This window comes from Ictalurus furcatus, chromosome 1 (genome assembly GCF_023375685.1).
Source record: "Ictalurus furcatus strain D&B chromosome 1, Billie_1.0, whole genome shotgun sequence".
Taxonomy (NCBI): domain Eukaryota; kingdom Metazoa; phylum Chordata; class Actinopteri; order Siluriformes; family Ictaluridae; genus Ictalurus; species Ictalurus furcatus.
In genome coordinates, this window is record NC_071255.1 from 4,386,560 (window position 1) to 4,458,648 (window position 72,089).

The 72,089-nt window shown below is 38.2% G+C and overlaps 4 protein-coding genes and 1 long non-coding RNA gene across 5 annotated transcripts in view; all 5 read left to right on the plus strand.

Moving 5' to 3' along the window:
• The first annotated feature begins 14,274 nt into the window (after nucleotides 1-14,274).
• LOC128605521 (uncharacterized) lies at nucleotides 14,275-20,650 on the plus strand. The gene is made up of 4 exons (XR_008385566.1): nucleotides 14,275-16,693; nucleotides 17,047-17,101; nucleotides 17,272-17,310; nucleotides 20,563-20,650. It is a non-coding gene; the product is annotated as an uncharacterized LOC128605521 (long non-coding RNA).
• A 12-nt stretch (nucleotides 20,651-20,662) lies between these two features.
• LOC128605515 (C-C chemokine receptor type 5-like) lies at nucleotides 20,663-21,755 on the plus strand. Its single transcript, XM_053621015.1, has one exon. The coding sequence runs from the start codon at nucleotides 20,750-20,752 to the stop codon at nucleotides 21,596-21,598; it is 849 nt and encodes a 282-aa protein (XP_053476990.1). The 5' UTR covers nucleotides 20,663-20,749; the 3' UTR covers nucleotides 21,599-21,755.
• A 12,199-nt stretch (nucleotides 21,756-33,954) lies between these two features.
• Nucleotides 33,955-40,557, plus strand: LOC128605504 (C-C chemokine receptor type 4-like). Its single transcript, XM_053620986.1, has 3 exons — nucleotides 33,955-35,446; nucleotides 35,791-35,870; nucleotides 37,688-40,557. Exons 2-3 carry the CDS (start codon nucleotides 35,821-35,823, stop codon nucleotides 38,718-38,720), a joined length of 1,083 nt encoding a protein of 360 aa, XP_053476961.1. The 5' UTR covers nucleotides 33,955-35,446; nucleotides 35,791-35,820; the 3' UTR covers nucleotides 38,721-40,557.
• A 7,978-nt stretch (nucleotides 40,558-48,535) lies between these two features.
• On the plus strand, nucleotides 48,536-56,309 carry LOC128605482 (C-C chemokine receptor type 5-like). Its single transcript, XM_053620950.1, has 3 exons — nucleotides 48,536-48,767; nucleotides 49,023-49,094; nucleotides 50,379-56,309. The coding sequence occupies exons 2-3, from the start codon at nucleotides 49,048-49,050 to the stop codon at nucleotides 51,421-51,423; spliced, it is 1,092 nt and encodes a 363-aa protein (XP_053476925.1). The 5' UTR covers nucleotides 48,536-48,767; nucleotides 49,023-49,047; the 3' UTR covers nucleotides 51,424-56,309.
• A 15,542-nt stretch (nucleotides 56,310-71,851) lies between these two features.
• LOC128605554 (C-C chemokine receptor type 4-like) overlaps nucleotides 71,852-72,089 on the plus strand; it is a 10,537-nt gene continuing 10,299 nt past the window's right edge. The window contains exon 1 of the mRNA XM_053621126.1: nucleotides 71,852-72,089. This exon is cut by the window's right edge and continues 293 nt beyond it. The gene's annotated coding sequence lies outside the window, so the exon portion shown is untranslated.

Consider the following 72,089-nt stretch of genomic DNA (forward strand, 5'->3'; position numbering starts at 1 on the left):
GCATGTATCTTAATCAAAGTGTATTTTAAAATGTGGTTATATTTCATTCCAATTCCACTGAAAGAAGCTCCAACTATACCTCTATAATGTAAGACAATCTACATACGGAAAAACAACAGACCAATTTGAAAGTATTAAAGGTTTACAATGGGAATTGACTTCTCACTTTAATTACCAGTCTCTGTCACAAGACCTGCGATATAAATCTCTCACCACATTTAAATGCAAGCCTCATTGTTGTTTTCACTCAGCTAATCTCATGTCATTTTTGTATATATATATATATATATATATATACATATATATATATATATATATATATATATATACATATATATATATATATATATATATATACATATATATATATATATATATATATATATATATATATATATATATATATATATAAAATGAAATATTGTGAAAGTGTTTTTTTAGGCAACAGGTTAAAAAGTAATTTATGAAAAATTTGAGGAACTAAAACATTCAGGCCAAATTGAGTCATTTCACAGCAGCCAGTCAGTTAGGCCCTTCAGTGTTTGAGAAAAAATACGGCAGGAAGTGTACAAGGTTCCGCTGCTACAGGAAATGTACAAGCGTCAGCTGCTACTTTGTGGAAGGACAGTGGTACACTTGATACACATGTAGAACCCCAACCTACATAGCCTTAATAGGTATCTCGATTTAATGCCAAGTTAGTATATATCGGACTATTACTATAGTATCTGACTATTTTTATTTAGGTAGGCTTATGCATGCTTATAATGCTCAATTTCTATAATGTTCAGGTCCTGCTTGAGGCTGGCATTGAAGTAGCTCCAGCCATGCATGGCACCATGCAAAGCCTCTCCGGCGCTTTATGAGCTCATTATAGTAGCATCTACAGCCCTGCAGGTAGGGTCTGCCAAGGAGGTTGCTCCACCCCTATGCTTTGCGAGGTCTTTGCTCCACTGTCTAGCCCTGCAAGGTCGTCGCTTCACATCCTGGCTCTGCCAAGGACAGTGCACTGCACTCAGGCTTCACAGATGATGTCTCCTATCCACCTCCTGTATTTGATGACTTCATGCTCTCTCTGCCTCCTGGTTTTGTCCTCTGTCACGAATCCCATCAATAAGAGCATGCCTAAAAGCACCATGCTCTTAGTGTGACATTTATTTTCAGTTCATGTGGGGATGGACTGTCGAAACCATTAGTGCGGCATGTTCATGGCATGACAATAACAACGTAATTGTTAAGTGGTTAATTAGCAGTTGCTTGCCAGTCAGTCTACTGTAGTAATGCAAACAGTAGTACTGTTTATGCATTACTGCTTTCAAATGAACTCTGCAAAAAAAAACAGAAATGTCCCTTTTTTCAGGAGACTGGATTTTAAAGATCATTTTGTAAAATCCAAATAGGCTTTACAGATCTTTATTGGAAAAGGGTTTAAACGAATTAAAAAATTATTGCGCATGCACCTGTGGAACAGTCCTTAAGATACGAACAGATTACAGGCGGGAGGCAATAATTAAAGGTCACAGTTACAATAAGTTCGGACACTAAAGAGACCACTCTACTGAATCTGAAAAACACCAGAAGAAAGATGCCTAGGGTTCCTGCTCACCTGCGTGAACATGCCATAGACCTGCTGCATGGAGGCATGAGGACTGCAGATGTGGCCAGAGCAATAAACTGCAATGTCTGTCATGTAAGACGCCTGAGACGGTGCTACAGGGAGACAGGAAGGACAGCTGATCATCCTTGAAGTGGCAAACCACGTGTAACCATATTTTCCCCCCAGATGTGATCGAGAACTTGAAAATGCCTTGGTTGAAGAGTGGAGTAACATCGCACAGCAAGAACTGACCAATCTGGTGCAGTCCATGAGGATGAGATGCACTGTAGTACTTAAAGCAGCTGGAAGCCACCAGATACTGACTGTTCCTTTTAATATTGACCTCCCCTTTGTTCAGGGACTCATTATTCCATTTCTGTTCGTCAAACATCTGGAAAACTTGTTCAGTTTATGTCTCTTCTGTTGGATGTTTTTGTTAATACAAATATTTAGACATGTTAAGAAATTTGTTGGGAATAAAAGCTGATGAATGTGAGAGGATGTTTCTTTTTTTTTTGCTGAGTATATAAATCCTTGTCATATATAAAACTGCATTTACTCAACTTAGATTTTTTTGGTGACTTAAGTCCAAAAGTTTCATCAATATTTACACAGGTAAAGTCATATGCATTCAGAATTGGGTTCTGCGGCAAGTCGATTTTCTGGGTGCCCCATTAAGTTAATGCAAATCATTCCATTTATACATTTGACTTTAAGTAAGTGTTGTTCATGATTGTATCCCAAAAACAGCGCATTCTCGAGATAAGCAATGTCTCTATGTTATGTGGTGGAAGAGGATGCAGTTGCAACCACCCCAAAATAAAATAAAAAACCAAAGGACTATAGCAAAGTCTAAAATACCAGTATAGCATTCTCAATAATAAAGGCTTGGCACATCAGGAAAAGGTACACTGAATGCTACTTTTTAGTATACTTTTAGGAGTACATTTTATAACGGGGAAGATGAATCAGGTGCGTACAATCAGAAGTCAGGGGAGCTGGTAGTTGTAGTCTGGAGCGGCCATATTTGCAGGGCATGGTGTAGCATGAGAAATGGAATCTTTTCCAAGTCTAATTAAACGCTAATTAAAAATGTATTTAATTAATAGTGTCTTATTTATATATTTTAATACTGGCCTTAAATGGTATTTCACAGTTTATGTGTTTGTCCAAAACAGGAATTTCAGCATTAACATATTGTAATTACATCCCACTGTCAGACAGTGGCACTAGACTTAATAATGCTCCTTGCTGAAGCCAATATCACAAAGAAACATGGGCTTAAGTTCAAGGGCAGGGAAAAGTATCAAAAGAGCTGTCAGTTTATTGCAGTCACACAACAGGGGCCCAAATTTAGTGTTTTACCATTTCATCCTTGCTTATATATGGACATTGTATGCATTTTTATGCTTTTTTGGATAAGGTTGAACATGATCAGCCCCACTATGTTTACTGACTATACAGGTAACTGACAATAGCATTAGTACTGTATGCATCATTAAATAAATAAATAAATAAAGAAAGAAAGAAAGAAAGAATAATACCCAGGTGTAAAATCAAAAGGAGGTCTAAGAAAAGATGTCAAGAGTACAAAGTCAGATTGTCTTCTACAATAATAAAAAGGCCAATTCAGAATGTTTTTTTATCATAATCAGAATAAATGCAGACATCTAATGTGTATATCATTACTACATAACTGATAACTACAAATACCATCTAGGTTCTACATAGAGTCTGATTCTACGTTGTAGTTTGTATTCTTCAACTCCTAGAATAGGTTTGTCTGTCCTAGGAAAGAAGAACTGAAAATATCCAAGAAAAGGCCAAAGACCACAGAAACACACTGATATCAGGAAGTTACAAATTCTACAGTTTCCTCTATTCTAAAAAAATGTTTGTTTTAGAAAGCTGTAGGTGTCTTTTTTCTCTCTCTTTCTAATAAATGTATATTTGTAATACGCAGACACATGCCCAGAAATGCATGCACTGAAAGGTAACATTTTGACTTCTTTTTTTTTTATTATTCAAAAGTTAATTCAAATATATATATATATATATATATATATATATATGCATATTTTACTGTTGTCCATATTCCCCACCATAAACCTTCCCAACCCCGCTGTCCCAATATGGACAACAGTAAAATATGCATATATATATATATATATATATATATATATATATATATATATATATATATATATATATATATATATATATATATATATATATATATGCATATTTTACTGTTGTCCATATCCCCCACCATAAACCTTCCCAACCCCGCTGTCCCAATACACACATTTGCAGGTTTATTTACTTACTCATGCAAAAAAATCATGAAGTGAAAACCATGAAATGAAACTCCAAACTCAATTGCAGAGAATGCTTTTATTAAAAAGTTTTATATAATCAATAAAAACAATAAACTACAACACAAACTAGGGTCAAAAACAGAAATAGCAAGCATATCAGGTGAAAGTAAAGAAATGAGCTATACTTCACAAGTCCTAACCTTGTATAAGCGAGTGCTTATATTGTGTGTGGAGGTGATTATATTGAGTCCAGGTGTGTAATTGGTTGAACATGGTGTGTGCGTGTTGTATTTACATGTAGACATTATCAAAATAAGAGATACGACAGTTTACAGCCATGTTTTTGCATCATTTCTTCATGAAATTTGCTGGAATTGCTCTGTAACTGTTGAGCTACCACTACCTTAAATAAGATATTTATATATTTTTTATTTTAGGGGTGAAATATATTTGAGTTTAGGCACATATGGGCCAATTATGGACATGGTAAGTATATGTTAGGCCAAAAGTGTCCCCATAGTAAACATCCACAAATAAAATTTTGGAACCTTTTGGAATGTAGGACATCAATAGCCAAAATGCAGAAAATGTTTGTATTTGCGGAAAATCAAATAGTTGTGGAATTTCGATTTTGGGCCTAAAGTGCTCTAGCTGTAAATATGTTGTCTCTTCAATGCTAAGTTTTGGCTGTGTTGTGGCAATCAGATATAGATGAATTCATCATCATCATCATGCCAGAGCAATGTGCCATCATTGGGTCATTACTTATTTGTCAAGTTTGTTTATCATTTGCACAGTATGCAGGTCATTGAAATTCTTGTGGCAAGGTTAGAGTAAGCTACTCAGCATAGACAAGTAAATACAGTCACAAAGTACAATATATACTACAACATAGTGAGACAAAACGCAGCACATATGTAACCAAGTGGTATATGGTATGCATATTTTGTTTCTTCCCTTACATTGAATGAAATCTATTTCATGTTCAGATGAACATTTCCAGTGAAGTACAAAGACAAGAAAAGTTGTTATTGCCTAAGTTATCCTGGAGGTGTCCGTAAGTAGCGATGTTAGGTATACAAGTGAAGAGGCTACACACACGCACGCAGTACACAATTCTCAGTGAAAAGTGTAAGAGAGAAGCTCGCTCTTGGGCTCACTTGGTAGATTTCACATCATCCAGTGGTAAATGTAATAGTTCATGACAATATTTTGGTTAAATACCACTTCTGGATGTGTTTTCTTGTTTTATGACAACGAAATATCATTTTGAGAGAGTTCTATCATGTGTAATGTCTGCAGTGGTATGATGCAACGCCATGTGGTGCAAGGCTATTTTTAAATGTTTTCCCTTTGCTCATTCACAATGTTATACACTTCAATTTAAATTGTTTTCTGAGTATCTTATGTGATTTGTCATTTATTTTCTGTGAACTAAAATCTTGAATCTGTGAACTAAAATCTTGGGAGTTTCCACTCCTGTGGATTGAGGGTATCGTGTGGTACAGGCGCTCATAATTTTGTGAGTGTTATTTCATTTTTATGTCTTCCAAATGACGCAAGTCGGCAACATGAAGAATGTATTTATTTGTTTTCTTTTTATTTTATTTGATAAAATTAGTCCCCGTGCCGTATTGTCAGATGTAACTAGTAGAAACGGGTTGGTCTTGCATAGTTCAAATTGTGATAGTCACATCTGGTCATAATATACTGTTGTCCTATGGTGCAAGATATTTGAAATGATGCTACGAATTGAACATACGGTTGTTAAATGTCAAAAAGAGTGAACTGAGGGAGAAAGTAAGGGTTTTATCATCAGCTCTGTCAATTTTTGCTCAGTATGAATGCTGTTTCTGCCAGTTAAATTTGTTAGCAACACTATAGTCTATAAATAACTTATCAGATCAATTACTGAATAAAGTTAAAATCTAAGAACCCTTTAAATGTGTTCCTGGTGGTAAATCTAAACCCACGGTCACACATATTATTGCACTAAAGTTGTGTCCAAGTGGCAAGTGTGTCAAGTCACTTGGTGATCTTTGGGATGCAGAGGACCTGTCTGCAGGCTGTTTAGGAGCCTGATAACCTACAGGTAAAAACTGTTCTTTGTTCGGCTTGTTGACTGAAAACTCAGGCACCATGACAGTAGATGTCCCCTATGGCTGTGAGTTTGTTACCTGTGATAAGTTCTGCTGTTTTCACCACTCTGTGGAGAGTTTTACTGATTTGTGTGGGGCAGCTGCCATGCCATACCACACAATGATACACCAAGTCAGGATGCTCTCTATGGTCCAGCGGTAGAAGCTGGTCAGGGTTTTGGGGTTCAGTCCAAACGTCGTCAGCTTCCGCAGGATGTAGATCCTCTGTTGAGCAGAACTTAGGATTGACTCAGTGTGGACGGACCAGGCATTGTCATTGGTGATGTTCTTGACACAGCAGCTCCACTGATGTGCAACGGTGCAAGAACTCTGCCCTAGTACTTCCTGTAGTCTGCTATCATTTTCTTCAGTTTGCTGATAAGAGAGCAGTCAATGTCATGGCACCATTGGGACACACTGTGTTGACTCTGCTGTCATTAGAAAACTTGAAAAGGATGTTGGAGTTGTGTTTGGCAACACAGTCATGCATGAACAGAGAGGGAGGAAGGGGGCTGAGTATGTATCCCTGTGGGGCAAATGTGTTCAGAGTCAGTGTGGCAGAGCTTCTCACCTGGTGTTTCACAATATACGGAATTTAGTATACTTGTGTCCTCATTTGACGTCGTCTTTTCTCGCCCAAGTACCATTCCATACCATTCCAATACTCAAGAACACAGCTATCAATTATAGATTAAAAAAACAAAAACCCAGAAGTACTGATTACCCCCAAATTTCAAGGATGTATCGAATGGTGACTTGTCAGCTGAAACGTACTGAAAGTCTCATGATTCATTACGATCATCACTCTGGCAGAGTGCTCAGTTAAAAATCATAGGTAGTTTTATGTTTACTTATTTTTATTAAAATGAAGCGAGGAATTAGTAGTGTAGTTGTTAAATCTTTGCTTATTTGATACAATCAACAGATAATCTATTAACCAAATGTTGGGTGGGGGAGGGCTTTCTAATTGTACTTAAGTATAGGTAGCGATGGAAATTAATGTGCTGGGGGGGGGGGGGGGGGGGGAATTTGGACAAGAACTTAATCATCTTTGCCCCAAGTCCCAAACAATTATAAAGTCAGCCTCTAGATTTGATCAATTAATTAATCAATTTGTATATATTGTTCAAAGCGCATGATTTGTCTGAGGTGGAATGTAAACGGCTGTGAGGAAGACGGAACTGAATTCCTGAAGCAGATAAACAAGTGGGATTTTGACTGTGATTTTGACGCAGCGTCTGGCAAGAACGGCAAAGTTTGAGGCCAGGCAATCGTTTATTCATGGAAGTTTGGACTAATTTTTTCCGTTACAATAATTTTTCAAAAAAAGCTATAAAAACTGAGAAGTGGTAAACCTTTATTTGCTGCTGATGCATTAAACTTCCCATTTTTCCTTTTGACTTTTTCAGTTGCATTTTAGTTCCTTGTTTTAGAACATCTTCAACGCAATCATATATTTTACAACACCTCCCGAAGCTGTTCCAAGAGGTAAGTTTCATAAGTGAGCGGCACAGACAAATTAGGGACAATACAAAGTGTATTTAAACATAAGTTTTAAAGTTTAAACATCAATGAAAATTAGCAAGGTTATTAAAAATCTATAGCGTTTATAGGGGTAAATGCTAATATGCAGTGATTACAGAGTGTGCTTGTAGACACGATCTTGTCTATCAACTGTTCTCAGTGTTAAACACAGAGTATCGGAACTGTAAATCAATAATGAAAAGTAAATTAGCCATATATTAAATAGTGATGAGTTGCCCGGGTTTTGGGTTTCAGGTTATGAACCTTACGCAGGCTCGTAAGTAAGTGGAAATCATCATTAGTAAATTAAGTAGATCACGTTGCTGAGTTGAGAAATTTGAAAGCAAATGCTTCCATGTGTTATTCTCCCAGTAAATGTGAACATAGATGTGATCTGCAAACTCATACTCAGTGGATTTAAATCATGCAAATGTTTACGTTTAGTTGATGTCGTTGTTGTTTTGGCACACAAAATTAGTATTCCCAAAGCTGGCAGGAAAAAAAGGAGATCTAGAACCAAGTATTCAAAACTAAGAAAGGGTTCACATCTACCATGTTTGGTGTGGCCTTATCACACCTGTTTTAATATATGTGAATGTCAGTGGGAGTCAAGACATTTCTGTTGACTATTACTTCTGGGTCACTTCTGGGTTAATAGTTATATCAGATCCCTCAATAATTTACGAGTCATTTAGCACGAGGTTCGACACAAACTTGTGGCCCACAATCGGAGAGGGTGCGACGCTCGTCCGGCCGCACCCAGGCCCGTTCGTGAACTGCTCACAGGGGGCCCCCGCAGGGGACTCCCCGGCTACTCCAGACCAACTGAAGATCCGCAGCGCTGCAGTATAGTTTAGGCGGAATTCTGACTTAGAGGTGTTCGGTCATAATCCGAACAGCTTCGCACCAGTGGCTCCTCAGTCAAAGCACACGCACCAAATGTCTGAACCTGCGGTTCCTCTCATACTGAGCAGGATTACTATTGCATCAACACATCATCAGTAGGGTAAAACTAACCTGTCTCACGGCGGTCTAAACCCAGCTCGCATCCCCTGTTAGTGGGTGAACAATCCAACGCTTGGTGAATTCTGCTTCACAATGATAGGAAGAGATTCATTGTTCAGCCTTGCCGATACTCGTTCTTGTGTAAATTCTGAGACATTTTCTTCCTGTCTGCATTGATGTGCATGAACTCTGCCTCATTTCTTGCACTTTGTCTCTTGATTTACCCTCTGGCTCTGAGTCATCATCATCTGAATGGTATTTTTGCTCTTTGCCTGTTATGATGACATTATTATTTTTTTTAAATTGCGGTGACATCTATTCGCTAAACATTTATTTATAAAACTTCTGCACATGGCTCCTCACTCCATCCATACTCCGGTGCACACCAAACAACTGAGTAATAATTTGTGCCACAGTGCCAGCTGAGAGAATGATGCACAGGAGTTTTGCTATTATGGAAAATAAAGGCCATCTTTATGTGCAAAACAAAATGTATACTCCTGAAGGCCGCAACAGAAAAGTTTGAATCACAATGTAATGGCCATCAGCAAATTGTCTGAGATATCTTTGCTAGAAGGAATGGTGTTAATGGTGGCAATGAGTGTCTGTGAGCTCATGTATGTGAAAGAGGGAAGTTGCATCACATGTCTCAGAGGAAGTATTTCCTAGCTTTCACACTTCTAGGTCGGTAACTGTATGACATGAATTAGTGGTATAGGTAGAAAAGGTTTTTTTTTGTTAAGCATTTATTTCTAGAACACATGTAGATAAATGCACACACATTTGGTTTACTTGAAACGGCTTAAATACATTTCAAGAAATATAGTATTATATCACTGAACAGTGGGTATAAAATAACTTCAGAAGTGTGTGTAGAAGTTTCAGAAAATGAAGGTCGCTTTGGGGTTTTTATAAACCACTTGATGCACATGAAAAACACTGTAATATGTTTCTGTCTTAAACATGGCTGACCCCCTTGGTACCGGACCCAGCTGTAACACCATCCGATAACTTCCGTTCTACGGATGGACCGAACAGCTGAGGCCAGTAAAACCAGAGGTGGAGGGGTTTGTTTCATGGTCAACAACAAATAGTGTGACCCTATTAACACTAATACGACGTCACGTTCCTGCTCGCCTCACCTGGAACATCTGTCCATTTTGTGCCGTTCATTCTACCTGCTCTGTGAGTTTACTTCAGTCATCACCTCTGCTGTGTACATCTCTCCTCAGGCAGACACAAGCTCCATGATGTGCTAAGTGTCTACCTAAACAAACGTCAGAACTCATTGTGGCTAAGGGACTTTAATAAAGCCAACCTCAGCAGGTCAGGCTGAACTTTTATCTAACTAGAGGGGTAAACACACTGTATCACTGCTATTTTTAGTTTAGGAATGGCTACAGAGCTAATTTGCTACCGGCTTTCGGTAAATAGAACCATGCCGCCATTTTCCTCATGCCGAAATATAAACAAAGACTCTTACACGAAGCTCCAAAGAGGAGGGTGGTGAAGCACTAGCCTATCAGAAGCTGTGCTACAGGACACACTTGACGACTGGGACACATTCTGGTCGAGTTCCGCTGACATTACCGAGCTTGTGGATGTAGCAGTTAGCTTTGTTAGCATGCTAATTGAGAAAAACACACTGTCACTATAAGGACTTTCTCCAACCATAAACCATAGGTGGATGCAACAATGAGTCATGGTGAACGTGCGCAAGGCCATGTACAATGCAGGGCTCATGTCGGGGAAGTACAAAGCGGTGTGCTATGTTCCCCAACATGCAGTGAGAGCTGCTAAACTCTGGTACAGGGAGTAGGTGGAGTATCATTTCCAGCTCAATGACTTCCGAAGTATGTGGCAGGGACTGAGGACAACCAGTGCCTTCAATTTTGGAATTGGGGTTGTATGTGAGGCTGCTAATTATAGACATAGCTCAACTTTCAGTACTATAGGCCCACACAGGTTGGCCTGCAAGCTCAGAGACCTCAGCCTTAATTCCCCCCTCTGTGACTGGGTCCTGGACTTCCTCACAGGCAGACCCCAGGTATAGACAGTGGGTCAGTTTACCCCCAACACCATCACCCTGGAGCACTGGAACTGGAAAGAGTGAGCTGCTTCCTGTACGCTTGAGTACACATCTCTGAAGACCTGACCTGAACTCATCACATCCAAGCGCAAATGAACATAATGATTGCACCATCTGAGACTGCTAAGGAAATTCAGGGTTTCCACAGTGATCCTGAAAACGTTCTCTATTAGGGCTATAGAAAATTTACACTCTCCGTGCATCTCGGCGTAGTATGGAAACTGCTCAACCCAGGAAAGCAAAGCCCTGCAGAGTGTGGTGCGCTTAGCTGAGCGTATCTCCAAGTCTGCTTTCCCCTCTCTGCACGACATCTACACCAAGTGATGCAGTACCAGAGCTCCAAAACTTATCACGGACTCTGTTCAGCCTGCTGCAATCAGGCAAGTGCTTCCATTGTCTGATGGCTAAAACTCGGGAGGCGCTTCTTCCCTCAGACTCCTCAACACAGATATTTCCACCATACAGACCCCTTAGAACTCCATAAGGACTCTCCAGTCACTCTGCACTCAATTGAAATGCTGCGCTGTGCACTTCGTATCGTTACTACATGTAACACTGCATATCTTGTACATCCATTTTATGCACATTCCTGAACAAATATATCTTACTTCTTATTAACTTACTCATTTCTAATTTTTTAATGTTATTTAAATACACAGTCTAAAGAGGAGTAGGTCAAATTATATACTGTATATAACTGTGTATGTCAAAATGACAAATAAAAATCCTGAATCAATATGTAATCATCTGAAGAATACATATATATATATATATATATATATATATATATATATATATATATATATATATATATATATATATAGTGGCTGAAATAAGTATTGGACATGTCAACATTTTTTTCAATAAATATATTTCCAATGAGGCTATTCACATGGAATTTTCACCAGAGTTTGGTTTTAACTCAAGAAATCCAAACATATAAAGAAATTCAAACATTAAAGTCCATAAATAAATTTAAGTGTAATAAAGAGGAATGACACAGGAAAAAAGTATTGAACATGTTAACTGAAATGTATGTAATACTTAGTGGAGAAGTCGTTGTTTGTAATGACAGCTTCAAGACGCTTCCTGTATGAAGAAATTAATCGGTCGCAGTATTCAGGTGTGATTTTGGCTCATTCTTCTAAATATATTGTCTTTAAATCTTGTTTAAATGGATTCGATTCAGGTGATTGATGGGCCATTCTAACACCTTGATTTTTGTCCTCTGAAACCAATTGAGAGTTTCCTTTGCTGTATGATTTGTATCGTTGTCCTGCTGGAAGCTCCACCCACATCTCATCATCATCCTGGTGGTTGCAGCAGATTCTTCTCAATAATCTTCCGGTAAAGGGCTCCATTCATCGTTCCTTCAGTTATATGAAGTCTGCCGGTACCATGTGATGAAAAACAGCCCCACACCATGATGACACCTCCAAACTTCACTGTTGGTGTAGTGTTATTAGGGTGATGTGCAGTGCCATTTCTTCTCCAAACGTGGTGTGTAGTATGACAGCTAAAAAGTTAAATTTTGCTCTTGTCTGACCAGACTACACTCTCCCAGTATTTCATAGGCTTGTTCAAATGAATTGTAGCAAACTTTAACCGAGCTTCGACATGCCTTTACTTTAGTAATGGAGTCTTGCGGGGTAAGCGTGAGCAGCTATTGTTTTCTCTGTGACAATGCCACCTGCTGCCTCCAAATGTTTCTGGAGCTCTTTCCAAGTGGTCCTTGGCTCTTGGGCTACTCTTCTGACTACTCTTCTGACTCCCTGGTCAGAAATCTTGCGACAAGCTCCTGTGCGTGATGCGTTAATGCGAGAGTGATGTTGCTTCTACTTGCAGATAATGGCCCCGATGATGCTTACTGGAAGATTCAAAAGTTTTGAAATACGTCTGTATCTGATTCCATCAATATGTTTTGCAACAGTAAGGCTGTGAAGGTCTTGGGGGAGCTCTTTGCTTTTATCCATCATGAGATGTTTCTTGTGTGACACCTTGGCAATGAAAAGCCTTTTTATAGACCACCAATTTACTAACCCAGCTGATATTAATTTGCACTGATAGGGGGTATAATTACTTTCTAACTACTCACGGGTTTCAGCTGGTTCCTTGCCTTACCTTGCCTTGGAGAACTGCTTTTCTTAGCACATTCAATACTTTTTTCCTGTCTCACTCCACTTTATTACACATAACTTTATTTATGGACTTTAATGTTATGAATTCTTTATATTTGCGGATTTCTTGAGTATATACTGATGTCTACTGAAAATTTCATGTGAATAACCTCATTTGGAATAAATTTACTGAAAAAAATGTTGACGTGTACAATACTTATTTCCTCCAATGTATATACATGTATATAAATTCAGCCTTGACAACCAGACTTAGACAATTAGGAGAAGAGGAAACCAAGAAGCCACAGCTCTGAACTGAAGTATAACAAGACTGCCACATTGAAGACAAACAGAAGAACGTATACAGACCTTTCAACCCTAAAGAGGAACAATGGGTAGTTCCGGAGGGGAGGGGTGGTGGTGGTGGTGGTGGTGTGCTGGCAATGTTTATGATAACCACGAGTCGCCTGGGGGAAAAAAAAAACTGCAGCTCATCTGTTTTAAGATGTAGACACTAGAAAAGTTCACAAGTAGAAAAGTGTCAAGAACTTTATAAAACACTAAATGTAACAATATCAAGTGTCAAGTATCACGTGTCAAGAGGAATAAACCATACTGGACCCTGGAATAGTTTTTTTATTTAGTATTTTGTATTTATATTTTGTTAGAACAGCATTTTCCATCATATTTTGTTGCTCGTTTTATAAATTCCTTCATTTATCAGCTAGATATTTGTGATAAATAATAAAATTATACAGGAATTACATAATAATAGTTAAAACATTTTTAAGCTGAGCTAAGAGCAGAAAAATAAACTTATAAGCAGAATCTTTATTTCATTTATCATCACCAGTCATGTCATAGACATTAATTTCTTTCAGTATTCAGCAACATTGAGAGAATGTGAAAGCCATGAATGTTAAGGATGTTGTTGTTTTTGCTGCAAAGGTTTAAAAAAAAAAAAAAAAAAGGAATTTAAGACAGCATCTACGAATTGACCGGATTTCTGAGTAAATGACGTCACTGCGTGCTATTTGCAAACTCAGGTTTTCCTGAGCACAATTGTAAGCTTTAGAGTAGGCGTACAAGCCGTAACGCTTCTAATACATTGGTTTCTTTGGTTAGTTTTCGCATTTCCTGTGATTGTGGTCATGCGAAAAATGCAAGCCCATGCTTCCACTGTCTTTTCATTTTTTATTTTTTTCATTGGTGTGAAAGCCAAGTGTGAACAAGCACAAAGACTAGAAGAATTTATGATTGCAAATTCCCACTATTACATGGCAGTTTAAACCTGCTCTCAATCATTGTTAGTGCATCATAACATAGTTTTGAATGTACAGTGCCTTGAATAAGTATTCACCCACTAGAACCTTTCCACATTTTGGAGCGTTACAACGTGGAACTGAACTTATATGTCATGAATATACAGACAATAAACCATTCATTTGCAATAAAATATTTACAAATAAAAAATGGAAAAGTTGTGAATTCATAAGTATTCATACCCTGTTGGTGTGAGATGCCTAAATTAGTTCATAATTTGTGGAATGGAGTCGATCTGTGTGCAAGTAAAGTGTCACATGACCTCAATATAAAAGTACATTCTTGAAAGGCCATAGAGTCTGTTAGAGAACATATCTAAACAAACAGCATCATAAAAATAAAAAATGCCTAGGACAAATTTTTGGAAAAGTGTCAATCAGGGTTTTATTTATTTATTTATTTATTTATTTAAATATCCCAAACCTTGAACACCCTGTTTAGTATCATTAAATCTGTTACTCTGGCAAGAAGAGCCCATGCAAAAATTACTGTTCTGGTAATGAAGAAATTAGTCAGAGAAACACTCGAGGCCAAAGGTAACTTTCAACATGATATGATACTTCCACCACCATGCGTCACAAGGGGTACAACAATACTCGTGCAATCACAATGTTTTCATTTATATTTGTACATAATTTTGCAGGCTACATTGATCTAAAGCAACCCACAAACATTTTCAAGGTACTGTAAATCTAATCAGCCAGTCAAAAACATGTTTAGTTTCCTGTGTTGCCTTCTTTGATTTTGCACTGGAGCTACCAGGCTAATTTAACAGATGAGAAATAGAAGTCTGTTTTTGCTCCAAATGACATCAAAACGCTACAAAATCTCAATAAACGTTTTTGGTAAATTGCATGGACGGTGCTTATTTGTAAGCAGAACAACATTATCATCTGTATTATCGACCAGCATTCCAGAACAATTTAACAGATTGGTATGGAATTGTGTTGAGGAAAAAAGGGATTCCACTTCTCCAGATGTCTGCCCCCATATTTGTGCAGTGTTCAGCTACATAGTGAAGTTTTGTTCATGTTTACAGATTACAGTAAGTAAGTAAGCACTATGGCCTAAGCACTAAGTCACATCAGAGAGTTTTTGTAACATCAGTTGGGTGATTGGGTGTTTGAATCCTGCCACTTCGCACGCAGAGCTTGCATGTTCTCCACATGATTCAGGGATTTTCCCTGGGTACTCCGGTTTGTGTACGATAAGTGGTATAGAAAATGGATAGATTTTCAACTACCGTTTATAATGTACACAACTTCTAACGTGTTTTCAGAGATTTTCTTTTTCTTTTTTTTTTAAGGCATCAATATAATTTTTGGTATCTAAATCAATTTTTTTTTTCTGTTGACACATATTTAGGTGTTGTTTTTTTTGGAACCACAAATGGCTGGAAGAAAAATACACAGAATGGCGTGACAGTGGCATTTCTCAGCCTGATTCTCAGACACATCCATAAGACATCGTTGGCAGTGATCGGGAAGGTGCATGTTAAATCCAGTCGAGGGTGTAATGAAAGTAAACAAGCGGCACTGTTAAACTTGATAGGTCATTTAACTACAAAAATTTGAGGAAACTAATTACCTCAAAATTTTTAAGATGGTAAATCAATTTCTTTAAGCCAAATACACTTAAATTGAACAAAAGTATAACTCAAACTTTTTAATTTAAGTGTATTTGGCTTAAAAAAATTAGTTTTGAGGTAATTAGTTTCCTCAAATTTTTGGAGTTAAATGAACTTATCTAGTTTTACAGTGTGGATTATTTACTCAGTCATCCTTTTTTCCCATCATGATTACAAAATGCATTTGGAGAAGAAACTAAAAGTAGATTTTTAGGCTAAGCACACAATGTACAATTTTTAGCACAAAACACCACAAGACAGAATCATACGTTTAGTGCGTTTGTTTATGGTATGAATGATCGGGTTGCAGCTTTTCTGTTTATCATGTGTGGAAACACGGTATGAACGTAGTAGAACTTGAAATACACAAACATTTTAAATCACAAATGCAGTTGCGTATCTGCCCTCTGATCTAATATCACAACCAGCTGTCCCTGGCACGACCTCAGTCAAAGCCTGAGCCTCAGGAAGCATTCTATGGATCGATGACTAAATTCGCTAAAACCACTGATGGTCTGATAGTACAACAGTGGTATACAGTATACCTTATACCTTTTCACTGTTACGCTAAGCCACTTGAATTTGCTTGGTTTTCAGGTGAGAACCATACTTATGTGTGGGGGAAATTTCTTCAGGTTTTGTTTATACCTCATGCACAAGTTTCACAAACAAAGACGCCTTCCTGAGTAGTCAATGCCTTGCAAGCTCAAAACAATATGTTGAAAATTATTGCAAAAGAACATTAGCCACTAGCTTAGTTTCAATTTGTCATGAGCCAATCGTCTGCTTGCTCTGAACAAACATAATTAAGTGCAGACTGTTATGCACTTTTGCAAAGAGCCCCCATACTCTTCACAAAACGGAAGTGTCAAAACCAGAGACCTCAAACACCTGTTATCTTACTTCAGCTCTGGCTTTTGAGCCGCATAGGCCAAGTCCATCAATTTTGAATTGTGTAAGTATTTTCTGCCATTATTTTCCCCAGTACCCTATTATTTGCTTATACAATTTATTATATAGTTATATTGATTTTGTTGTATGTATTCATTTTGATCTCTGTGTCTGTTGTGGTTCTGCACAGCTAAGACTTTCATACTTATAGTACTTTCATACTTGCATACATATAAGTACAGACAGTGCAATTTAGCAGTTTTGTGACTAATTTGTTGAGCAGTTTCTGTTACCAAATGCTATATAAACCTGTGGTATGCAAAACATGTACTGTAAGTGTGATCAACTTCCCAGACAGTTGAGCCAGGTTTACAGACATTTTATGACATTTTGCCTATTTCTTTCAAAATTATTTAGAGCGTCATTGAATGGCAGCAATGTCAAACAACAGTAGCAGTCTTTTGGAAAGAAGGTGAGAACTTTTAACACATTTTAAAGGCAGTGAGTATAATGGATAATCGAATACACATTTAAAACAAATGAACTGTTTTGTGTTAATTTAAAAATGCTGTAAATTCATGATATAAAATGTAATTCTCTTGTGTTTTTTTTTTTTTTTTGGGTTTATTTTTGGCGCTACAGTCTTTTGTCAAGTCCCAATGCCAGTGATTATGATCTAAGGTGAGACCTGCAATATCTAAAACTTCTTTATCTTCCTGAAAAAAAATTCTTTCAAACCTTCCTCCATAATGACATGTATATTACCAGCCCTAAAGCACATATTTAATGGAATAATGCAGCTGTAGACATAAACAGGTTATTTCAGTATTTGCATAATGACACAAGAAGTTTAATAAGGTAAAAGAGCTTGAATTGGCTTCTATCTGCAAAGTGTTGAGTCGAAATCATTCATCTGCCATTTGTACTATGTTGATTGCAACAGAAATGATATATTAATTATATCTTTTAGAAGTATGTATAATTAAAATAACATTTGTGCAATAATAAATATACTGCACCTTTAAGACTTTGAAAAGGGTAAAGTTGAAATTTTACAGGAAAAGTAGAAAGGGTTCACGTCTGTGAAGGAGAAATCATTCCATGCTTCTTCAGAAATCACAAAAGGTGGTGTCATTTGAGGTTATTTAAAGATGTGGTTATGGTTTATAGTAGATGGTTAGATCATTTGATGTAAATAGTCAGTACAGTATGTACCTGCTTCCTTTGTTTATATAGTACAAGACATACTTTGACCAGCCTATACCAAGGTAACACAAACACAAAAACAGGGAGCAGAATGACAGCACTGGTGCTTGTAGATGAAAATGAAAAATTATCGATATTTATGTAACCATCAGGTGGCATGGTAAAATGTGGTGTGGGGAAAATATATATTATTGTCTTCTTTTGAGCTTTAGTGATGTGTGAGAACTAATTTGTATGATAAGTAAGAAATAAATGAAAAAAACAGCTTAAAGTAACAATCAAAGATGGGGTGCTGTTATGGCCAAGTCTTTTATTTTCCTATAACAGCACCTGGATTGTTTTATTCCTTATACAACAGCAATTGCATTAAAACAAATAAAATAATAATGACAAACACATTATGCAATTGATCCCGTTGTAGTTATATTTAACGAGTCTCACTTATTCATCTGGATACAAAGGAATTTATTTGTCAGTCATGAACAGGAAATGTGGAAATGTGGTATTCACAAAAATACCGTTAGCTAGAAAAAAAGTTTGTATCCAATCAAGCCTCGATTGATCAGCTTCAAATTTTATATTTGGTCAGTTACTGTGAATGTATTTTATGAATTATGTGGTCATGGATAAATTGCTTATTTACTTACACACACAAGTTTAATTAAATCAATTTTAAATTATTAATGACTTGAAAGAAAGCAACCCAAAACAAATCCATAAATCAAGACAAATAAAAAAATAATAAATAAATTGTGCAAATTTTGTTTGGCTTTATACTTAACTTTACTAAAAGCTTATTCTTTGTAGCCCAATACTGTGGAACATTCACAAAACAAATTTTAAAAACTGCCAAGTTTGTGGCAACAGTTTGGGGAAAACCCTTGTAGGGGTGCCATGGTCAGGGGTCCACAAACTTTTGTCAATATAGTGTATATTGACCACCATAGAAATCCCTGTGCAAGTTGTTATTTTAGAAACAATATGTGACGAGGAGGAGGGAGGGGCCAGGCTGGAAGGATGTGCCGCTGGCACTGTGTTGTCTAATCAGTGGGAGAGAACAATAAAGGAGCAATTTGAAACGCCAAAGAGGGGCACAGAGACGCACGTGCACTTTGTATTTGAGTAATGTTTTTGTGTTTTTATTATGTTTGAGTTCAGTTGGTTCCCGCCTCCTCCTTGCCCCTCTTTGAAGTGTGTTACAATGGTGCCGAAACCCGGGACTGGTGTAACACACTTCAGAGACAGGTAAGGGCTAGGTGGGAACATAAACGCAAAGTTCCAGCACCACGCTTCCTCGGTGCCACAATCCTCCCACAGTGGCAAGGCCTCTCAGACAGCTCATCCCTCCTCCTTCCCGGGTTCCGGCTCTAATGTAACAAACCTCAAAAGACGGGCAAGGAGGAGGCAGGAACCGGCTGAACATAACGGTAAACTTTTATAATAAACAGAACTCAAACACAAAGCACACATGGGTCTATATCCTGCTCTCTGGTGTTTCCAGACACTCCTTTATCACTCTCTCCTACTGACTAGACATCTCAGTGCCAGGCATGCGTCCTCACGGCCTGAACCCTCCCTCCTACTTGTCACACAATAATAACTTACAAGTGCAGTAATATCTTCTGCTAGAAATAAAATCAAGACCTGCCACTTCGCATAGACTTTATCAGGTACTGTACTTTAATATATACTGTATGACAGGTTACCATTCTATAGCTAGCACAACTCATCATAGCCATTAAATGTATTATAACATACTGCTTTTGAATTCTCAGTTATCGGTCAGAAGGTGTTGATGAATTTTCTATCGCTCTGACAGTACATCTGGCTGTAATTCAAATGATACGATAACATTAATGTCCTACATACACAATATGGTCAAAGGTTTGTGAACACCTGACCATCTTACACATATGTGGGCCTTCTCCAGGATTAAACATGACAATAATTGGGTAAACAAACACAACAAAACAAAAAACCAAGACGTCTTTATTACTAAATTAAAAATTGTAATTACTTGCAAATTGCTGTGGTATAAGGGGAATGAAACACCTTGGGTATTTTGTGGTTTTGGACAATTAATTAATCAACTTAATTTTGATGGAAAAAGTAATTTCATTTAGTATTGGGTCACATCACAACAGCAAATCCTCAAGTGTTCTATTCCTTACCTAAATGCATCTATAGTAGGGATGTAACCCAATATAAATACATCATTCAGACTGAACAGATAATGTTTCCTAAACGAATATGAAGACATATGCAAATAGTAGGTGGACTAGTTTGTTTTATTATTATTATTATTATTATTGTTGTTGTTGTTGTTGTTGTTGTTGTTTTTCTCAGTTTTATCATGGGAAAGAAATTATCAATGATTTGAAGTTTATGCAATATACAGATATTATAATATGGAACCTGGTAACCTTGCACATGGAAGATAGACTAAAGAGATGTACCAACTAACGAACTATAAATTTTTTCCATTATTGTTTTGTTCATGTAGTTTGACCTAAACACTGCCTTAGTAATCTATAGTGATATTAGCTACATAACCAGTCGCACATTCATAATTATGAAACTCTGTTTGTTTAAACTATAGTTGTTGTTGTTTTGTTTTTTACTTATTAACAAGCATGTTTAAATACCACAATACACCTTATTTATAAATGAACTGTTGCTTCTTTAAAACAGCAAAGATTATTCAATTTCTTTTCTCACTGTTTTCAGCTTCAGCCCAGCATATGACTACTCTGATTATTATTCAAATAATGGTACTGTTAACACAGAACCATGTGGTTATCGAACCCATGCAAACCATTTTCTCCCCGTGCTCTACTCCCTGTTCTTCGTGGTGGGCTTCCCGGGCAACGCGCTGGTGCTGTGGGTGATCTTGAGGGGCGCTCATCTAAAAAGCATGACTGATGTGTCTCTCCTGAACCTGGCCATCGCTGACCTTCTACTAATCTTCTCTCTCCCCTTCCTGGCTCACTATGCCAGGCATACCTGGGTTTTTGGTGGAGCCATGTGCACTCTGGTCCTCAGTGTGTACTACATTGGATTTTATGCCGGCATTTTCTTTATTGTGCTGATGAGCATCGACAGATACTTGGCTATCGTCCATGCTGTGTTTGCCTTGAGAATCCGAACCAAGGCTTATGGGATTTTAGCTAGTGTGGTCGTCTGGATTCTAGCTTTTACAGCATCATTTCCTGAGTTACGGTATATTGAAGTTGAAGACAATGGGACTGAAATACTTTGCACTGCTTATCCAAAAAGTCACCATATTGGGAGAAGTATAGCTTTCTTTAAAATGAACGTTTTGGGAATGCTAATTCCACTGAGTATCGTAGGATATTGCTACTCGATGGTGCTCCGGAGGATTCTGATGCTTCGTACATCAAAGAAACTGGCCATTCGTCTTGTTGCTGTGGTCATGGTGGTGTTCTTCTGCTGTTGGATGCCGTACAACATTGCAGCATTCCTCAAAGCACTGGAACTGCAGGGAATATTGCCATCAGAGTGTGAGGACAGCAAAAGGCTCCAGCTGATGCTGCAAGTCACTGAAGCTATAGCGTATTCACACAGCTGCCTTAATCCATTCCTCTACGTGTTTGTGGGCGAAAAGTTCAAGAGGCACCTCGCCAGGCTCCTGCAGCAGACACCATGCTTCCAAGTGCAGTGTATGAAGCGCTACATGACCCAGGCTGCAGCCTCAGTGTATTCCCAGACCACTAGTGTGGACGAACGCCAAGTTGGTGTCTGAATTGTAGAGGTTGTTAAAGGAACACAATTTTATAAATGTGTATATGTAGTAAGGATTTAATACCAAAATTGAGCACAAAATTGAGCATTTAGGCTTCGGATATAATTCCAAACTTATTCAGAAGTTACACATGTTTTTTTCTGGGTCACTACAGGATAATTGGGCCGATGGGGGGGGGGGGGGGGGGGGGGGGGGGAATTATCAGCCCACAGGTTATCTAGTGTGAAAGGCTGATGTCCTGTCTGAAAGAACAATAAACCAGGCATTAGTTGGGTGTGAGTTTGTATGTGTATAGGTTATATATCTTTAATATTCAGTTTTAAAACAGTGCTAAAGACTGTTTATTAAAGCTAAATACTGCTTTTAGTTTTAGTCTAGTTTGCACATTGTCGCATTCTTTTGTAAAATGTTATGCATTTGTTTATGTGCCAACCTGAATATAAACCAGAGGTTCAGAGGTTAATTAGTCTTCTTGTACAATATCATATCTGTTAAACAGTGCTAAACACACTGAGACATCAAAACGTGCAGATCCATAACCTGGAGTATTTTGTGCATGTCTGAAAATGTTTATTGAAACAAACCCCAAAGTTGAACATTTTCCTGTAATGTGTTCCTATAAACCCTGAAAAGGAGTAAGCGGTAGAAGATGGATGGATTGATGGATGGTGTTCCTATAATAGCAAGTATTTTATTCCTCTTATACCATGAAAAATGGCTAATTTATTAAACAATTTATACTTTATATTCCATTTATTGATGTATATTACATTTAATGTTGTGAAACAACTTAGTTCCTTAGTTCCACTTACATTATAGCCGCTCTGGACAGTCATTTCCTCCCCACCCTCTCTATTTTCCCTCTCGTGAAGTTAATAAGCCAAAAAAAAAAAACCCAACTTGTCAGGTTGCCGAGAAACTACAAATCGCAAAGTCCCCTGTGGCCGAACACTTACTGACACTGGAGCTGACACTGGAGACTCCTTCTATAAATGATTAGAGAAAACTTAATTTTATCAACAATAACACATTTTGTTAAGCAGCATACGTTATTAGCCTTAGATTATGTGGAGCATCCGTCAGACCCAAGTCCCTATGAATGAGCAGTGACGATAGAAATTATAACTTAAAACTAAAACTAACTTGTTATTATAAAACTATGATTCCATTTGAACAGGGTTTTATTTTATAGAAAATTAATCAACACCTTTAGTGCTGTTGTCAGAAATGAGTGTGATTGCTGAACACCTGTATAGAATTAGCATGTTGAAGTGTTTTTACTGGGTCTTAATGGTGCACTGTATTCACAAATGTCTTCCATTTTCTTATTGCAATTATGACTGACATTTAAAAAAAAAAAAAACACTTCGGCCTCTCTTACCTCATTTCAGTGTACATTTTGCATAGTATAGGAACCAGTAAAAATGAGGCCCAATGTCTTCATGTAATTTTGGAAATGAGATGTATATACAGTATCTGTTTGGTAAATAAAGTAATAATAATGATAATGAGTCTTTATTGGTCACATATACATTACAGCACAGTGAAATTCTTTTCTTCACATATCCCAGCATGTCAGGAAGTTGGGTTCAGAGTGCAGGGTCAGCCATGATACAGTGCCTGTGGAGCAGAGAGGGTCAAGGGCCTTGCTCAAGGGTCCAACAGTGGAAGCTTGGCATTACTGGGGCTTGAACCACCAACCTTCCAATCAGTAATCCAGAACCTTAACCCTCAAGCCACCACCAAATAAAGTACACTTTTAATATTTTGATTTGCATCTGGAGCTCATCTATGGTTTAGCTGTAGAATTTAAGATTTAGAAAGCAAGCTCTGCTGCTCAGGTCAGAGCAAATACGAATAAAACTCACCCTTTGGAAAAGTCGATTCACTGCAGAAGAAAGCTAATGGTCATTCTTGCTTCTTCTTTTTTTCCTCACTCTCACTTCTTTTTTTTTTTTCTCTTTGCCTGTGAGAAGTTTCTTGTCAGCAATGTTTGTACCTCTGCAAACTGTGATCAAATGCTTTCCTGAGTTAATTCGTATTTCAGAATACATAATTTAAAAGCAGGCAAATTCATTTCAAACTGGTTCACTTGAATTAATATTTGAAATCTAAGTATCCTGCTTAAACACAATTCATCTCATTTAAAAAATAAATGAATTGCATGATCTATTTATGTGTTTATACTAAAACACAGTCTTAAATATCGACATGATGTTGACCCAGTTATTACATTCCTCGATCCACTGTGGTCCCTACCGATTTCAGTAAATAACACTGTTTTTACTTGGTGAAAAAAGAAGTAGCTCTTGGTAGCTAGTACTGACATGAGAGAAAGGGGGAAAAAAACAGCCATTGGAAATGAATAAAACAAGAAAAATACACTTATGACTGTGTAGATGTTATTTCATTTAAAACCTCAAAACTAGTATCAGGTTATGAGGTGTGAAAACTGGGTCAGACCGCAGCCCCCTTCCCATCAACACTACAGAAGCTGGCTAGGGCATACTTCATATGAAACTTTCTCATACTGTGACACTGTTAACTAAAAACACCATCATTCAGTGGCATACACTTTTTTTTTCTTTTGTACAGGAATTCCTACTTCTTTTGAATGATAGATTTCTGTAATTCAGTCTGTCACAGGTAGCACGGAGTCATAATTTCATGATCACCTACAGCTGGAAACTCTTTTTTTATATATTTGTATATCACTCATGGGTACTTGCAGTCTCTGCAAATGCACACATGAACTAAAATTTAAATTGTAAAAAAAAAAAAAAAAAAAGTCTGCATTACAATTACAAAAGATGAACTCAATCTTGCAATTATTTTCTCTTGTGTGCTTCACTGCATTTTAAAAAAAAGAATCTTTATTTATACTTACCTCCGGATTAGGTGTTACATCTGCAGGTTGAGTTCCTTTTTCTTTTTTTTTTTCTTTTTTTTTCTTTTTCTTTTTTTTTTTTTTTGCTTTTGTCGTTTCTTCTTGCCAAGACAGCAGAATGATTCATCACATGAAATTGAACATTGCTGCTTCAATGCACAACGTTAATGAATTGTTACATTCATATATTCTTTTTTTTTTTTTTTTTGCAGGTAGCATACAGAATAGCAGTTTTATTCAGTTCTATATAGAGTTTGTAGTACAAGAGAGTTAGTATAAATAACATATCTGCTATTTTGGTAGGGAGGACAGGAAGTGACAGTAACAAGACAGTTTATAGATTCAGGCTGATCTAGGACCAGCTTTTGCCTTTCACATTTGAACTAATATATGTTTACATGTACAGCACTTACAGTGACGAAAAACATGTCACAAACTAGAAACCCAGTCCATTCAGACCACAGCATGGAAACTGTTAACATGAATTGGTTAATTTTACATTCGGAAATGACAAACAGTTGTCCTGACCAATGGGTACGGCTGATATGAATAAACAGCTCATCTCACATAAAACCCGTGTAGTGCAGAGGAAGCCAGCTTCTAAGACTAAAAGCTGAAGAGACGACTGCGACCTAAGACCTGAGAAACAAAAGAGCCGTGTTATTATGCACGCGTGAATAAGAATAACTAGTGTAGCTTGTTGACAATCAGAGGAAAAATAATTCAGAGGGAATTTTCAATAATACTGTCTAGGCTTGCACAATATAACAATTTTATTGTCCCTACGTGATATTACACCGCCACAATATCCAGTGACATTTACTCTGATTATATTATATATCCAGACCTGCCTGCAACTTTTGCATGTTGCAATTTCACACTTGAGAATCTGGAATGATTAGCAAAGCATGCAGAGATTCTGTCAATCATTAGCTGCATCAGCCATTTATATAACAGAATCCAGTGCAACATGCGATTGATGTCCATAAGCATTTACTTTATTGGTTCATGCAAAAAATAATGGCAGACTACCCACCCATGGTCCTGCCCACTGGTTTTCCAGGCAGATGCACTCCCCTCTTCCCTTAAAACCCTGCCTTTCCCCTATTTTGCATGTGTGCTCTCTCGCTTTCTGGTCGTAAATGAAGTATGTTTTGAGTTTATTAATATGACATAAAATCTATCAATTTATTTTCGAATTAGCTAAAATGAGACGAGCATATAATTAACATAAGTTAAATACATTTATTAATGGTGCCACTGAAAAATGGTCAAACAAAGACTGTAGTAAATGTAGTTTCATATTCAAATATTCAGGCAGATTTGGTGCAAGAATGGCAAGCCAAGCTACTGTAACACTATATTATTTTTAATATGATAGCAAAAGGAGAACCAAATACACTTGCTGAATCAAGTTGGGAAAACTCACTCATTGACAACCTGCCCCATAAGCACAAATATATCTTTGCAACATACGAGTGACATCTCTATTTTCATCTGGAAGACATCTAATTTAAGGCATTTGCTCATCATCATCATCATCATCATCATCATCATCTCTCTCTCTCTCTCTCTCTCTCTCTCTCTCTCTCTCTCTCTCTCTCTCTCTCTCCTAGCCAAAATGTGCTGTTATATGGAAGTAATTCACACCTTCTGACCAATCAGATTCTACCACTCAACCACACTGTGGTATAAAGATATAGAAATGAAAGTATATTGTTGCTATAGGTACACCATATAAATGTTCCCTAAATGCATATGCAAATAAAACTTTATTTTTTTAAATGAATAAATGAACAATTCACAATGGGTATGGACATTATTTACCCAGAAAATATATAAATTTTCATAACAATGTCACGTATTGAGATTGGAGACGAATGCAAATGCAGGTAAGGCAGTTTATTTAAAAGTCCCAGCAAACTCAAATTCAAATTCAAATCGAGAAACAGTCATCCAAAACAGTAACAGGCTAAGGTCAGGCTGTTCAAAAACAGGATATCAGAGGTAAGGCAAAAGCACGTAAACAGAAAAAAATTAAGTGTAGTATTATTGGTGACAAAATGTGTTGTTACATCGATTCTGTGGCCCATGACTGCACTTATTATTATTATTATTATTATTATTATTATTATTATTATTATTATTAGCCAAGGACTGGTGGTACGGCAGGAAGAAATGGTAGTGCCCTTCAGTTTGATTTTGAACTTGGGCTACTATTTGTGCAGTCTTCATATGTTCTTCCCATGATATGGGTTTTCTCTTGGTCCAGTGGTTTCTTCTTACTTCCAAAAAAAATTAAAAAAACATGCCTGTAAATGGCTACCTTTACGTGTACAAATTTGCGCAAACGTAAACCTAGAATAGGTTTTCTTAAGACAGACTTTTAATGGCAGGTTTGTTCCTGTTTGTTTGGACAGTGTAACCTCATGTGTCATGTGAAACTTGATGAGACTCCTAATTCTGTGTTTTCACTTTCACATCACGCATGCAGGCATTGCCAAGAGCAGAGGAGGTGGACTTGCTGTTTATGTGAAAGGTAAATGCTGCAACTCCAGACATATTACCGTCAAAGCACGAGTTTGTAACCCGAATCTTTAGCTCCTTACAGTTTGAGTACAGCCATATACATGCCGTGACGTGTTTTCACATGCGTTTGTTTTGGTAATGTACTGAATGCCCCCGCCTCCAATGATGCAACAGCCTCAATGGAGCAGATACATCCTGTGGTTAGTAAACGTATGATATAGCTCGTATCAATTAATTTGTGGCAATTTCTGGAGATTTTAACTTTCCCTCTCCTCCACACTCCACAAGTTAGTATGCGGAATGTTAGACATGATAAAATAGGACAATTTTGTCTGTTATATGCCAAGGAGGCTGCTCTGCAACCAAATTGCAGATCTGACCACAATTTGGTGCATCTCACTCCAACAGACAGATCCGTAGTTCTACGGCTCCCTGTTAATATCAGGACAGTGAATAAATGGACAAAGGAGGCTGAAGAGGCTCTGCAGAATGGACATGAGGAGATGGACTGGAAAAGACAGGTAGAGCTAGAGTGCAAGCAGCAGCAGACTAACGTGAAGGAGGTGTGGAGTGAAATGAGGACCATCACCGGCTACAAAACAGACTGGACAGGACATGGTGGAAGGGATGTAGAAGAGTGCTAGCAATCTGAATATGATGATCTGAATCAATCAGATTGGAAAATTCAATAGTGCAGTGGTATAATTTCTGTTTCTCACATATTACACACATCTACTAACTCACATATTAGACCAAATAACTGCTTGTCATTGTTATGTGAGGTCACTTTGCCTATTATTCATTATAGAAACGGTGGGAAATTCAGTCTACTTATACTCAGAAAAAAATATGTACTCATATCTCATTACCACAAGATTTCTTGAGAAGTCAGTTAGCTGAGTACATCGAAACACAACCACATTGTGGCTGCATGTGAGTGCATTAGCTGTTAGCTGGGCAGATGGTTCGTCATGTGCCGAACACCATGCATATAATCATAATGAGACTTTATTGATCACATATACATTACAGCACAGTGAAATTCTTTTCTTTGCATACCCCAGCATGTCAGGAAACTGGGGTCAGAGCGCAGGGTCAACCATGATACAGCACCCCTGGAGCAGAGAGGGTTAAGAAGTGAGTACATATCTCTATACAGGCCCATTACTCGTCAAAAAAACACAAGTGTGGAAACCGGAAACTTCACACGTCAACGTCTCATTTCAGTTTTGACTTTGAGCCACATACAGAAAGTCTTTTACCAAGGTTTTATTTATTTATTTATTTATTTATTTATAAATGTATGGTAGTAATGTTACCCCATATATGTGTTTGTGCCTATTAGTTAGAATCATTTCAGTGTAAATTGTGATTTCTGTGTCTATTAATGTTGGTCTAGATGTCTTCTTCACAGCTAAGACTTTTACACTTATAAATAAGTACAGACTCTGTTGTTCTGCAGTTTTTTTCTGCTGTTCATTTTTTTTTAAATGACATTTACTAAATGGTACAAACACCTATGGTGCACAAATGTCACAGGTGGTTTACCCAACATTACTGATTAGTTTATGACACTTGTTCCATTTTTCTCTATTTTTAACCCCGGGCTGACTGTTCAGTATTTGATGCTGAAGAGCAACATTACATTTCCATTTATTCATTTAGCAGATGCTTTTATCCAAAGTGACTTACAAATGTGGAAATACAAGCAAAGTGATATCAAGCAGAGAACAATGCAAGTAGTACTACAATACAAGATCCATTAATTGAGTTCCAGAAGAAGTAATGTGCGCAGAGTAGAGGTATAAGTGCCAGAGTAATTATTTATTTATTTGTTTGTTTTATTTTATGGGTTGGTTAGGTGTTCACGGAAGGTGGGTGTGAGGTGGGTCTTTAGCTGTTTCTTGAAGATAGTGACAGATTCTGTGGTCCGGATTGAGGTTGGAAGTTCATTCCACCACTGCGGAACAGTTAGTTTGAAGGTTCTTGAAAGGGACCTTGAGCCATGCTGAGCAGGTACTACTAAGCGTCAGTTGTTGATTGATCGCAGATTGCATGAGGGCACATAAGCAACAATGTTGAACACAAGTAGTGGTCTTTCAGAAGTCATAACATGCAGGTAAGAACATATTACATAAATATTTAAGGCAGACAAATGCTCTTTTTTAAAAAAAAGAAATCAGTTGTTTTGTGCTTATATCAAATGGTATATAGCGTCCCTTGTGAAACTATTGGAACAGCAAGGCCAATTCATTTGTCGTTGCTGTAGACTGATGTTACGGGACGTAAACGGAGACAAACGCGGGCAAGCGGTGAGATGACGTGTGACTGAACACGGAACGAGAATCGAGTCGGGATAGGGCAGGTAAGCTAGGTATCAGGGGCGTAGGCAAAAGCGTAGTGAAAGACGAGCGTTAAGTCGAGCACCAGGGAAAACACTTATAGCAAAATCGGCTTGGTAAACAAACAGAGACGAGGCTACTGAGCGGTTACTTCACAAGTGGCTAATGCTACGGAGGCCCTTATATAATCTTAGGTGTCTGCAGGTGTTCGTAATCAGAAATCCGGCGAACTCGAGCGTGGGTATGGCTAGGAAGTGTAGTCCTCCTCCACCATGGCCCTGGGCGGCACTACACATTGTGAGCTGCCGCGCCGATTTCGCCGTGTCGTAACAACTGTAGACATTTGGTTTTGAGATCAAAAGACGGACATGAGACGAGAGTTTAGCTTTTATTTCCTGGTATTTACATCTAGATGTGTTAAACAACATAAAACATACAACCTTTTGTATCAGACTACCTGATTTTTAGGCAAGCAAAATTATGGGAACAGATAAATATTGAAGTAAATTAAAGTATATAGCACATATTACTTGGTTGCATATCCCTTACTTTCTTGCAATAACTGCATCAAGCCTGCAACTCACTGACGTCACTAAATTGTTGGTTTCTTCTTTTGTGATGCTTTTCCAGGCTTTTACTGCAGCCTCTTTCAGGTTTTGGTGGTTTCCAATCTGTAGAGGTTTTTGGTGGGTTTCCTTATTTGATTTGTTTGCTTGATTCTTTGTTCCTGTCCATGAAAATCTATCTGTGGATCTTCTCATTTTCATACACTTTACCTTGTTTTAAAAATACAGGTGAAATGTTGCATCTGTAGATTTTTTTTTCTTTTGTCAAAGTGACTGCATGTGAACTTTTATTGTTGAAATAAATAATTTGTCAATTAAATAAGTATCCTTTTATCCCTTTGTCTCAGGCGGTAGTCGACAGTTTCCGGTTTAGTTATTTTTATTTTTCTACAAGCTAATTCAAAACATTAAGAGTCAAAGTCAACAAATAGGCAGAAGTCAGGTAATGTACAAACAATAATACTTGAGCAAGCAAAGACAGGAACCAGGAACCCAAAAATTAGTTGTAACCATAAACATTGTAGCACTAACTCAAAAAGGCTTGGAATAGACAGGTTCACTGAGCATATATTTCACATATACTGTGGGGCTGTGATTGTGTGATTGAATCCAGGTGTGGCTGATCAGTAAGTTGCTGAACGTGAACGAGACAGTCTCTATGGTTGCTGGGTGCTGTAGTCTTCGGCGGCCATGTTTGTAGGCTGCTCTGTGTTGTGTAATGTGGAAAGCAAGTGCCGGTTCTGGGGTTGACACGACACTTTGGTTGTGTTTATTGAAATACAGCATCCAAAATAGTGTAGGAATTATTCAGTTCCAACTTCACAGATTGAAATGGGTGTGGTTGAGAATCAAACAGCAGTTAATGGTACAGATAAATGCAAATTTAGTAATTTCTGCATCCTTCCATGTTAAACCTTTCTGTACAGAAATAGCTAGCATATAATAAAATTACATTTTTATTAGCTACTATATTGTATTATGTGTTTTTAATCAGATTATTATTAGTCCCAGCGAATGATCTTCTACTGCGGAAACACTAATGTATGAGGACAAGCACATTAATATAAACCTGTGATTTGCAGTTTGAAATACTGAATCACAATACATTATTTTGAAAGGTATGATATGTATTACTGAGTCCTTGTGGTTATTTGCCTGTTTCACTGGTTACATGTACAGTATAGTGCCGAGGAAACAGGGTTCTAAGACTAAACATCAGCTGCTGAAAGTACAGTGGGGGTAATAAGTATTGAACGGGTCAACATATTTTTCAGTAAATATATTTCCAATGAGGTTATTCACATGAAATTTTCACCGGACTTTGGTATTAACACAAGAAATCCACACATATAAAGAAATCCAAACATTAAAGTTCATGAAATCATGTATAATAAAGAGCCTTTCTTTGTAATGACAGCTTCAAGATGCTTCCTGTATGAAGAAATTAATGGGTCGCAGTATTCAGGTGTGATTTTGGCCCTTTCTTCCAAACATATTGTCTTTAAATTTTGTTCAATTGGGTTCGAGTCAGGTGACTGACTGGGCCATTCTAACACCTTGATTTGTTTTCTCTGAAACCAATTGAGAGTTTCCTTTGCTGTATACTTTGAATCGTTGTCCTGCTGGAAGGTCCACCCACGTCTCATCTTCATGATGTGTAGTGTGACAGACAAAAAGTTAAATTCTGCACTCATCTGACCAGACTACACTCTCCCAGTATTTCATAGGCTTGTCCAAATGAGTTGTAGCAAACTTTAAACGAGCTTCGACATGCCTTTTCTTTAGAAATGGAGTCTTGTGGGGTGAGTGTGAGCAGTGGAATGCATCGCCTATTGTTTTCTCTGTGACGATGTCACCTGCTGCCTCCAAATATTTGTGGAGCTCTTTCCAAGTGGTCCTTGGCTCTTGGGCTACTCTTCTGACTATTCTTCTGACTCCCTGGTCAGAAATCTTGCGAGGAGCTCCTGTGCATAGCCGATTGATGACAGAGTGATGTTACTTCCACTTGCAGATAATGGCCCCAATGGTGCTCACTGGAGGATTCAGAAGTTTTTAAATACATCTGTATTCGATTCCATTAATATATTTCACAACATTAAGGCTGTGAAGGTCTTGGGAGAGCTCTTTGCTTTTACCCACCATGAGATGTTTCTTGTGTGACACCTCGGTAACGAAAAGCCTATTTATAGACCACCAATTTACTAATCCAGCTGATATTAATTTGCACAGATAGGGGGTATAATTACTTTCTAACTACTCACGGATTTCAGCCGGTTCCTTACCTTGCCTTAGAGAACTGCTTTATCTTAGCATGTTCAATACTTTTTTTCCTGTGTCATTCCATTTTATTACACATAACTTTATTTATGGACTTCAATGTTTTGAATTTTTTCAGATTTATTTAGTTAATCCTGATACCTGGTGAAAATTTCATGTGAATAACCTCAAGAAAATATATTTGCCATTCTGATGCATTTAAATAATGACTCAAGTCAAAAAATATGATTAAGTTTCATTGTTCATTTTAAATATAAATAGAAATGGCAGTGCACTTCACTGGGAAAACATTATTGTGGTAGAGTTGTCAGGATTGCACCATACTGTGCCCCAAAATGCACCCTGAAACACCCTTTGCAATATATCCAAAAACAGAAATGTCCACTCAGTCAGGGTCACTACAGTGTCCATGACAGGTTTCTGAGTTGCATTCTAAAGTGACACTAATTTGGAAACAGCACTGACAAACATATAGGTAAATAGATAGATAGATTAAAGTAAAAATGTATGTGCTCATCCACAGCATTTATGCCTAGTCATGCATTTCGATTTAAGGATAAAAATAAGGTGTCATCTTTAAAAAACAACTTTTGTCATCTTGAGATTGCAAGGAAAAATTAGAAATGGTTCTGTACATTGTAGATAGGGCTATACTGTCTGCATTTAGAAGTTATATTACATAACATTTACATTTATTCATTTAGCAGACGCTTTTATCCAAAGCAACTTACAAATGAGAAAATACAAGCAAAGCAATATATCAAACAGAGAACAATACAAGTAGTTCTACCATACAAGATCCATTAATTGAGTTCCAGAAGAAGCAAAGTGTGCAGAGTAGAGGTGTAAGTGCCAGAGTATTTTTTTTTTTTAATGGGTTGGTTAGGTGTTGACGGAAGACGTGGGTCTTTAGCTGTTTTTTGAAGATGGTGAGAGATTCTGCGGTCCAGACTGAGGTTGGAAGTACATTCCACCACTGAGGAACAGTTAGTTTGAAATTTAGTCTTTATAGAAAAGTCTGTATTGAAAAGTTCCCTTTGCGATACCATGTGTTTGTAGAAAATTGTTTGATTTAATTCAGATTATTTGCTTCAAAGAACAATCTTGGAGGCCATGGATTGTTTATAAATCAGACCTGTGCATTTGCTTTTCACACCCTCAACTTTATAGTACTGTATAGTATAAAACTAGTAGCTGTGCTGGTGCTGTGTTTTCCCATGATGCACACTCTGAGAGGGTGTGGTAAATTAGCATATTCATTAAAATGTTCTACATTTACATTTAATATTATATTTATATTCATATTTTATATTTACATTTATCATTTAGATATAACATTTATCTTTAACATTTCTATATGGTGGAAGGTGGAACACAGGCTGGGGAGTTGTTATGTAGGGAGTAGGGACTGTGTATAGAGGGAATATGTGGGGTATCCGGGGTAAAAGTATGCAATCTAGCAAGAGTAGGTGTGCTAGTTTGCCTAACCTTCTTTATTTGACTTTCCCATTTCGCATCCCTTCTAAGGAAACAATCTACAACCGCCCCCTCAAGTTTTTACAACGACTGCTGGAATGAGTCGTGCAACGTCTCCAGAGTAGCCTCGACTGCCTCCCTTAACGCTGCTTCCCTATTTACCTATTGTGCTGGTAATTGCCTGTCTTTGATCTGTATATGTAATTGTGTTTTTAGGGTCAATAAATCACTTTTCATATGTTCAAACTCTCTATGCATTGATTGCATATTGCACACATCAGTAACAGTTACATCAGCATTTACATAATCATCATTATCATCCAAGCTGTACAAAGAATTGAACATTGATGTTATTTCGGCAGCTGGCTTACTCGTACTCACAACCTGCTCTATGGTGATACCGTCAGAAGTACAATCCCCTGTGTTAACATCATAAGTGCACTCCACCCCCCTTTTTACTATAATACACACTGAAAGAGCCCCGATACGGGCCACCACTATGTAACAACCCGCCTCATAGAGGCACTGGTTACAAATACGATCCGGGCTCTAACAGTGTATAAAAAGAAAAGCACACAACAATCCAGCAATTGCATTCACCAAGTTTGTTGTGTATTATACAACAAGCTTGCCACCAAATATATACAAATAACCCACACCTACAGTCTCTCTTGTAGTGCAAAAAGAAATATATACAACAGGACTAAAGTCTTTTGGATCGTCCTCACCTGTTTCTCAGTCCAAGGGTGGGCGGATCCACCTTTCTGCCGGATTACAGCAACTGGCTCATGAATCCTCTCAGCCAATCACCAGAAGGAAAAAAAGTATTTCTTCAGCGGCAAAGTTCCTAGCAGAAGTGTGACAGTAATCTACAGTGCTTGGAATTCCTTCATTGAGCACACTCCTGGAGCTGTCTCTCTCCCGTTTTATGTTTACTTCCATAACACATTTACACCATAAAGGCTCATGATAACGTGAGCACAGAGCCAAACACAATGCTGATGGAGGCAACAAGATAGTGCTAATATATACCAGGTGGCTGTAACTAAAATAATTAAAACACCCAAGTATTTAAAACATGGACTTTATGTGGCAGTGCTACAAAGGAGTTTTAAACTTTTTACATTTGGCACCCCACAGCTAGCAGTATTTACAAACAGTGAGTAATGAGTAGAATCAAAAACGTGAGCATCACAGAATATTTCTATAATATATGTTAACATAAGTAAAGAATATTATTTTACAGTATGCCCCAAACTGCTTCATTTCTTTTATAGCACAGCAATTTGCCAACAATTACAATTTACTATTAAATAGTAGGATAAGTACATTAATATAAACCATGCACCCAGAACTACAGTCAAAGCTGCTGTTACACAAACTTATTCAATATCTTCTGACCAAACAGATCTGAGAATTCAGCAGCGCTGTGGCATAATTTATATTAAATTAAACCACATATTAGACCAAATTCAAATGATTGTGCATCTTTGGTACACTAAGCCACTTTGTTTTTCATTCACTACCCAAATGTTGAGAAATTCAGTTTATCTCTACTCAGAAAAAATATTTCCTCATATCTCATTACCACAACTTTTCCTGAGAAGGCAGAATGCTTAGTGGGTGTTGGCACAACGTTAACCTCAGTGCTGCTGCAAACGAAAGCATTAGCTGACAGCTGGGCAAACTAATGAACCATAGCCCTCATGCACCACGATCGCATTTCAGTTTTGACGTCGGGTGACAAAGGACGAGTCTATTTTTGAAGTTTGTAAGTATATTGTGGCAATGTTATCCCAGATTGCTGCACTTATTATTTGAATGATTTATTATCTGCAGTGTGTTTCGTTAATTGCTTCATGCAGTGATATTGATCTCTGTGTTGTCTCTGCTTCATCTTCATAGCTAAGATTTTCACATGTATTTTTTTAAGTACAGACTCTGCAGTTCAGCAATTTACTGACTCATTGTTTTGTCTGACATTTACCAAATGGTCCAGAAATGTGTGGTGCACAAAACAGTTAGGTGTGTTTGCTGTCACAGGTGGTTTTCCCAGCCTTAATAATTGGTTTATGCTACATATCCCCTTTTGTTTTTCTTTGTCTTTAAATCCAGCATGACTGTTTATGCTGAGTTTCATGCTGAATGGCAATGATGAACAACAGCAGTAGTGTTTGGGAGGTCACAACATTCAGGTGAGAACATATTATGTTCAGATTTTATGAACAGGTCATCTGCATGACACCTAGCCTTGTTGATATATATTGAAGTTATTTGAAGTTTTCCTACACTATGCCTTCATAGCACATGTAAAAGTGATATACAATCATTCATTAAAGCATTCGTGAATGATTTGTCTTTACTTGAAAGAGAGCAGAAGAAATGTTATTACTATGTCTTTCGTAACAGCACATTCATAAAGTATTGAGAAATTTTACACGAAGTTTCCACATGGCATCTTACATTTGGGGAAGTGTATTTACTGAATTTGCTTGTAAATAAGAGCAAAGAAGATGTGTTTAGCACAGTTGCCTGACACCTCCAAGGTTCTGAGTTCAGTTCGCATATTCTCCCTGTGCTTTGGGGGTTTCCTCTGGGTACTCAGGTTTCCTCCCCATGTCCCAAGACGTGCATTAGAGGCTGATGGGCATTACCAAATTGTCTGTAGTGTGTGAATGTGAGTGCAATTGTGCTCTGCAATGGGTTGGACCCCCGCCTTGTGCCCAGAGTCCCCTGGGATAGGCTCCAGGCTCCCCATGACTCTGTGAAGGATAAGCTCCACAGAAAATGGATAGGTGGACAGACATATATGTGAAGTCCAGCTGAATGAATTACTTTAATGCCCTTTATCTAAAGTGGTAATCATATTTGCATTTATAACAGTTTCATGAAGCACTATGTATACATTACACAACTTTCTCAACTAATGGCTTGCAAGATAAGAATAAAAAAAAATTTTTCACAGTAATACTGATACGTCAACAAAGACAAAGTGACATAGAATCTCTAATGTCACCTCATGTCGCCTTTTTGTACATTCTCTAGCATTGTTGTATAAAAGATTTATGCATAACGTGTGAATGTTTTATACATGCCCCATGTTGCCAAAAAAGAGTGTACACGCTTCCTGTCATTATCTGCTTCATGAATCTGATCACCCCATACTAAAGTGATGATATTTACTTAAACGGATGTGGTAGACTGAATCTTTATCAAGATTAAATGTGCTGCTGAGATATTTCTCTACTCTATTATTACTCTATAGTAATCTACTATTATTTATTGGGTTTTAATCTTTTTAAAGAATTTAAATGAACAAATTGAAGTTTATATAAAAAGGTAAATTTGTCATAGCTAAGTGTTAGCTATTGTTACGCCAGATAGATGGCTTATTTGTCTGTTTATTTTTAAGCAAGATAACAACCAAAACTTTTATTTAATAAGCAAACATTATGGATCATCTTCAGAGTTGGTGACTTAAGTCCAAAAGGTACATCAATATTTATGTGTGGAAAGTTCCTTGTATTCAGAGTCAGGTTTAAACAGATGCTTATGTCGTTTTTTGGGGTTCTTCATTCAGACTATGCAAATCACATGCATGTAGTTCACACCTCCCAGCTTGCAAGATTTTTCTTGAGAACAAGCATCATTATTATCATTAAGCATAATATCCTATTATTATTATTTTTAATTATTATTTAAAGGCACAGACAATTATATAACTTAATGAAAACACCAAATACTAAATCATGGTCATGAAACCGTAATGTGTATGTGGGATATAATTAGTTTTTAATTACTTATTTAATTAATTGATAAAATAATGCCATCCTTGCTATGGTTTGAAGAATAAGGTGACAAAGGACTCATCTGCTACAATTTCACCTCACTTTAAGTGTTGTTCATAATTTTGTCTCTAAGATAAGCAGTGCCTTTAGTTAAAATGCAGTCTCCTTCAATGTACTCGGTGTGAAAGGGATTTCTGTAATAACTCTCTCCTCCCTATTTACAGCATCAGCCCATCAACTGATGTTACTTTTATCATTGATGGTGAACCGTGTGATTATGGAACCCATGCAAGCCATTTTCTCCCTGTGCTCTACTCCCTGTTCTTCGTGGTGGGCTTCCTGGGAAACATGCTGGTGCTGTGGGTGATCCTGAGGGGCGCTCAGATGAAAAGCATGACTGATGTGTCTCTCCTGAACCTGGCCGTCGCTGACCTTCTACTAATCTTCTCTCTTCCCTTCCTGGCTCACTACGCCAGGGATACCTGGGTTTTTGGTAGAGCCATGTGCACTCTGGTCCTCAGCGTGTATCACATTGGATTTTATGCCGGCATTTTCTTTATTGTGCTGATGAGCATCGACAGATACTTGGCTATCGTCCATGCTGTGTTTGCCTTGAGAATCCGAACCAAGGCTTGTGGGATTTTAGCCAGCCTGGTAGTCTGGATTATAGCTATTGCAGCATCATTTCCTGAGCTGGTGTATCTTGGAGTTGAAGAGACTGGGACTGAAGTAATTTGCAGTGCTTATCCAAAAAATCAAAAAAATCACAGTGATGTGAGAAGTGCAGCTTTCTTTAAGATGAATATTTTGGGAATGCTGATTCCACTGAGTATTGTAGGATTTTGCTACTCAATGGTACTTCGGAGGCTTCAGACCCTTCGTACATCAAAGAAACTGGCCATTCGTCTTGTTACTATAGTCATGGTGGTGTTCTTCTGCTGTTGGATACCGTACAACATTGCAGCATTCCTCAAAGCACTGGAACTCAGGCACATCCTGAATTCAGAGTGTGAGCTCAGCAAAACAATCCAGCTCTTGCTGCAAGTCACTGAAGCTATAGCGTACTCACACAGCTGCCTCAATCCATTCCTCTACGTGTTTGTGGGTGTAAAGTTCAGAAGACACCTTGCCAAGCTTCTGCGCCAGACACCATGCATCCGAGTGCAGTGTGTGAAGCATTGTGTGACCCAGGCCACAGCCTCGGTGTATTCACAGACCACAAGTATGGATGAACGCTCAGTTGCCATGCAAATGTAGAGCAACATGAAATCATCTTATTTTACAACTCAGCTTTTAAATGCTCATTTGGTTTATATATACTGGTGAAAACTTCTTTTTGCACGTGTTATATATCTCTGCATTTAGGTAATTAAAGAATACCATACCATGCACCTAAATGGTGCATTTCCTTTTTGTTGGGGTGGTAGCCAAATGTACTTTCCACCTAGAAATGTGAATATACTGAATCATCTTTTTAAGGTAGATTTAAAGTACATAATTGGATTGTAATTAAATTATAGAGAAAAGCCTGGATTATTCTTTATTTTAACTATGCGTACACCTATGCAAGGTTGCTGTTGATTGTTTGAGGCGACAACCACAACTGACTATACAGACTAAAATTATGTCTAAAATCTCGCAATTAAATACTATTCTAGACAGTTATTGAGTACTAATGCTAATCATTTTCCTTGTTACGGTTAGTGTTTGAATTTTAAAAAACCTCTCATGTAGCTTTCAAACCTACCAAAATGTCTGTCTTGTGTACCAGTCTTCTGGATCATGTACTTCCGCAAGTCAGATCATAGTTTCCTGGAGACTCAGCTTCAACAATGCCAACACCCGTGATGACAGTGGGAAGTTTTCATGAGAAGCATCGTGTTTAATATTGCTGTACATGACATCGCTAAACATTTTAAAAGTTTGACATGTGAAGGACAGGTATCTTTTGCTATGACATGCCATCTAGTGGATGTCACTCTAATCCCCTAAATGTACATAACATATGTGAACAGATCCCAATTATGTGCTTTAAAAGGTACATGACATGAATATTTCTAGGTAAAAGATGTGTCCTAAAGTTAAAAAGGTGTACATTTGAGGGTACCACCCCAGCAACAAGGATTGTTATATTCAACACCATCCTCACAGTGAAGCATGTTGGTGTTGTGTGTTAAATCAAAAAAACTGATCAACAGATCAAAAAAACATAAAAGATTTGTGATAGCATACTTATTCACCCCCACTGCTGTGAAATTAGGTGCATCCAGTGCCCATCACCAAGCCACATAAATAGTTCAGTATTAAAGGCTTTGTGTTTTGTCTAGTTATGACAAATACAGTGCTGTGAAAAAGTATTTGCTTGATTTCTTTCTAATTTCTTCTTTTTTTGTATATATCATACTCAGTTGTTTTAGATCTTCAAATGAAATGCAAGATAATGCAAAGGCAGCCTGAGTAAACACACAATACAGTTTTTTTATGCATTTTTATTGAAGCAAAAGCACCTATCACCCATGTGAAAAACTAACTGCCCCTTTAAGTCTGGCTGGGCCACCTTCAGCTGCAATTACTGCAATTAAATGCTAAAATAACTAGAGATCAGTCTTTCACTTACTTCTAGGACTAGGATTTACTCCTATGCTTTGGATCATTGTCTTGCTGCATAATCCAGATGCGCTTGAGTTTCAACTTACAGACAGAAGATCAGACATTCTCCTTTAGGATTTTCTGGTATAGAGCAAAATTCATGTTTCCCTCAATTATTGCAAATTGTCTAGGTACTGAAGCAGCAAAGCATCCCCACACCATCACACTGCCACCACCATTCTCAGAGCATTCTCGAATGTTCTTCAGAACATTCTCACAAAAGGTTGGAGTACCCTTAAAGTGTGTTTTGGCAAAATTCAGATAAATTCAACCTTAAAGTTATTCTGAGTTAGCAGTGCTTTTCACCTCGCCACTCTTCCATGGATGCCATTTTTGCCCAGTGTCTTTCTGATAGTGGAGTCATGGTCAGTGACCAAGAGAGTCCTGTAGGTCCTTTGTTGTTGTCGTCCTTGGCTCTTTTGTGACTTGCTGGATGAGTCGTTGCTGTGCTCTTGGAGGAATTTTGGAAGGTCGGCCACTTCTGGGAAGGTTCACTACTGTGCCGAGTTTTTCCATTTGGAGATAATGTCTCTCACTGGGGTCCTTTGGAGTCCCAGAGACTTTGAAATAGCTTTGTAACCCTTCCCAGACTGATGTATTTCAATCACCTTCTTTCTCACCATTTCTGGAATTTCGTTCAATTTTGCCATAGTGTGTTACTGGGTAAGACCTTTTAACCAACTTCATGCTGTTGAAAAAGTTCTATTTAAGTGTTGATTTGATTGAACAGGGTTTGCAGTAATCAGGCCTGGTTGCGTCTTGTCCAACTGAACCCCATTATCAGTGCAGTTTCATAGATTTGGGGAATTAGTAACTATGAAGGCAAATACATTTTTCACACAGGCCCAGTTGGTATTGGATAACGTTATCTTCAATAAATAACTATCATTTAAAACTGTATTTTGTGTTTACTCAGGTTGCCTTTGTTTTATCTTAGATTTTGTTTGATTTTTTTCTTTACACAATTTAGTATGAGATATACACAAAAACAGAAATCAGAAATACTTTTTCACAGCACTGTAATCCCAATTAAACCCATTTTAGTCCCAGATTGAATCACTAAAAGGGGGTAAATACTTATGGAAGGCACAGTATGCATACACGCATTGTAAATACACCATTATAGGCATACATTAAATAAAAATGTGGTAGTAATCTGAAGTAATCTGTAGAGATTTCTGTTGTTTTCTGTGGGCTGTTGCATTATGGTGTGCATTTTCTTATTTTTTCCTTATTTGATTCTTGATTTTTTTTGTTCCTCTCTGAAAGATCTTTCTTTACGCATCTTCCCATTGTCATATACTTCATCTTTTAAGGTACTGCCAGATACAAACATTGAATATGCAGGTTTTTTTGCTACTATAAAGGACTAAATAAATAATTTGTGATTTAAATGAGTAACCTCTTTCTCCCTTCATTTCTGTTTATTGAATATACAGCATACAGAATAGCAATTGTTCATTCTGCAAGTCCACAAAGTGAAAATGGTGTGGTATGAAATAAAATAGCAATAATTAATGCAAAATTTGCATTTATCTCTAAATTCTAGCTCCTTCCATAAATGTTAAATAAGCATTTACTTACAGAAAACTGAATCATATCAACAATTATGCTATTATTATATAATAATAACACAATTAAGTGTTGTTATTGTTATCACATTGATATGTTTTTTGTAATTTTTAAAAAGGCCATAATGAAATAAAATAAAAACTGCTTGCTGTAGTTGGTTTTAGGAAGATTAACTTTGACTTTTTTTCTTTTTTTTTTTTTTTTTCGGCCTCAGAGCTGAATGATGCACTACTTAATAAAAAAAAAGTTGTCTTACTGAGCACAAATCGAGTGACAATAGTGAAGCCATATGTCCCAATTCTTTGGTCTTAGCAGGGGGTAAAAAAGGTGTAACATACATGACAGTTGTTAGGATCCATATACAGAGGATTTATTAAATAAGATATCATTTATTATCATAAGATTATCATTTCCAAATCTAAAGGGCAAATCCAAAGAATAGTGAAAAAGGCCAGGTGAGATACAAACATGACAAAAATAACTATTTGCATGCTCCAAAGAACATTCCAAATCAGTAAACAGGAAACAACAGCTCAGAACTTCTTTACAAGGCTTAAATAAGAGTGACAATAAAAGTAGAGTCTCTAGAATCTATGTGTTTGGCAAGGAATTCTCCCAGATGGATGTGACATAACCTACCCCTTAACATGCAGCTCCCAAAGCTGAACCACCCTTGTGACAGGGCCTATCTTTACCCAGAAAACATCCTGGGTTCCATCTAAAGACATTCTGGACAATTAATTCATCATTAAATATCACAGAGAACATCTACCCCTACCACTAGGCCTGGAAACGGGGTAATGGCCCTGAAGAGAGGTCCTGGGTTCCAGCTAAAGACATCCTGGACAATTTACTCATCATCAAATATCACAGAGATATCAAGAGGGTAATATTTTCAATGTTATTTGATGAGGAGTGAATTGTCCAGGATGTCTTTAGCTGGAATCCAGGACCTCTCTTCAAGGCCATTGCTCTACTACTCCATCAGATAGCATATTTGATTTCCTGCTACCTACAGTAGGGCTAGAATATCATCCTTACGCTGTAGGCTGAAGCTTTTTCGATTTCCAGTGAATGAAGTGGCTCAGCTGGTTGTGGGTAGATGGATAGACATGTTTTAAAACAGACACAAGGAAAGTTGGACCTTTTCTATATTTAGGTTGTAGTTCTAGGTAGGATAAAACTGGGTTAGTTTATCATGTTAAATGGACATTCCTTTCATGAGAGTAACTGGAGCGTCAAATTTCAGGTGGAGAGCCAGATCATCTTGCAGACCATGGGAACAATGGAGGTGGATAGCCAAGTGCACACTAAAAAGGAGTGAATCCTTTTGAGATGTCAATAAATTTTGAGCATACTCAGCCCATGGAAGAAAGCACCTCCAGTTGTGTTGATTGTTGCTGCTGTAAGTTCTTAGGAACCTCCCGCTCTTCTGGTACATATGTTCAATTAAATTCAATTCAATTCAATTTTATTTCTATAGCGCTTTTAACAGTGGATATTGTTACAAAGCAACTTTACAGAAATATACATACAGCTGACGCAATTAGTTATTCAGGACAAACAGTAGCTGATAAGTGTTTCTTCTTGATTTTTAGTTGAAACTAGTTAGCATCGGTGGTGAGATACAAGCTGTAACTGCGCTTCCTTGTTACTAAGAGTTGTTTATGTGTTGCTAGATTAGAGAGTCACTTGTTCATGCTATTAGACTTGTTTAGCTAATTAAAGAGGCGTGCTCAGTTATGACAATGAACAGTGCAATTATAAATAATTCCCTTACTTAACTGTGTACTACATTGCCAAACAGTGCAATTGTGTAAACAGGTAATATATTGCAGTTTTTACATGAAGTCTATATTGTTGAAGTTATCCACTGTTCACTGAAGGAGACTTGAGTGCAAATTGTTCATGGCAACTGCTGTACTAAAGCTATCATAGCAATTGTAGTCCTAAGCCATCATAGCAAAACTGTTCCTATCAATTGCAGTCCAAAGGCATCTTCTTGGTTTTTAAATGGTGCCATCCTCAGTAATCTCATTGATCTTTAGGCTGTCCATGTGGGGCCATCCTCAGCAACAACGAGTGATTTCCAACTGATGAGAAAGCCAACCTGAAGTACGGCATCAGGATGGATCAGGCCGTTATGAAGAGCAGAAGGGGTCAGGATCACTGGTATCCCAGGAGTAGCATGAGTACCTCAACAGAGAGAGAGAGAGATGTTAATTGTCATGTAATGGTTAAGGACAGTGTACTTTGTGTACAGAGTGCAACAGGGACTCCGACAAGATGACCTATGACAGCATAACTGAAAGGGAGAGCCAGAAGGTAACACAGACATGAGGGTGCCCTGGGACATAAAGCAGCCAGCCACTCCACTGTCAACAAATCTGAGTGAACCTGTGAGAGTGGGAGGGTGACAGCATCCAAACATCCCAGTTCACTACAACATTCTGTAGCCGTGAACCCGCTAGATCTGCTCCTTTACCTAAGACAAAAACAATTCACAACCTATTATTAGCCTTGACTAATCAAATGTGTTTTCAACATAGACCTAAACTCTGACACTGTGTCTGAGTCCCAAACACTAATTGGAAGGCTGTTCCATAGCTGTGGGGCTTTGTAAGAGAAAGCTCTGCCCCTGCTGTAGCCGTAAATATTCGAGGTACCAAGAAATAGCCCACACCTGGCTGTTGGATTTTGGTCAGTATCCTGAGGACATACTGGCAGATGTCTGTACCCCTTCCTAAAGATCACTTTCATGGCTGTGGGAAGCTTTGGTAGAGGGATTAAATACTAGGACATAGAAAAATGTTCAAAGATAGACATAGTTTCACTTTTTGACACTGGGATATTGTCAACTGCAGGGATAAAGCCAGTGGTGTTATTTAACCATAGATGACAATGGTTGGGCAGAGGTTCAGGTAGGTCTGTGGGTAGGTGTCTCATGGTGTATGAGTGCAATATTTGACAAACCTCATCACATCTTGTTGTAGTGACACTGAACAGAACATGGGGTCCACCAAGCTTATGGTGTGTTGAATGTCTGGTGGTCCAGAACTGAGAGACGTGTGAACCCAGTGAGTGAGCTGTTCTGTCAGGGTTTGTGGATCATAGGTCTACTCTCCAAGGAACAGTCTAATGGGGAATGGTCCTCCTGCTGTGCCATAAGAAATTTGTCAATAACCTCCCCTGATAGGGACAATGGTACAGATCTCAGGAAGAATGGTTTCAGGGAGACTTGTTTCTCGCAGATTCTCATGCAACAAGACATCAGCTTTTGTGTTTTTCGAACTGGGTCTGTAGATAGGGTAAACACACCTGGCTTGATCTTAGTTCATTTGATGAATTCAAGGTTCCTATGTTCTTCCATTGTCACCATTCATCTAGTGCTGCTTTAATCACCAATAATTCTTGGCATCTGACATCATAATTGATTTCAGCTGAGGTTAACTTCCATGAATAAAATGTACAGAGATTCAGTTTAGGATGATTTCCATGATGTTCATGCATCCAAAAGGTAGTGAATGATCCATTCCGTTATTGCATCCATCTTGATTTTATCAATCCATGCTGATCCAGTATTTAGCCAAGGAACATGACTGGGAGGCATGAAACTCATGCTTTGATGAAGGTATTTTCAAGTAGCTTCTCAAGCACCTTTCAAACACATTGGGTATGCTTCTTTTCTGGAGTTGAAAATATCAGAATATCATCAAAGAAAACAATGGCAAGCTGGTTGAGGACTTGGAATGCTGAAGGTGCATTAAGTATCCTATAAGACATAAACTCTTATTCGTTGTGCCCAGAGGTTGTTATGAACACGGTCTTTCATTCATTCTTAAATCCAAATGAGGTTATATTTACTGTGCAAATCAAGCTTTGATGAAAAAAAATTGCACAGTCCCATAGATGTGAGATGGAAGAAGATTTTTTGACAGTGTATGAAAGTTTCCATGTGCAAGACACCATTGTGCTTTAGGAATGGTGCATTAATATACTTTCCCTTTGCCTGAACCCTTTCACCCATCCAAAGTTTGTACACTTAGAGTTCTTTGTAGTGGTACAAGAAGAATCTCTAACATTCGGTTGTTTCTTCACCCAGGATGGGCCCCTTTCCGGCTGCAAGGGAGTACACTCAGTGCCAAAATGTCCTTCATCTCCACGTGACACTCAGAAGTGCACATCCAGAACCCAAGTGTCACAACAAAAAAGAGTTCACATGTTGTCTGGAGATTGAAAGTTCAAATCCTGATTATGCCACAGCCACCCATGGCCGGGAGACTAAGAGAGCAAAATTGTCTGTGCTCTTTCACCCATGGGAGCACAACTCTTCTCTTGTTCAAGTGTCAAACAGGTTTGCTCTTTTCAGTAGAGCGCCTGTTGAAAGCCTTCTGGTCATAGGAGACTCTATTCTATGGCACATGAAATTCGCTGGGACTATAGGGGCTCCAGCAGCTTCAGTTAGCTCATGGCCTCAGACCAAGCCTAGTTAATCTGTGGCAATCCAGAGCTGGGGCCAGGCAGCAGACCAATAGGCTAAAGTGATTATTGGTTAGCTGCCTGCTAAATCAGCTTCCATCATATTCCACCATACAATTAAATGAATCGAGTCCTCCTGGATACAGTTATGTACACTGCATATGGATTTAACTTAACTTAAATTCTTTATAACATACATAACCACAACACAAAAGTTTACACAGACACTAATTAGAATTCAAAGGGCCGCCAATGCTATATTTTGAATTTCTACATGAATTTGCACAAAAAAAAATATTAATTGTTGGAGATTTTAATATTCATTTTGATCATTCACAGGACCCTCTGAGAACAGTGTTTGTGTCCATTCTAGACTGAGTAGGGCTTAATCAGAATATAATAGGACCCATAATAGGACCCTCTGATCCATAATTTGATAATGCAATTGAACGTTTAATCAGTATTGCTAGCTGCCTGCTAAATCAGGGTCCACAACCTTGAAAATGAGTGAAATGCTGCAACATTCCAGATAATGTAGCCCCACTTAAAAGAAATAAAAAAAGAGAAAAACTAACTTTCGAACTCGAACGTTTGAACTTAATATATGTCAAACTAAATTGGTAGTATTACAAACTGCATGGAAAGAGAGCCTTTTTTAACTGCAGTAAGGCTCTTACTGCTGCTAGATCAGCATATCTCTCCACCCTAATAGACGATAACGATAACAAAAATCACAGATTCTTACTTTATACAGTAGTAAAGTTAGCTAGGAACAAGTGCACCATAGAAGTGCAAATGCTCTAATCAACTTCCAGTACGAATGGTTGGATGAGATTTAGTCATCACCGCATGCAAGCTCTACTTGTAGTGCATCATTGAGACCTTGGTGAAACATAGCCTTCAAGGCTGACTTGTTCCCCCTTTTCCTGTTGCGAGTGTGCAGACTGTCGGTGCACAATCCGTGGCTGTCTGACTTGTTTTAGCAGACACCGTGACTTTTCTGGACACTGGCTGAGCAAAGACTTCACAGAATTCTTTCTTGAACTCCAGGAAAGTTGTGGTTGTAGAAAGTTTGTTGTAGTGTCTTCCAGTGAGTAGAAAGAGCACCAATCTTATTTTATCCACATCAATGGGGTACACAGATAGAGAGTTTGCAAAAGAAGATTGAGCATTGTATCTATCAGCAATACCAGGTAAACCAGGTTTATGTGGGATGTATGGTTACTCAAGCTCATGCATGGATGTTGCTGGGGCATTGGTTGCAACTACCCTCTACAGGCCTGGATAAGCTCTTCCATGGTGGCCAAGTTTTGGTGGAGGAGCTAAGCAGAGAACCTAATAGATGGCCTTGATGCTTGATGGCAAAACATAGATCATGTACCTATACTTTGATCATGCACTTTATATAGTGAGTGAACAGGTAATGAGTGTGACAACAAAATGGCAGTCTTACGACTTCAGGGGAGGATCCCTTCTGTTGGCGTGGAGGTGAAATGTCGCCGACGGATGTGACAAATAGAAAAAGTTTGAGTGCAAATTAGTTCAGTGGTAAAATACAACAAGGGGTTTCACATGTTCCAGCTCATTTGAATGCGCCTATTTTGTGGTTTTGTCTGTGGTGAAGGTGAACTTACAGGTTTTTTCCGTAAGTTGTGGCTTGTAGCAATTCTTGTAAATTTACAATAACACAGAAGCAACTCTGTGGCATCAAATTTTGGAGGCCAGCATGAATTACATACAGTACTCAGTAATGAGTAGAATCAATATGTAAACATCAGAAAATATTTCTTGCATCTAACCCTAAGCATCTAACTTTACTCCTCTTATACCACACCAATGATGTTGTAAATAAATAAATATGCACACACATATATAGTTACATTTAATGTTGCACGGATAGTCCTTGGTTCTGAAGTCCTTCCTGCGCTGGAACACTTAAGGTGACTGTTACAAAAAGTGTTGCCATTTATGGCCTCCTTCTATCAATGTTAGGTAAACATCTCCTCAAGGAAAACCTCACTATATTAACAATTACACACATTTTTTAAATTTGCATCTGCTGTACACGTCCCTGTGTAGGTTTCCGGTCTACAAAGTATAACGTATTAGGATGAACACATTATTATAAACCTTGCAGCCCAAACTACTTTCAGAGCTGCTATTATTGAAAACGATTCAACAACGTCAACAATCAGATTTGAGAATTCTGCAGTGCTGAATTGACATAATTTCTATTAAATCACATATTTGACCAATTGACTGCTTGTCTTTGTTACACTAAGCCACTTTGTTTTTAATTGACTATTGAAATGTTGGAAAATTCAGTTTACCTCTAGTATGAAAAAACAATATTACCTTCTATCTCGTTACCACAAGCCTTCCTGAGTATCAGTAAACTCAGAAGATTGAAACATAACCACAATACCTCAGTGCTGTTGCATTAACTCTTAGCTGGGCAAAACTAATGGCAAACGTCATGCACGTCTCCATAGAGCCACATACTCGTCACAAATACAGAAGTGTGAAAACCAGAGACCTCATATAGCAGTGTCTCATTTCAGTGTTGCGTTTGAGCAACAAAGGACAAAACGTTTATTGAATTTTGTAAGTATATGGTCGCAGTGTTAACTCATAACTGCACTTATTATTTGAATGATTAATTTTATGCAATGTAAATTTTGCTTATTGTGTTGCTTATTTTTTGTTAATTGCTAAAACTTAAACACTTATTTTTAAGTACCGACTCTGCACCTCAGTGGTTTCCTGACATTCTTTTTGAGCTGACATTTAATATTACAGGTGGTTTACCCAGCTTTTCAGATTGGATAAGTTATTATTTTTTCCATTTGTTATCCCTAGCATGACTGTTTAATGCTGAACCGCAATGATGTTGAACAGCACTAGTGGTCTTTTGGGAAACACAGCATTTAGGTGAGGATACATTACATTCCAAATATCAAAGGGAGTTAAATGCACTTTTAAAGCAAATAAACCATTCTGTGCTTATTTAAAATGGAAAATGTTTATATATATATATATATATATATATATATATATATATATATATGGTACATTGTATATATAATTTATGTATGTAAATTATAATTTTATTGCTTTGAGATTTCAATATCAATACATTTCCTCATGAAACCAGATCATTAGTTTTGCTCGCCTTTTTTTCTTTTCATTTAACTTCATTTCCTACAAAATAGCTCATATCACATGACTAATAATACGTACCTTAATGTCAATTCATTTATTTTTGTAATAATGCATATGCAAATATAAACAGGCCATTGCATTATTTATGGAATGGCACAAGATTTAATAAACTAAATGAACCGCTATTCACAGTGCTGAAATTATTCCATGAACCTAGTGTGAATCATTATATTATGGAAAAAAGGCTAACCGTTTATCTTAAGCGTACGTACATTGAGCCTGCATAACATATTCATAAGTGCTGTACTCATCTGTATTAAAGCCATTCTAAAGGATTGTTGTATATTCTGTATATTACATGGCAGAGAGAGAAAAAAAAAAGATGAACATTTTAATTTTACATTCAATTGAATTCCACTGTTCTGTCTTTAATTTATGCTAACCATATCTTAGATGGTATTACTTATTTAGATGGAAGTTTATTTGAAGTGTTTACTTTTTAATAAGAGCACAGAGCTGAATGTGCTTCAGGTTTCTTGTGCAGATGGTTTGTCAGGCACACACTTAACCACAGAATTCTAAATCAGGCTTGTGAAATTGCACTACACAGGATGTGGGCAGGTTTATTTAACATTTAAAGTATTGATACTATTAATTAATTAATTAATAGTGACATTTATGTTTTTTATGTTGGCTTTGAATGACATTATATAGATGTTTGAGTGTTTACTACAACAACAACAACAACAACAAAACCCTCCACAAATTTCAGATACATCAAACTGTTAGACAGTGGTGCTGGACTTGATATTGCTCGTTGCTTGAGTCAGTAAGTAAATTGGCTTATGTTCAAAGGCAGAATCACAAATAAATGAGACACGCCTCTATTTTCTCAAACTTCAGCTCTAATTCTCGCACAACATCTGAATAGTGCATAAATCCACAGTTATGTCTGACTGTGTGTAATTTCAGTATTATATCCTCACTGCACTTAAGTCAACTCTGAATACGCCTCCTTATGTGCTGAAGCTCATGCAATAACTCTCTTCTCAGTGTTTTCAGCATGATGACAACAGAGGATTACTCCGGTTACTATGAGGGTGGCATTGATGGTGAACTGTGTGAATATAACAAACATGCAAGCCAGTTTCTCCCTGTGCTCTACTCTCTGTTCTTCGTGGTGGGCTTCCTGGGCAACGCGTTGGTGCTCTGGGTGATCCTGATGGGTGCTCAGATGAAAAGCATGACTGATGTGTCTCTCCTGAACCTGGCTATGGCTGACCTTCTACTACTCTTCTCTCTTCCCTTCCTGGCTCACTACGCCAGAGGTACCTGGCCTTTCGGCAATGCCATGTGCACTCTGGTCCTCGGTGTGTACTACGTCGGATTTTACGCCGGCATTTTCTTTATTGTGTTGATGAGCATCGACAGATACTTGGCTATCGTCCATGCTGTGTTTGCCTTGAAAATCCGATCAAAAACTTATGGGATTTTAGCCAGCGTGGTCATCTGGATTGTAGCTATTGCAGCATCATTTCCTGAGCTACTGTATCTTGGAGTTGAACACTATGACAACAAAACTATTTGCAGTGCTTATCCAAAAGACAGTAGGCACAATTTTGTGAGAAGTGCAGCTTTCTTTAAAATGAATGTTTTGGGAATGCTAATTCCGCTGAGTATTGTGGGATTTTGCTACTCGATGGTTCTCCGGAGGCTTCAGATGCTGCGTAATTCCAAGAAACTGGCCATTCGTCTTGTTGCTGTGGTCATGGTGGTGTTCTTCTGCTGTTGGATGCCGTACAACATTGCAGCATTCCTCAAAGCACTGGAACTGCTGGAAATCCTGCTTCCAGACTGTGAGCTCAGTAAAAGGACCCAGCTGATGTTGCAAGTCACTGAAGCTATAGCGTATTCGCACAGCTGCCTCAATCCTTTCCTCTATGTGTTTGTGGGTGAAAAGTTCAGGAGGCACCTCACCAGGCTTCTGCGCCGGACACCATGCTACCAAGTGCAGTGTATGAAGCGCTACATGACCCAGGCTGCAGGCTCAGTGTATTCACAGACCACAAGCGTGGATGAACGCTCAGTTGGTGTCTGAATAGCAGAGGAATACGAGAACTACTCATCAGCAAAACAAATGCAGTCTCATTTTATATGTACTAGTGGATATAAGATCAAATTATGTTTGCATGTGTTATATAACCCTGCTTTTAGGTAAGTACAGACAAAAGCTAAATGCACCTTTGTAAAAATGTTTGCACACTTTCAGAAAAAAGGATAATAAACTGTACCTTTTCTTTTTGCTGGCTGATCCCCTTATCGTTTACATTATACACTATATGGCCTAAAGGATTTGGACCGCTGACCACACCCCTTTGTGCTTCTTGAATATCCCTTTCCAAAACCATGGGCATTTTTATGTATTTGGTTCCCTCTGTTGATGTAACAGTGTCAACTCCTTATGGAAGCATTATTATTAGATTTTGAAACATGTCCGTTGGAATTGGTCCCAGATTCAGGTATAAGAGCATTAGTGTTGGATGAGATCAGGCACTGATGTTGGATGAGCCTGATATGCAATTGGTGTTCAAATTATTCCCAAATGTGTTCACTGGGGTTCTAGTCAAGGCACTGTTTAGATCACCATGGTTTTTCCCCAGGAACTTTGACAAATCATATTTTTGACTTTATTGACTCGCTTTGTGCACAGGGGCGGTGTCATACCGGAACAGGTTTGGGCCTGTTAGTTCCAGTGAAGGGAAATCTTAATGCTAAAGCGTACAAAAGACAATTGGTTGCTTCCAACTTTGTGGCAACTGTGTTGGTAAGAGCCACATATGGATGTACTGGTCAGGTATCCAAATACTTTTGGCCATATACTTTGTAATTTTAACCTGTAAAATAAGGATTATAGTGTATCTAAAGATATTTAAAGTACATAAATGGATTAGTTATTTTTTTTTTTAGAGTAAAGCCTAGATTATATTTGTATTCAACTATGTGTACATACATGCAAGATTGCTGTTGATAGTTTGGAGTGACTGACACTCAGAAATTACCAACGTAAATAGTGGGCAGTGTGGCACCACGTAACTGACAGAGAAAACTTGCATTGTGTCACAGTTTACGTATTTCTGTACTCTTCCAGATAGTTATAAAATACTTTTTAAAAATCTATCATATAGTGTTCATGTCTGTACCTGGAACATGTCCGGTACATGTACTGTACATGTCTGGACAGGAATATTTCAGCTCTATACGAAAGGTATAAAATGTGTACACTTTGAGGGTATTACTCTAATTCGTCGAACTACAATATGCATTTAATCAAAAGTAAAACTATGAGCACAATCCTGAACAAGGAATTCTCTTGAAATGTTTCACAACCATCATGTTATATTGGATTGCGTTTTTATATATAAGTGAAGGCTGTGGAATATAAATAATATGGTGTGTTGATCAATTAGTCTTTGTTATTTGAAAACAGTTATTTGTCATTGTCTGATCATATATCTTTTTATTTTTAAAAAAGTGATAAATACATTTGACCATCTGGACAAAACATGCACGATTATGTCTTAAGTAGATATTATTATTATTATTATTATTATTATTGTTGTTGTTGTTGTATTTTGATATTGTTATTATTATTATTGTGTCGTATATGTATATACGTATATACACATACAGACACACTTGAATATGTATTGAATAAGTATATGTGGACCCCTTGAACCTGAACTTTTCTCACATTTTGTAGTATTACAAACTGGAACTAAAATGAACATAACTGGGATAATAACCCAATACTACTGATCACCCTTATAACAACATTTCCACAGTGAAACATGGTGGTGGTAGCATCATGTTGAACATTACCTTTATTAATATTGAAGTGAGCAGAAAAATCCATACAGTTGATAGAATTTAATTAAAAAAGAAAAAAAAAAGAAAACATTGAACTTTGAATAATTAACCTCTGTGAAACCCTAAATTTATTTCTGGTGCAACTAGTGGTCGTCAGAAGCCAGATAATTAGTTCAATATTGTGGGCTATTTGGTGTAGAGTCCTTAATTCTAGTGGTGCTTACTAAAAAACAGTTTTACTGAGATCATCCTTATTCCTCGTGAATACATCAACAATCGCATGAATTTTTAAATACAGGCAAAGCAAGGCCAATTCTTTTTTTTTCGCTATACACTGAAGACATTTGGGTTAGAGATAAAAAGATTAATATGAGATGAGAGATCAGAATTTCAGCTTTCACTTTCTGATAGTTCTGTGTTAAACAACTTAGAAGTACTGGAATAGATAGGCTGAAAGTAAATAGTGCTTAATATTTGGTTATATATATTCCTTGCTTGCAATAACTTCATCAAGCCGGTGCCCCACTAATATCACCAAACTGTTGCATTCTTCCTTTGTGAATCTCTTCCAGGCTTGTACTGAAGCTTCTTTCAGTTGGTGTTTGTTTTTGGAGGTTTCTCCCTTCAGTCTCCTCTTCAGGATGCTCAACTGGGTTAAGGTCTGGTGATTGACTTGGCCAATTTAAAACCTTCCACTTTTCCCACTGATGAAGTCCTTTGTTGTGTTGGCAGTGTGTTTTGCTTCATTGTCTTGCTGCATGATGAAGTTCCTCCCAATAAGATTGGATGCATTTCTTTGTAAATTGGCAGACAGAATGTTTCTGTGGACTTATGACTTCTGAGTTTTGTGGCTCATCTCTGTATCTCTTTGTGAATTCCAATCTGGCCATCTGATTTTTACTGCTAATGACTGGTTTGCATCTTGTGCTATGGTTTCTGTATTTCTGCTCTAGAAGTCTTCTTCAAACATTGTATTGCGATACCTTCACCCCTTCCGGAAGTTGTTGGTGTTGTCACTGACAGTTGTTTAATTTTTTGTTTGTTTGTTTTTCTTTAACACTCCTTTCATTTACAGGACATTCCAAATTGTTTTATTGGCTATTCCCAATGCTTGAGCATTTACATTTACATTTATTCATTTAACGGATGCTTTTATCCAAAGCAACTTACAAAAATACAAGCAAAGGAAATACAAGCAAGGCGATATATCGAGTGGAGAACAATACAAGTAGTGCTACAATACAAGATTTTTAAATTGAGGTCTAGAAAAGCAAAGTGTGTAGAGGTGTAAGAGCCAGAGTAATTTTGTTGTTGTTGTTGTTTTTTTTTTTAAGAAGGATAATGTGGGGGTTGGCATTTTAGAGGTTAGTTAAGTGCTCATGGAAGAGGTGGGTCTTTAGCTGTTTTTTGAAGATAGTGACAGATTCTGTGGTCTGGATTGAGGTTGGAAGTTCATTCCCCCACTGAGGGACAGTTAGTGTGAAGGTTCTGGAAAGGGACCTTGAGCACTACTAAGCGTTGGTCTTTAATCGATCGCAGATTGCGTGAGGGAACGTAAGCCTTCAGGAGAGTGTTGAGGTAGGGGGGTGCTGTTCCAGATAAGGTCTTGTACGTGAGCATCAAGGCCTTGAATTTGATACGTGCAGCTACAGGAAGCCAGTGGAGGGAGATGAAAAGTGGTGTTACGTGGGTCCTTTTGGAGCAATGGCTCTGATGGATTTTCCCTATTTTTTCAGCTTCAAAATGGCTTCCTTTTCTCCCATAGACAGTTCTCTGGTCATCATGTTGGGTTAACCTTTTTAAAAACAAATGCATTCTTCACAGGCAAAACTCAGGGCTCAAGCCAAGAGTAAACATTGAGAGCTTTTATTTGTTTAAACAATCTATCTAACAGGACACACCTGTCCATCACATGTGCAATATATTTGATAACTTGAAAAATGGGTGGGTTCAAACAAAAGGTGCCATGTTCTGAGCTGTTTAACACATCTAGATGTGAAAAATCAGGAAATGAAAGCTGAAATTCTGATCAATCATCTCATATTCATCTTTTTAATCTCAAAAGTAAATACCTTCAGTGTTCTTCAGTGTCTTACAGTACCATTTCAGTACTTTCAGAGTGTTGTATAATTTTTTATGTCATTTATTAACATAATATCAACTCAATTATTCGCTATACATTATCATCTATACTGCTTTGTACTTATATTTTTGAAGAATGATGAAAACTGATTTAGAGAATACACACAATAAATGTTTTTCATGTATTATGAAATGAAAGCAGTTATTGCCAGCTGATACAAATGCACCTTTCTCTTTTCTTTCTTTTTCCCGTTGGGGTTACTTGGTGAAAGTATATAAAGAGATTTAGGAGACTGACTGTAGTATTATTCATGCTGTACATGTACTTAATATTTTTCATTATTTGTTTCTCAATTCTTGGTTCCCGTCTGAAAAATATTTCTATGTACCCTCTCATTTTCATATACATATCATATTCATAATCAATCACATCCATATGAAATGTTGCATCTGTAGTTTTTTCCCCCAACGGAGCTGCATGTGCAAGTTGTCATGTTTAACTGCTTTAAAGAACTAAATAAATAATATATTTTGACCAGTTCTGTTTATTGAATTAACAGCATACAAAATAGGAATTATTCAGTCAACAGAGTGAACGGGGTGTGATCAAAAATAAAATAAGTTAAGTAAGTAAGTTATACAAAATATGCATTTATTAAATAAACATGTCCTTACAGAAAATTGCATTGTATTATGTTTTTAATTAATTTATTATTAGTCTTATTTGTAGCATAAAACAAGTCACTATGAATAGAGCTGCAACAACTAATCGATAAAACCGATAATAATCGATTATGAAAATCGTTGTCAACAAATCTCAATATCGATTAGTTGGTCTGTGCATGGCACGGGGCATGTTTACTCATTAAATTACTTCTGTTCAGAAAACACGCTTCGGAGAGTAAATACTAAAGTTGTGTCCCAAATGAAGTACTGTACACTTACACTATGTACTACCGTCTAGTGTGTGGATTTTAGAAAGGTAATATCATCTCAAATATATCACTAGCGGTTTTTTCTTTTTACTAACCAGAAGTATAAGCCACGATAAGCCATGCCAGTATAAGCCATAACGTCATACGCACGCTAGCATTAGCAAACACCCAGAGTCACCGATAATGACTTTCTTCAGTTTACTTTCTGTCAGCGTTACATTTTATTCCCAACATGATCTCAGTCTCCATCAGACGGAGGCAAAATCGTCACGTGACTGAGGAAGAATGTGTGTAACCTCCAAGTTTACTTGTTACTAAACACAGTGGAAATCAAACTGATGTACGAGGACTTAAACTTGTGTTTATATCCAAAATGCTCCACTGTGTGTAAGGGGCAGGGGAAACTGGTGCAAGCTGCTTAAAAGGTTTAGTTTAATTTATGTTTATTGTCATTATATGCTGTATTTGCATGCTTGCAGTTTAAATTCTGTTGTTTATTATGACGGAAGTGATGTGTTAGTAACGAGGCTGTGTTGCTCCTCACACGCGGTGTAGACGCGGTGATACAGAGTGTAGCGTGAGTAAGATCTGCAATGTCTAATTAAAACACTATGATCAAAAGTAAACACAAGTAAAATAATATTCCTAAATGCAGTGAGTAACAGAAACCACAAGGTGCAGTGAAAGTGCATTTTTATTATTAATTTATAACTGTAGTTTAATTAAGTGCTTTTTGTGCATCCATAAACATTATGCATAATTTATTTTATAGTATTTATGCATTATTTTTATGGATGCACAAAAAGCACCCAATTAAACTACAGTCCTACATTAATAATATATATTCTGGTGTGTGTGTGTGTGTGTGTGTGTGTATTGGGTTCCTTTCTGTTTTGGACAAATAGTTGTGTAACGTTTTAGTCAAGTTCATACTTGTAACACTCAATTTGTGGATTTTATTTTAAATAAACAAAAAAAAGGGTACTGAAAGCTTGCCCCGCCCCGCCCAATCGTCCAACTAATCGATTATGAAAATAATCGTTAGTTGCAGCCCTAATTATGAATGATCTGTTAATATTTTTACGAAACAAGACTTGGACAGGAAGTAAGTGCAGGAGTAAAGTCTTTATTATTCACTAATGTCAAGGTACTATGAGGCAGGAAACAAGGGCTAAACATAAAACTAGAGCTGAATCATGAAACATGAACTCAAACAGGGTGTGGAACCACTACCACCTTTAACTAACTTAAGCATCTATCAATTACCTAGAAATGAGGCAGGAAACAGAAAACTTAGAACAAGACTATGGCACGAAACTCGTTTAGCTACGGCCTGAAAATATTGTTTAACAATGACATGATACTCACGTTTAACTATATCATGAAACTCTCGTTTTACAATGACATGAAACTCGCGTTGAATTATGAAATGAAACTCGCATTTAACTATGACATGAAACTCGCATTTAACTATGGCATGAAACTCTCGTTTTACAATGGAATGAAACTCTCATTCAACTATGGCATGAAACATGGAACAAGGAACTAGCCAGGACATGGAAACTTTACCGCGTGGCACCATTACGCCTTTCAGTCTCTAATACCGCGCGCCATGCGCAGCAATGTGAGGGGTTTAAATAACCAGTCACAATTACCTTCATTGCTGACAGCTGGTAACCTTTCAAAACACACCTTCGCACCTCTGCCAATAACTGAACAGGGCAGGGACAGAACAGGAACCAAAACAAGTGCACATGTACATTATAAACAAAGTCTTATCATCCATGCGCACTTCAAGCACATGCACGCGCTCTCCAGCTGATCGTGCACGTCATCGTCGCAGCGCCATCCGCCGTGAGGTCGTCACAATATTGAAATGCTAACATATCAGAAAGTGTGCATTAATATAAAACTGTGTTTTGCAGCCTGAACTACTGCCAGAGCTATTCTTCTAGAAAATTAATCAACACCTTCTGACCAACACAGAATTCAACAGCACTGTGGTATAAATTTTGTTATTATATTCATTAGACGAGTATATCTTCATGTACAGTTAGGTCTGGACAACAATAACGTTATTGTTATTTTAGCTGCATACCACAGTATACTGCAGTTGCCGCTTTGGGCTATTTAGATTCAAATCAGGTGAATGGTCCAAGTTTCTGCACTTCCCTCATTATTTCACTTACATGTTAGCAGAAAATTGTTGAGAATTGATTTTAAGTGCACAAGGCATTTACAATTGAAATCTAATGCTGTTAACTCTCAATATAAAGTCCAATAAATTGTCACTGCCAGTGAAACAAGCCATCATTAGGCTATAAAATATAATAAAAAAAACCCACCACAGTGGTGCTTGAAAGTTTGTGAACCCTTTAGAATTGTCTATATAGCTGCATAAATATGACCTAAAACCATCAGATTTTCACACAAGTCCTAAAAGCAGACAAAGAGAACCCAGTTAAACAAATGAGACAATACTACATATCTTTGAATGGCAAAAGTATGTGAACCTATAGGATTAGTAATTCATTTGATGGTGAAATTAGAGTCAGGTGTTTTCAAACAATGGGATGACAATCAGGTGTGAATGGGCACCTTGTTTTATGTAAAGAACAGGGCTCTATTAAAGTCTGATCTTCACAATACATGATTGTGGAAGTGTATCATGGCATGAACAAAGGAGATTTCTGATGAACTAAAAAAAAAAGGTGTTGATGCTAATCAGGCTTGAAAAGATTACCATCTTTAAAGAGTATGGACTCTCCACATAATCCATAGTCAGATTGTGTACAAATGGAGGAAATTCAAGACCACTGTTTTCCTCCCCAGGAGTGGTCCACCAACAAAGATCACTCCAAGAGCAAGATGTGCAATAGTCTCTGAGGTCACAAAGGAACCCAAAGTAACTCCTAGTGGACAAGCCAGAAGGCTATTAAAATGTTTTGTGGAGAGATGAGAACAAAACAGAATTTTTGGTTCAAATGAAAAGGGTTGGATGAATGAAATGATTTGAGAAAGGTAAACACTGCATTCCAGCATTCGAACCTTATCCTGTGAAACATGATGGTGGTAGTATTATAGTTTGAGCCCGTTTTGCTGCATCTGGGCCAGGATTGCTTGCCATCATTGATGAAATTATGCCAGTGAATTTTAAAGGAAAATGTCAGGACATCTATATGTGATCTGAATCTAGAGAGAAAGTGGGTTATGCAGCAAGACAGCGACCCTAAGCACACAAGTCGTGTACCAAAGAATGGTTAAAGAAGAATAAGTCAAAGTACTGACCTTAATCCAATAGAAATGTTGTGGAAAGACCTGAAGCAAGTAGTTCATTGAGGAAACCCATCAATATCCTAGAGTTAAAAAGTTAAAGAAGGAACTGTGGTAAATGGCAGAAGCATTCTTTCTCTGTGTTACATGTCAGGCTATGGTATAAAGGACACAGGCTGAGTGAGGAAGCTAGAGAAAATACAAACATCTCCCAACACAAATTTCTTTCAAATTACAGGTATATTAGCAGAGATATATGATAAATAGTACAGTTACCACACGGCAAACAACCAATAAAACAACCAGGCCATTGTTCCAGGGCTAAGTATATACCAAAACAACAAACAGATACCACCACTAGCTCTATCCCAAAACCTACAGTACCGTAGGGGTGGGTGACTTCTTTCCTGTAAGCAGACTCATCCTTGTTGCTATTGAGGCCTAATGTATATGTTACAGTTTAAGTTTACATACACCTGGGGCCTTGTGGAGGCCTAATGCTGATGGATAGTGGTTGTGGCTGGTAGGGTCCCAGGCATACACACTGCTTCCTGCCTGTAAGGACGTCAAAAATCCACGAGCAGATGATAGTATCAACTCTCAATTATTGCAATTTGCTGTGGAGTTGTGAAGTCAATGGCATGAATGGGAGCGTTCACAAACCTGGCTCTGGCATAGGAGTATAGAATGCATAGACCACTGAGGTCATAGTGTAGACTCAGATTGACCCCATCATCAGCTGAGCAATTTGCTCTATAAGCAAATTAATATAATGCATTGGATCAGGAGGGGGTCAATGAGAGACTCGAGATGAAAAAGAACCATTTGTTCGAAGCATTCCATGACAAATGATTAATTTAGGCAGTCTGATTTGTGCTTCTTTGGACTGGGAACAATAATGGTGATCTTGGTGTATGTTGATACTTCATCAAGCGATGGATAGGTTAAAAATCTCAAAAAGAATGAAGACGGGTTAGCTGGCTCACAAAGTATTTCAGTGTGCCAGGTGAAATCCCATCTGAAATTTGAATAACCTATTAACTTTATTTTCCACAAATGTGAGGGGTGAGGAATGACCAACATTGAGCGGATTTGAATAAGTTGTTTGTCCTTTAATAGACTAATAGTTGTTGATTTGGTTAGCCAGCTTGGGGGACTGGTGTGACTGGGGAACTCTTATTCTTGTAGCTGGTGATGGTTTGTGAGTGCCATACTGCAGAAATGTGTTTTACAAAGGCTTGCTCATTTTGCTGATATGAGTGCTTTATTGAGATTTTGCTTAGCTGTCCAGTACTCCTCTCTGTTCCCTCCTCTATGAGCCTGTTTTTGGATCTTCTGAAGCTGCCAAAAGTAAGTGTGGAGGCTGGGGCATGCCGAGCGCCAGTCAGTAAATGGAGGGCAGAGCCAGGAAAATGAGTGGTAAATATGTACATCTGTTCAGGTTTGCTTTAACACGTGTTCTGCATTTCAGTGAGTGGAAGCAAGGATACAGGGGAAGGGATGAGAGCCACATGTGCAGATAGAAAGATAATTGGTTAAGAGTGAAAAATACATAAAAATCAATGCAAAAATGGTTTACTGACCACATAATCAAGGTCATGAAATGGCCATCCCAGTCCCCTGACTTGAAACCCATAGAAAACCTGTGGGTCCACCAGTGTGGACCATGAAATTTGAAGGATCTGGAGAGATTCTGTATGGAGGAATGGTCTCAGATCCCCTGCCCTGTATTCTCCAACCTCATCAGGCATTATCGAAGAAGACACAGAGCTGTTATCTTGGCAAAGGGATGTAGAACAAAGTACTGACTAAAAGAGTGTCAATAATTGTTGCACACAAATTTAACAAAGATTTTTTTTGTTGTTAAACCTGTTTTTTTGTTTGCAATTGTTTGATACCCATGAGAGCAGAGTATTTGTATGAATGTTTTGAACAAAAGATCAAAAGGTTAAACAATAAATACAATTTTTCACAGCCTTCTTTGCTTATATTTACCAAGGGTGCCAATATTAGTGAAGAGCACTGTAAGTTATTCAAATGTAACATTTACTGCAGTACTGACTGCAGTGCTGTTCTTGAGTCTTGATGTGGTGAAGCTCAAGTCCATCTTGGTGTGTGCTTTGTGGATGATCACCTCAGTGCACCATTGCAACTTGCCGATTGACTTCCTGATAACTTGAATAGAAGGCACAGGGATGCAGCTTAGGATTTCCATGACTCCATAACAAAGGGTGGTGAGGGATCAGGATGCTGAATTATGAGAGCACTGGTGAGGCAATTCTTCAGTTTTCTGATGGCTTGGGTGGCTTTTGCAGTCCACATCAGGGTGTTTGGTTTCCCCTTAAGGAGGGAGGTCAATGGGGCAGCTACTGAGCTGAAACCTCTGATGGATTGACAGTAGAAATGTTTGAAACCCAGAAATCTCTGCAGTTCTTAATGATGCAAGGTTGTGGCCATGCAGTTAGAGCATCCATCATAGCTTTCTACATCTCTACTCCATGTTCGTCCAAGATGTATCCAAGAAACTTGAGTGAGGGGTGATGAAACTTACACTTTTCTACATTGACAAAGAGGTTCAAGAAGGTTCTCAACACTTTTTAGGCACTTTTAAGAGTGAAAATTTCTGAACACACTCAATGTAAACAAATTCCCTGAGAATTTCCTTTAGAAGATCTTTGTCATATCACAGCAAACCAGTGACTACATTTCCCCTCCTGCATTGCGGCCTACAATGCCGCCATGGACTGCAATTCCCAGAAACACTCACATTCATTTTAATCATGCATATCTGCATCAAATTCACAGCACTCACAACCACAGTATCAAGAAACTGTTTGAACACAATGACTTTGCGAAGTATTGAGTGTTATCACCGTAACACGCGTTTGTACTTGTTCCTCGTTTGTTTCATGCTCTTTGATCTTGCTTCTTGTTTCTCGTTCTCGATTCTTGCCTTGCCAAGTTTATTCCTGTTTGCTGTACGCCTGACCCATTGCCTGTTTTCGACCACGCTATTGTCTCATGATTTGGATTTGTCTGCCTGCCTCTCTTTATTAAAAGCTCTTATCCGCACTTACATCCGTCCTAACCTCCATTATGTCTGTTACGTGACAAAATACGTCACCGCAACATGGAAGCAGCAAGAAAGCAAGGAGAGTGTCATGCCAGAGTACATGGGGATGACTGGCCACCCTTCATGTCAGTCCAGTTTCCCCAGTGGACTGACATAGATGTCCTGGATCCAAATTATGGATTGTGTGACTACCCGAGGCAGTTCATGTTCCACTACCAAATGTACTTTTCAAGTTTGGCGAACCCAAGCTGGACAAAAGGCAGTGGTTCCTTGTGTCCCGGCTTTATGGGCTACCAATGAGCACAGCATCTGGCCAGTAGATGGTCCAGTACCCTCTCCCAAGTAAGGGAGTTCCTTTCAGTTTCGGGAACTATTTTTAAAGGAGTTTGGGAATACAGGGCAGAACTGCAACCTGATGAACTCTTGAGAGATGTCAGTGTAGCGGGCCAGCATGATCTGCCTTTCCACACTTACTATGAGTGGATCGTCCGGGCGGCCTCCACAGCTCAGCTTCAGCCCCCGGCCGACAGGGCATTGGTGGAGGTGATGCAGACCTGCAAGACTGAGGGCTGCTGTAAAGAAGCCCAGCTACAATGCCCCAGCTGTAGTAAACTTGGGATACCTGGATCACATTTCTGCTATCAGGAATGTTTCAAGGGCAGCTGGCTTGCCCAAAAACAGCTCCACAAGAAAGGAAGTGCAGAGCTCCCGCCTGAGACCCACAAGGTGGTCTCCCCTGGCGAGCCCCAGTCGGAGGTCACCGTGGCGACCTCCTCCCCAGATCTCTAGCATGAGATCCATGAAGTGGTCTCCTCTACAGAGCTCCAGCCAGAGGTCAATGTGGCGACCTCATCTCCCAAGCTCCAACCTGAGAGTCACAAGGTGGTCTCACCTGCAGAGCTCCAGCTTGAGACCCACGAAGTAGTCTCATCTGCAGAGCTCCAGCATAAAGCCATAAAGGTCAAAAAGACGACCTCTCAAGCCAAGTTCCTGTCTGAGGTCAAAGAGACGGCTTCTAAAGCCAAGTTCCTGTTCGAGGTTGAAAAGAGGGCCTCTCAAGCCAAGTTTCTGTCCAGGGTCGAAGAGACGGCCTCCTAAGCCAAGTTCCTGTCTGAGGTCGAAGAAACGACTTCTCAAGCGAAGTTCCTGTCCGAGGTCGAAGAGACAGCCTCTCAAGCCAAGTTCCTGTCCGAGGACAAAGAGACGGCTTCCCAGGCCAAGTTCATTTCCGAGGTCGAAAAGACGGCCTCCCAAGCCAAGTTTCTTCCCGAGGTCGAAGAGACGGCATCCTAAGCCAAGTTTCTGCCCGATGTCAAAAAGATGGCCTCTCACACCAAGTTCCTCTCCGAGGTCAACAAGACGGCCTTTCAAGACACGTTCTTGTCTGAGGTCGACGAGATGACCTCCCATGCCAAGTTCCTGTCTGAGATCAATGAGGCGACTACCCACACCAAGTTCCAGTCCAAGGTCTCTGACACGGACAACCAAGTTATGCTCACACCTGAGTCTGTTGACACGGCCAACCAAGTTCTCCTCACCCCTGAAACCGACGTGATGGTCAACCAGGTTGTGCTCACTCCAGAAGCCAACGTCACAACCAACCAGATTCTGCTCACGCCTGAAGCCAACGTCCTGACCAACCAGGTTCTGCTAACGTCTGAAGCCGACATCACGACCAACCAGGTTCTGGTCAAGCCTGAAGCCGCCATTACGACCAATCAAGATCTGCTCACGCCCGAGTCCGCTGACACGGACAAGCAAGTTCTGATCATGCTCGAGTCTGATGACACGGACAACCAAGTTCTGGTCACGCCCGAGTCTGCTGACATGCACAACCAAGTTCTGCTCATGCCCAAGTCTGTTGACACAGCCAACTAAGTCCAGCCTGCAGAGTCGATGGAGGGCGATGCTCCGCCTTCCTGCTCTGCTGAGGACGACGCCCTGCCTTCCTGCTCCACTGAGAATGTCGCACCACACTCAAGAAAGGCCGACGAGATGGCCCACCAAGTCAAGCACCTGTCTAAAGCTGACGACACAACTTCCCAACCCTGGGTCTTGCCTAATGACCCTGTCAAACTAGCCCCAGCCTCATGTCTGCTCCTCGAGGAACCTGCTACTTGTCGGACAATGCCTGCATTGGAACCTGAGGGGCTGTGAAGACATTTTGCCCATAGGGCCAGTACCACCGGGGGAGGGAGTGTATTTTGGCTGGAGTGACTACATTTCCCATCCTAAACTGCGGCCTACAAACCTGGCCGCCATGGACTGCAATTCCCAGAAACACTCAAATTCAATCTAATCATGCACACCTGCATCAAATTCACATCACTCACAACCACAGTATAAAGAGACTGTATGAACACAATGACTTTGTGAAGTATTGAGTGTTATCACCGTAGCAAGCGTTTGTACTCTGTCCCTCGTTTTGTTTCATGTTCTTTGATCTTGTTTCTTGTTTTTCGTTCTCAATTCTCACTTTGCCTAGTTTATGCCTGTTTGCTGATCGCCTGAACCATTGCCTGTTTTTGACCACGCTATTGTCTCATGATTTGGATTTGTCTGCCTGCCTCTCGTTATTAAAAGCTCTTATCTGCACCTCCATTACATCCATTACGTGACAGTCTTGAAAAACTAAAACCTATTAACTAGGACATTAGACATGATCAAATAATTGTAGCATCCAGATGTTCTAAACATGGTCTGCCATTAATCTCCTTAAATCCAAATGAGGCTGTATGCACTGCGCAAATGATTAGTAACTTTAGCCTTGCTGAATGTATCTGCCAGGTCAAGATAAGGTTTAGGAATATCTACATTATTCTGGGCTTCAAGACTTTTAATCTATAGTATGACATGGGAGAGAGACAAATGTTAAAACAAAATTGGCTTCAAGATATGAACTCATCATCTTTCCAGGGTCAACCCAGAATAATAGGTTTTTCAAGACCATGAATGAATGTTTCCATGTAACTGTGTGCATCTGTGGCCGAATGTTACTGTCCCTTTGCTCAACAGTGCTCCATATAAAGCAATGATGAGTACTGGAAAGTATTTTGCCTGTAAGCATCATGAGGTTATACAAATATAACACATCTTGTCATCTATGTTCCTTTTTTTCACATAGTCTGACGTAAACGATTTACATGCTTCTACTTTAGTCATGGATTCGAGCAGACTGGCATGTGGTTGAGAGAGAGTGAGTCATTCCAGAATACAAACTCTGTAGTGTATCATTGAGACCATTTTCTGGAGACTGGAGGAGCATCAGAAAATTATTTCTCAAAATTTCTTGGATTTTTTTTGTGGCATTAACTGATCAGACATGCCCAGGTGAGCTCTTCCATGCAGCTGAGATTGGTGAAGCTGCTAAGTATGAGAACCTAATAGCTTGACTTGATAAGTGACAGACTTCGCTGGATCCATGTTACCAGGTGAAGCCTTCTATATGACTCAGGGAAGTTTAACAGTATTGTTCACAATACAATACTTAAAGAACAAAAAAACAAGCCACCATCAAATGCAGAGATTACAAAATTTTTGAAATCTAAATAGCAAATTCAAAGAATTATTTAAAGGCCAGGCAAAATTCAAACATGACAATAACTATTTTCAGGATACAATGGATAATCCAAGTAAGTAAACCGGAAATAAAAAGCAAGGTTCAAACACAAAAGGCAAAACAGGATACAACGTCACAGAACCTACATCAAAGGTAATCAGGTAAGGTTTCTGGGCAAATATTTGGGTTAAATATTTGTGACCATGTGAGCAAGACATGAGCATGACAAGAAAATAGAGTCCCTACAATTCAGGGGAAGGAGCCCTCTAGTGGTGTGGTGGTGACTTGTCCTAGACTGATGGGATGAAAAATTTTGATTGCACACTTTTTTTCAGACAACATTAAAAATACAGCAACAAAATTTTATCAATTGGTTGCTTGTCCCTATTATGCTAAGCAACATTGCATTTTATACAGTAGTAAAATGTTGAGAAATTCAGCTTAGCTCTCCCAAGAAAGAATATTATGACATATCTTTTTACCACAAATTTTCCTTAGAATTCAGGAAAGCTCTGTGCATCGAAAAATAAACACAAACTCAGCACTACTGCATACAAGAACATTTGGCTTTGATTATATTTGGACAATGATAATATTATTGTTATTTTAGCTGCGTACCACAGTATTGTCACGATTCAAGGGCGGAGACAGATGCAAGTGCAGATTTACTTTAATATAACTAGAAATGAAACACAAAAGAATAGCTACAGAGCTTGTGCAAAAACACTAAGGCAAAGACTAAACATCAACCAAAGACCAAAATAGTGGGTGGGTGTGTTACTGTAAATAAATTACTCAACAAAGTACTGAAAAAAATCCTGTCTGCCTTAAAATTTTTAGTCAGTGTGGCTTTATGAGCAATTTCAAATTAAATTATAATAAACTGACTTTTAATCAAGTTAATATTTTAAAGGAATGGGAAAACCATATCATAGGAGGGGTGCGGGGGGCCTCCAACATAAATTTTGCCTAGGGCATCCAAATGTCTAGAACTGGCCCTGCAGGTACACACAGAAATGTCAGGATTATCACCATATTCTGAACTCTATGCAAACTCACAAAGATCTCATATATAAATTCTTGTCTTGATGTTGACTGTCCACTTAATAAGCTAGTTAAAACTGAATGATTTAGAGCAAATAACTACCCCCATGGGCTGAGCTTCCTCCACCCATTGAAGAGCTAACAAGATTGCTATTAGCTCTGTTATAAAAACTGATATATGGTTAGCTGTACTTTTCTGAATTATGAATTTGAACCTCTGAATATATAACACTGCAGCTGTGTGACCTGATGTAGGATAATTAGAACCATCTGTAAATGTATGGAGCACTGAGGAGTATGCTTGACATAAATACTGCTAAGCATCCTTATTTGCTGTCCAGCCAAAATTTCTGATATTATCATCATACTCCCAGCACACCCTCAGTGCCTTCTTAACTAGGTGTGTCTCAGAATGTCCTTTCAGATTAACCAAATTATTCATTGACAACTTTAACCTGTGAGTACAAAAGAGCATTTCTCCTACCTCCACTTGCAATGCTGACACTGGAGAGGATCTAAAAGCTCCACAACATATTCCTAATTCTTGCACCTTTTACTGCTTCAACTTTCCAAATCAAGGCTAGTGATGAAGACCAATAAATCATACACACATAATCCAACGCTGACCTGATCAATGTACTATAAATTAGTTTTAAGGATCTACGACTAGCACCCCATTCCTTTCCTGCTAAACAGCTTAATACATTGTAGCCTTTTTTTTTTAACACTTATCTGCCAATTACTGAACGTGTGTCTGAACCTCCTGAGACCCAAGTTAAAAAAGGGTCATCTAATTTGTTTGTTTGTTTGATTTCCTACCTATTCTGGGTTTAAAAAAAAAAAAACATTCTACAATTTAGACTTTAAATTTTATTTTGATTTTTAATTTTACAGCATGTCCACTGTAGAGGATGACAGGAACATTTTACTTTCAAAAGACGTATGGCTGTAGATTGATATTAATCCAAGAATAAATACAACTTAAAAAAACAAACAAAATATCATTCTGGATTGTTTCTCTTGCTTGTTATTGCAAGGATGATAGCTTATTTTCTATTAAAATTGAACGTATAGTTATTATACAATGCCCTCCACTAATATTGGTACTCTTGATAAATATGTGCAAAGAAGGCTGTGAAAAATTGTCTTTGTTTAATTTGTTGATCTTTAGTTAAAAAGATTCACAAAAATAGTATGCTCTCATGGATAAAAAACTATATCTTTGTTAAATATGTGCAGCAATTATTGGCACTCTTTTAGTCAATACTTTTTGCTACCTCCCTTTGCCAAGATAACAACTCTGAGTCTTCTCGTATAATGCCTGATGAGGTTGGAGAATACATGCATACAATGACATCTGTGGGATCTGAGAACATTCCTCCATACAGAATCTCTTCAGATCCTTCACATTTTGAGGTCCACGCTGGTGGACTCTCCTCTTCAGTTCACTCCACAGGTTTTCTATGGGTTTTAAGTCAGGGGACTTGGATGGTCATGACAGGACCTTGATTTTGTGGTCAGTAAACCATTTTTGTGTTGATTTTGATGTATGTTTTGGATCATTGTCCTGCTGGAAAATCCAACCATGGCCCATTTTCAGCTTTCTGGCAGAGGCAGTCAGGTTTTCATTTAATATCTGTTGATATTTGATAGAGTCCATGATGCCATGTGTCCTAACAAAATGTCCAGGTCCTCTGGCAGAAAAACAGCCCCAAAACATTAAAGAGCCACCACCATATTTAACCGTGGGCATGAGGTACTTTTCCATATGGCTACCTCTCTGTGTGTGGCAAAACCACCTCTGGTGTTTATTGTCAAAAATCTCTATTTTGGTTTCATCTGACCATAGAACCCGATCCCATTTGAAGTTCCAGTAGTGTCTGGCAAACTGAAGACGCTCGAGTTTGTTTTCAGATGAGAGCAGAGGCTTTTTTCTTAAAACCCTTCCAAACAACTTGTGGTGATATACGTGACTTCTGCTTGTAGTTTTGGAGAATTTCTGACTAAGAATGACTATGAATGACTAAGGGAATTTGGCCTGTGTTACCTCATATTTATACCCCTGTGAAACCATGGTTGAACAATTTCATGTTCAGTGTCACCTAGGTGTATTTTAAAAAATGAAAACTATGGGAATATACTTCAGATATATTTTTCTCATATTCATAGGGGTGCCAATAATTGTCACACACCTATATTTAACAAAGATTTTTTTTATATATACCTGTGGGGTTTTTTTTTTTTTTTGCAATTGTTTGCTATCCATGAGAACAGAGTATTTTTGGGATTTTTTTTAAACAAAAGATCTAAAGGTTAAACAATAAAGACAATTTTTCACAGCCTTCTTTGCTCATATTTACCAAGTGTGCCAATATTAGTGGAGGGTACTGTATGTCCATACAATTTGTCAAAATCAAAAGTACATACTTTGCATTCTTTAGCCAGTTTGCATATTTCATGATACCACGTGGATAATAGTCAAGCCTCATTGATAAATCATCAGTGACGAATATAAATTATCACTAGTTGTAGTGAATAGTGTGTGTGTGTGCGTGTGTGTGTGTGTGTTTGTGTGTGTATAGAACATGGAGTCATTAAGTACATTAAGATGGACCTGGTGTCCACTATAATTGACATTCATAAAAAGGCTAATATTTTTAAACACAAACAAGTTAACTGCTTTCAGAACTAAATGTCCTGAAAATGTCCTGACACTTTAATAAACAAGAATATATGTGATAATCATAGTAAAAAAACTACAATAAAAATACAACATTTTAGTTATCTTTCTTCTTTCCATAAAATGTGCTTGTTCCTATGGTGGCCATATTGGATGCAGTTTAAGAAGTTGTTCCTAGAATCCCAGCATATAACATGACACATCACTAGAAAGCCCAGGATGTCCTCTGTATAGGACAGCAGGAATTGCTTGAGTAGCTCAAAAAAGTCAAAGGACATGCATGAAAACAAAATGTCCACTACAGAGAACACAAGTCAATGGGCAGTGCGAGGTTTCAGGAGGCTAAAAGTCAGCCTGGAATGCCCCTCCTTTTCCTAGTTCCTTTATAAATCACCCTCCACTACACAGAAGTTCTATAATGGAAACAGCTTCAGCTAGGAACAGTGAGGAGAGACATACACACAAACACACTCATACTCTGAAGAGAAGAATATGGACAATGGTAGGAACTTTTCATCCAAAACATACCACCTCATCTTATGGAGGGGGAGTGTATAATGGTTCCCTTGTATTTACTGATGATGTGACTGCTGACAAAAGCAGCAGGATGAATTGTGAAATGTATAGGGCTACACTGTCTGCTCAGATTCAACCAAACGCTTCAAATCTCATTGCACATTGTTTTACAGTGCAGATGGACATTGACCTGAAGCATACTTCGAGAGCAAATTAAGACTTTTTAAGGCAAAGAATTGGAATGTTTTGCAATGGCCAAGTTGATCACCTGGCCTGAATCCAGCTGAACACACATTTCACTTGCTGATGGCAAAACTGAAAGCCACACACCACAAGAACAAGCAGGAACTGAAAACAGCTGCAGTAAAGGCCTAGCAGAGCATGTACATGAGAGACCAAGGAAGAAACCCAGCATCTGGTGATGTCTATGGTTTCTGGACTTAGGCATATAATATAATTATAAATTTAAAATAAGTATATACACAGTAGTCTACAAATTGGTGGTTCTGTGTGTAGCGTTATGTGACAAATAAGTCAGAGAAGCCCTGTTGGACTCTTATTAGGGCCATTAACCATAACTTTACATATAAGTGACTGCCCAATACATAAATGTAGAGTTTGTGTAAACTACATACCTGCTATGTTGGTGAGGAGGAGGATGGGAGTAGTAAAAAGCCAGTTTTTACATGAGTGCTGATCCAGCACATGAAAGGCAGAGTCCACAAACATGAGGAGCCTGGAGTGTACAGACCATTGAGGATATAGTGCAGACTCCGGGTGACCCTATCATCAGCTGAGTGGTTTGCTCTATAAGCAAATGAATATAATGTATTGGATCAGGAGGGGGTCAGTGACAGTCTTGAGATGAAAAAGAACAATTTGTTCAAAGCATTCCATGATAACTGTTAGTCATTTAGGCAGTTTGATTTGTGCTTCTTTGGACCGGGAACAGTAATTGTGGTCTTGAAACATGTTATTTTGCATCAAGCGATGGATAGGTTGAAAATCTCATGAGTGGAGTGGAGGATGGATAAGTTCTTTGTCCTTCAAAGCAAGACTAAAGTTTTTGAGCTGGTTAGCTATCTTCGGGGAATAGTGTGACTTTGGTTTGTGAGTGCCATGCTGCAGAAGTGTTGTGTTTTTCAAAGACTTGCTCAAGGATGTCCGCATACTTGTATTTTGCTGACATGATTGCTTTATTGAGATTTTGCTTAGCAATCCAGTACTCCTCTCTGTTCCGTCCTCTGTGAGCCTGCTTTTGGATCTTCTGAAGCTGCCAAAAAGTACGATTTAAGATTTCTTTAATTGTCACATATACATCAGAGTGCAGTAAAATTCTTTCTTTGCATATCCCAGCTTGTTAGAAAGCTCAGGTCAGCCATGATACAGTGTGCCTGGAATAGAGAAAGTGAAGTGCTTTATTCAACAGCCAGTGGCAGCTTGGTGGTGCTGGGGTCTGAATCTCTAACCTTTTGATCAGTAACCCTGAGCTTTAATCACTAAGCCACCACTGGGTTATATTAGAAAGGCATATTTGCTCAAAGAATGAGATTTAAGAGCAGTCAGTGTATATGAGTCTATAGAGTCGCAGGTAATGATTTCTAGTTGGTGGTGCTCATACAGTCCTGGGAGCAATTCCACTGCTTCAGGAGTCCAATCAGATTTGAGAGATAGTTTCTATTAAATCCCATAGTAGACCATCTGAATGTTTCTTCTTGTATTGCTAAGCCACTTT

Excerpts from the sequence above, each read along its gene's own strand:
- LOC128605504 (XM_053620986.1), top strand. The coding sequence starts at position 35,821 with ATGGCAATGATGAACAACAGCAGTAGTGTTTGGGAGGTCACAACATTC. Across the intron at positions 35,871-37,687 it reads TGGGAGGTCACAACATTCAG|CATCAGCCCATCAACTGATG; the intron begins GTGAGAACATAT and ends CCCTATTTACAG.
- LOC128605515 (XM_053621015.1), top strand. The coding sequence starts at position 20,750 with ATGACTGATGTGTCTCTCCTGAACCTGGCCATCGCTGACCTTCTACTA.
- LOC128605482 (XM_053620950.1), top strand. The coding sequence starts at position 49,048 with ATGATGTTGAACAGCACTAGTGGTCTTTTGGGAAACACAGCATTTAG. Across the intron at positions 49,095-50,378 it reads TTGGGAAACACAGCATTTAG|TGTTTTCAGCATGATGACAA; the intron begins GTGAGGATACAT and ends CTCTCTTCTCAG.